Source organism: Euphorbia lathyris, chromosome 5 (assembly GCF_963576675.1).
Source record: "Euphorbia lathyris chromosome 5, ddEupLath1.1, whole genome shotgun sequence".
Classification (NCBI taxonomy): Eukaryota; Viridiplantae; Streptophyta; class Magnoliopsida; order Malpighiales; family Euphorbiaceae; genus Euphorbia; species Euphorbia lathyris.
This window is the reverse complement of record NC_088914.1, coordinates 95,864,169-95,936,257: the sequence shown is the minus strand read 5'-3', so window position 1 is coordinate 95,936,257 and position 72,089 is coordinate 95,864,169. Positions and strand designations below refer to the sequence as shown.

At 35.0% G+C, this 72,089-nt stretch overlaps 2 protein-coding genes across 2 annotated transcripts; one reads left to right on the top strand and one right to left on the bottom strand.

Annotated features, from left to right (window-relative positions):
• Window positions 1-1,188: 1,188 nt before the first annotated feature.
• On the bottom strand, window positions 1,189-14,319 carry LOC136229284 (uncharacterized). The gene is made up of 12 exons (XM_066017968.1): window positions 14,211-14,319; window positions 11,950-13,390; window positions 11,676-11,680; window positions 9,445-9,619; window positions 8,200-8,260; window positions 7,987-8,085; window positions 6,706-6,800; window positions 6,408-6,521; window positions 5,167-5,234; window positions 4,285-4,395; window positions 3,324-3,549; window positions 1,189-1,530 (listed from the first exon to the last, which is right to left on the bottom strand). The coding sequence occupies exons 2-12, from the start codon at window positions 13,276-13,278 to the stop codon at window positions 1,420-1,422; spliced, it is 2,394 nt and encodes a 797-aa protein (XP_065874040.1). The 5' UTR covers window positions 13,279-13,390; window positions 14,211-14,319; the 3' UTR covers window positions 1,189-1,419.
• Window positions 14,320-43,502: 29,183 nt separating this feature from the next.
• LOC136229136 (ribosomal lysine N-methyltransferase 3) lies at window positions 43,503-59,350 on the top strand. The gene is made up of 8 exons (XM_066017714.1): window positions 43,503-43,865; window positions 45,600-45,676; window positions 54,364-54,492; window positions 54,583-54,958; window positions 55,713-55,903; window positions 56,667-56,970; window positions 57,093-57,766; window positions 59,043-59,350. The coding sequence occupies exons 3-7, from the start codon at window positions 54,482-54,484 to the stop codon at window positions 57,738-57,740; spliced, it is 1,530 nt and encodes a 509-aa protein (XP_065873786.1). The 5' UTR covers window positions 43,503-43,865; window positions 45,600-45,676; window positions 54,364-54,481; the 3' UTR covers window positions 57,741-57,766; window positions 59,043-59,350.
• The last annotated feature ends 12,739 nt before the right edge of the window (window positions 59,351-72,089 follow it).

Here is a 72,089-nt window from a genome sequence, read left to right as displayed (position 1 = left end):
CTTGTCGCATTTGAGCGCATTTAGGTAACAAATGCGACAGGTTTACATACAGTTAATATGATCGCATTTGAGCGCATTTAGGTCTCAAATGCGACCATATTTCCACGGTAGCCATTAACGTCGCATTCGAGCGCATTTAAGCTTCATTAATGGCGGAAACAAAAAGGAAGAAGATGATGCATGCTTGCCTTATGTTTCGTCCGTCCTTCCTCTTCGTTTGCCGCCGCCGCCTTCCGTTTTCTCACCATAAACTCCGCGCGCAGTAGATGAAAACGGGCCCGAGCCGAGGTAGGAGATGAAAATAAAAATGAAAATGCAGAAAAGAACTGACCGGATTATATATAGTGATGAATTCAAAACGTAAAATGCAGTTGAAACGAACTGAAACTGAAGAAGATGAACCACAATGAAGTTGAATGGGAAAGGTCAGGTGAGGAAGTCGAAGTGGAAGCAGCGGGAGGTAGGAGATGAACCTTCAAACTAAAATAAGGGTAGTTTTGTCCAAAATGGGTTTAAATGTCTAATTTGGTAAAATGAAAGTAAGGTGGGTTAGATATGTAAATTGGGGTCCTTGATTGGGTTAGATTAATAATTATCCCTTAAAATTAAATATTTAAATATTTAAATATATAAATGAATAGATGGACCAGCCCGTACTATGTTTATCAGTCCAAGCCCATTCAAAAAATAGACAGGCTTTAGCGAGTCTGGACCGAACTGGACCTATGATCAATTTTCATTGTCCCAACCCTGACCCGTGGACAGGTTTAATTAGAAATGCCTACACATATAAGCGTATCATAATAATCATAATAATCGTGTTATACGATCAATATTTCAAAAGAGATGGACTGTAAACTTGCAATTCAATAATTGAATCATTCAAAAGTCACTATTAATTTTTTAACATATAAAATCAATAATATATATTCCACATTATTATATACGACCTAAATAATACTCCCTCCGTTTCATATTACATGTCTTTTTAAAAAGTTATATAGAAATTAAGGATATTGGAAAAAAAGACATTGTTATCCGTTATTTATTGATTCCAATATTTATTTATTCTATAATAAGTCCATTATTCTAGTTAATTTGTGTAAACCCTCGTTTTATAGCAGAAAAAAAGATGACATAACGTGTACTGATCATATAAAATGACATGTAATATGAAACAAAAATAAATGTCTAGAAAGACATGTAATATGAAACATAGGTAGTATAAAATAATAACGGTATCCAACATATCATGTTAAACGACTATTTTCTATAAACCATGTTACAATGTAAGGAATTCACAGCCTAATTTTAAGAGCAACAGAAATGGACAGTTAACTTGCAATTCAATGATTGAATTATTCAAAAGTCACACTCTAAAATATGCTAGCACACACAAGAGAAACCTGCAAAACATAACTAATTTGGAGTAAGAAAATGCACTCTTGCAAGCGAATATTCTTTTCCGGCAATCCAAACGCCGGTTTGTGACCATTGCACATCCTCCCAGTCCAGGTTTTCCTCCAATACCTGTTCATAAAATGAGATTACTTAAATGAGATCACAGTTCAATATCATATCCATAGTTGTTAAATCGAGATTCGACTAGTGACTCGAAATCTCATTTTGTGAATCGGGACTCGTGAATCGAATCAAATCGTAAGATTCGGATCAAATTCAAAATGCTATAAAAAATAAAATATTAACCATATTTAACTTTAAATATTAGTCCAAAAATGCAATTTTAATATCTAAATAGAAATTATATCAAGTTATAAAAGAAAGTAGAGACAGACAGAACATAGAAAATAGAAAGAATAAAGAGTAGAACAAGATAAAGGGCGGCCCGGTCGCACTACGCGTCCCCGCTGAGCGAGGGTCCGGGGAGGGGTCCCACCACAAGGGTGTACTGGGGGCAAGCCTTTCCCTGCCAATTTATTTGGCAAGAGGCCGCTCCTAAGACTCGAACCCGTGACCTCTTGGTCACACGACAACAACGTTTACCGTTGCGCCAAGGCTCGCCCTCCAAAGAGTAGAACAAGATAATACCAAATAAATAGAAAAGAAAAGGGAAGGTTTTGGAGTTTGTAAAGTGAAGAGTCATCTGATTGAAACTATGTGTTTCATAACTTTTTTGTTTTTGTGTACGTTTTTGAGTTGTTAAAAAATGAATTTTCTTTTTAAATGGTGGCCTGAATCGACCGAATATTCGGTGAATCGGCCGAATCGGTGGTGACTCGACCGATTCATGAAGCTTCCGAGTCGTACCATAGATACGACTGGAATTCTTCATGAATCGAATCGTAGGAGTCGACTCGCGACTCGTATGATCCTAACAACTATATCCATCACGACATCTCAGGTGCACACCACCTATGTTGCACGGACACTTCATGTTAGTAGTATTTCAGCGTTTCCTGTCCGTGTCTGTTTTGTGTGAAGGCTATTCTAGGTTATGTTTTAGAAATAACATTTCCCGTGTCTGTTTCTGTGTCCGTACAACATAGCACACCATTCATCCAGAGAGGTCAGTGACAGATGAAAGACAACCCTCTGAAAATATGATCCATAACCTGTCAAACAACAATTTTTCTATACCAGAAGGGTACCCCAACTGAACCATGTCTTAAAAATGTTCCGAAAAGACCAATAGAGCAATACCAAGAACCAACCACACAATATATACAAGCTACAAATTAGAGGTGGAAATTATCGGGTTCATGTCGTGTCAAAATGAGTCTAACTCTAACCCAACCCAAAAACTTTTGTGTCATAGTCGTGTTAAACTACTCGGGTTAGTGCCGTGTTTTGGGTTCACATGTAATTTTACTATGTACAGAATGTCATTTTTAGATTAATCTGTTAACACTAACCATCCAAAAATCCGTTAATATCAGGTTGGGAGGTCATATAATGTGTTCCTAACAATATAGGAGGTTTGAGTCGTGTTTTCAAGTAATAATTGTAATGTGACATGTAAAAATATGGGAGTATATAAAAATAATTTTAAATATTCATGTCATTCCGTGTCATTTTCGAGTTAGCATGTCAACCTAACTCAACCCAAAAATTTGCGTGTCAATTTCATGTACCTATCAAGCTAAACACAAACACTAAAATTGCATGTCGATTTCATTTCGTGTATACTTTTACCACCTCTAACAAATGGTTATCGAACATGTAAGCAGGCATCAGTATAAACATTATAATGAAAGCAAGTAGATTCTGAGGTGACGGACGGAAAATTTAAAGAAAATTATCTCTTTTCAGATCCTAGATATGCAAGGTAGTTTGCTAGGATGTAAAGCTCATAGTGTGAGTACCTCAAGATAGTCAAGGGGCAGAGGAATGCCAACTGAACGCATGACCTTCTGCGGAAGGAGTTTCTTACACCGAGACCATCGAAAAACATCGATCAAAATGTTATCAGAGTCGTGTTTTTCACCATTTGAAGAATGTTGATGGTGATTATGAGATTTCTCTGTCTCTTCATGTCCATTTAATTGTGCAGTTTTCACCATTTTCTCACCAGTAAAACAAAGCTCATACCTAATTGTTCAAGATCACAGATACATTTGTGCCATCAGTAACTCAAAAAAACAAATGAGCTGAAACTAAAAATATAAAAATATACCATTTGTGCTGTCACGTATATATATGCACGACAAACACAAAACATAATAAGCAATAATTTCTGACATTGAGATATAGAAAAGGGTGTGCCAGTAAGTCGACCTTGAAGCATGCAATATCCGTTACAAAATCAAGGCCAATATGGTTATGCAAAAGGAAATATAATGTTTATTTTCCCATTTTAAAACCAAATCAGAGTCTGCTGATGGAAACGAAGGAAAAACACACTATTTGACCCTTGTACTTTCTATCTTTTTTTTAATTATGCCACTGAATTAGGGATTTAGGGTTAAATCACTCGATAAATAAAAGTGGAGGGGCCGAATGTTACAAAATATTAGTACAAAAGCTCAACATAAAAAGCAGGCCAAGTACATGGCCCAATGTTATGGAAAAAAATAGCCCAGGAGCTTAACAGAAAAAGGTGTTTTTCCTCGAAAGGAGCCCAAACATTGACTTTAGGGGAAAGAAAAAAAAATTCCGAGCTTTTTCGCTCGAGACAAAATGACTAAATGCATCACACATGCAAAAGAATACAATACAAAAGCTGAATTCACGAGAAAAGAACGGCAAAAAAGAACAAAAAATTCCACTCTCAATCCCAAATGCTTGAGAACACCATGATAAGTAAGCAATAAGCAAACAACATACCTGCATGAATGTGTTTCTAAATACAGAACTTCTCCCTTCTTCAAACGTGCAGAAGTATAAAGGGGCTTTTTCAGACCTTTGTCAGCAACAATACTAATGCTGTACTTTATCCTGAAAACGTTTTGCAAGCATCAAAGAATTCAGGAGAGAAAGAAGCAGATATAAAACTATTCTACAATAATAGGAAACACAAGGCCAACACAAACACCCTTCACAATTTTTTTCTTTGAATTAGCACCTATGCTAATGCAGATTATCGACACAGTGAAGACTTGTTGATTTAGCATTGACAACAAAGTCCACTGTATTTTGGCTTGTCTGGATTCCATAAGGAGCAACCAAGCACCAAAAACACCGAATCTCAAAGAAATTGCTTCTAAATAAAATTATACTCCCTCCATTCTCAAATAGATGTCATTTTAGGATTTTCAATTTGGTCTTTTTTATGTCATTTTGTATTACCAATGCACTTTTGACAATATTTTCGCAAATTTACCCTTATTTATAATAAGAGAGAAGTTTAGTAATTAATGCAAATAATTCTAATTAAGCCATAGTAATTAAGAGGAAAGAGAAATTTTGCATAGAAATTAGAATTTTAGGAGACAAGTATTAAGGGTAAATTAGTCATTTTGATAGTCTAATTAATATTTTATTGGTCTTTGTGAAAAACCTTAAACCGCATATATTAAAGACCGGAGGGAGTAAAGCAGAAAACTAAAACTGTATATAGTAGAAATATTATTCTTTCTTCATCAACTTCATCTCACACGACACAAGAACACAGGCCAGCATAAGAAGGCTATTTTCCTGTTAAATATCTCCAAATCCAGAAAAGATCTTTAAGCAGCATAACGTAGTCATGAAACTTATTACGCGTACCATGGCTCATTACAAAGATTGTACTGTATAGTGACTTCACGAACAAATCTCTGTTGTCTCAATGCATTCTGTAAGAACATAAATCCACAGTTAGGCTTATAAAATTTGCAGAAAAAGAGACTTGGCCATACACAAGCAGACAGAAAAACCAAAAAGTTAAATGCTAGACACAAATTATTATTTGAAAACATGTACCACAAGCATGTCTTCTTCTAGCTGTCATTACTTGAAAGTACAGGCAGAAAAATCGACTATCCAGGCAGTCCAAAAGAAACAAATCAACCTTTATGATCTTAATAACAAACTCAAGAAAGTAACGAAATGGACTAATATACTGAATGATATCTAGTCTAGTCAGTTATCAGAAACAGAGATGCAGTAGTGTAATAGTTCATATTCTGATTGATTATACTTGTGCAACAGCTGTGTACAGTTTTTAAGTGAAGCTTAAGCATTATGCGCTCTCTCATTTTGATATATTTGTGAAGGATTGGGAATAGAAAGCCAAGGCTTTTTTCTTATCGGGTTGTCCAAGTGAAAACAAGTGTTTAAGGATTGCTATATTCTATAGAAGCAGCCAATTTGCCAATATTGTTGCACTTCCAATAAGGATGACCAGCATTATCTATCTATACCCACATTGCACCACGTCAAACAAATTGGAAACTTGGTTGCAAACAGTGAAAATAGACGATACTGTCTAAAATTTGAGTATATAGTATCTCCGGTCTTATTTTTAAAAATATTGTATGCTTAAGAGTGACTGAAATCATATGAATCCTTCTATTTTACTTAAATTCTATGGATCTTCTAGTTTTTGGCTGCTTCTATGCTTCAAAAAAAGATTTTTAAAGGTCTCTTTCAGCAGACGAAACAGTTACATCGTGGAAAGTTACCTGCTTTTCATAGAAGTATTAATTAATCGATACACTCTCCCTGTCTTGTTAGATTCTAAAGCACAGAAATAGAATCTGGAATCAAACTTGCATATATTTTTCATGTTTGTTCATGCCAAATATAAACCATAAATTATAAAGTAGGAGATTGCAATCCACCTAACTAGAGTACCAGTGAGATTTCTCTAATGGACAGAAGTATAGTAATGAAGATTTGTTTTAGCAATTTCACGAATGCTAACATATTCTTTCCAAAAAAGAAAAGGCTAAAATGAGATTTCAGAAATTCACAAGTAAGAAGAAAAAAATTATAGATTTGAATAAATAAAAAAAATCCAAAAGTACCGAAGCTGCAGCCCTCGTAGTCATTGTCCGCTCAACAGCCACAGGAGCAAGGGTGGGCTCTACAGCTGATGTATGTGTAAGACAAGGCTCAAGATCAATTGTTCCACCTCCTCTCTGAGATAAAAACGAAATGCATAAAAAAGGTAATAGAAGAAAGGCACAATTATATGTGTTAAAGCCTACATGTTATCAATATTCCCCCAATTGTCAATATTAGCTGCTATTGACTGCATATTTGCAAAAATATGATAAAACCAAAAATATGGATAATAGCCTTAATGTATGAGTACTTTCCCACCTTTACAATGCAGCAGCGCTCCACACGGTAACTGCAGCCAATTCCAGCTCCCCAGGCACGGGAACGAACATTATTTCTCAGCATAGAAGTGTAGCCTATACATATACCAGAGTTACAACACTAATATAACAACACCAAGCATAAATGTAATATAGATTCTAGATTTGCAGAACAAGAACAAGAAGTCAATAATCTACTCATTCAGGTTTGTCAGAGCCTGATATACAGAAGGGAATCATTTGTGATTTCACCATATCCAATAATATACAAGTGTTAGTAGTGACAGTAATGAACAATGTCTCCCTCTTTTCTTTTTGTTAATTTTTAACTCAGTATCAGAGAGTTGACAATCAGTAAAGGACTTTCCGTTCAATCAAAAATTCAAGTCTTGTATTGGAAACAAAAGAGAAAGATAAAATAGATTAAATTTTATTTCCATGCAGAAAGTTTAGACGTCATTTTGGAGTTCAGCTCTCCTCCCATTTTGAGCTAGATTCAAAGTTAAAGGAAATAAAAAGATGTAACTACCTAAAAAAAAGAAGAAGAAAAATGATAATGGTAGTAATTACCTGTACGAAAATCATGCCGAGATTTAAAGCAAAACTCATCTAATTGTTGGTGTTTGGCATAAAAATGAATTTGAAACTAATCTTTTCGGTTTTGTATAAGGAAAGGATTAGAGATCAATTCTTTGGGCTTTGAATAAGAAAAGGATTTGAAGTATGTTTGACAAAGATCAAAGTTATTTATGTGAAGAAACAAAGACACTCCAAATATGACTGGCCGGTACCGGAGCCGATTACATAAGGAATCGATTTTTGGCAGTTGATGAGAGAAAAAAGCGTAAAAGATGAAGGAAATCCAAAAATCTCTTATATTTATAATATTCTTTTTTTTACTAATTTTAAGCCATGAATTTAAACAGCTCACGAACCAAAATGCTTTCATGTGTCCATTTTTTTTTTTTGTCTTCAGATGGATCAATCCACCAATAATTAGCTGATCTGTTTATGACTGAGTTTGCTTTTTCGAGAGTTTCTGGTCCAATTTGGTGATCCTTTATCTCATAGCAAACAATGGTTTCCACTGCCCCCTCAATCACAACCATATTACCACGTTTTAAAGTACATATTGTATTCCATAGTTGATATTTTTAACAGATCGTAGCCATGTAATTGAGTAATGCAGAGGCAATATATAGCATTTACACGTATAACTCCACACTAGATTTACAACAAAACAGAGATCTCACAAGTAAAGAGCTAGAGTTGAAGGGCTTACTATCTTGTGGAGGCAAAACTCGAATCGTGGCACACAGCTCTTGGATGGCAGGTGGTGGAGGAGAAGCAGTCGGCCGGCAGTAGCCAGTATGCATGAGAACTGCAATAGGTCACAACATGAATAGTTCTTTTTGCATCAAAATGTCACTAAATTCTAATATTTTATAGACAAGGGGAAAATTAGCTGAGAACTCTCCATCTTATAATCACATACCAGCAACGAGATCAGAGTCATCTGTGTATATATCTGTTCCCCATAGCTGGCCACCTCTTACCTGCAGAAATGAGCTAAGCGAAGTTAGAAATAGAAATAACCAAACTTTTAAGAAAGCGAATAGTAAGCTCCTCTCAAGCTAAGATGAGCTAGATTGAATGACGAAAAACAACTACAGCGTAAAAATCTACAATGCTAATATTGGATATCAGAAGACTGCATAATTACGAAACATAAACAGGTTTTAATACAACTGATGGTTGTTAACAGTCTTTCTTTTAGTAACAGTGCATGAATTTGGAAGTGCTTAAACACTGAACCAATGTTACCCCACTAAAAAATTGTCCCTCAAATACAAACAAGTAACAAACATAACGACTATTATACAAGATGCATTTATCACCGATATTATATTCAGCCAGGAACCAATAAACACTTTACCACTCTGTTTTTTTAAGATATACACAATTCTTTGAACTAACACATTTCTAGCTATATGTATATGTAAAACCTGAATTAGAAAAAAAGGCTGAAAGCTTATATTTAAGCTTTTAAAATTGGAGACACCTTTCATAAAAACTAAAGTGTTAAAAAGTTCATCTCTCAGTCACATGTGTTGCCCAAATCATTATTTACACTACCATTCATAATTAATTTTGTTCGTCTGAGGGCAGTCAGAGAGAGGGGAGAGAATAATTAAAGCATGTCCATGACATAAGGATAGCAAATGCATAAACACCACGTGAGCAGATCAATTAGAACTGCATAGACACACGAAACAGAGTAGAAAAGAGCAAGAACGCAATATCGCACAAGGTTCAGCTAGCATGCCTACTTCTGCAAACAGCCTCCTACATGTTTACAATCTTAAACAGGTACAGAATCAAAATAACTATTTTAAAGAAGCAGAAGATTACGATATTATAATATGAAAAAAAATTCGGTTTATTCCTTATAAAATTATAACAGGAAAACCCAATTACATAATTGGCTGTTTTTTTTTTTTTTTTGTATTGCAAATGAAGAAAAATTACAGCACAACAAAAACAAAGGAAAAAAGCTCAAACAGCAGGAACAGCAACTCTCCTGGGACAAACAGCAACATAATTGCCTGTTTAATAATGTAAACCACCTTAGGCTATCAGGATGATATCATGCACCACCCCCTATCAGGAGCTTCTGGTGAACTTAACAGTATACACTCTAATAATATGAGCAACAGCTCCAAAATGAACAGGTTCTTACTTGGCGATTTGTAGCAGTGACATGTTCAGCAGGAATCCTAATTTCAAGAGTTGGACCATTCTGATTACTTTCATCATTTTTTTCCGTCTGGAATGATTCATACTCCTTCCATAACTTTATTAAATCTTGCATGCATTCACCAACTTTATAAACAACGGATGACACCTCCGATTTGCTTGAAGCACCAACTACAATTGAATTAATGGCGATGCAGAGTAACTTAATAGCACATATACACAGAACCAAAACAGGAGTATGAATTGATATGATTGAAACAAGTTAGCCAAATAGGCCAAAACACATTAAAGAGCACTTGCTATATATATAAAAATAGAATTTCAAGAAAGATTTATTAGCATCAGAAATTGGGTGGGGTGATACTATTCTCACTGTAAATCATCATAGCCAATGACCACTAATTGAAACAAGCCTGAAATCTTCACTGGAAAAAGTGACTTCCAATTTAGCATTATATCCGGAAAAAATTCTTAAATTAAGAATAGAATTATACTATTGTATTACAAGTCGCGGCAGAGGTAAACTAGAGTTATACAGACCAGATAGTTTAATTGGAAACCAGTATCAGGATCCCAGTTATAAGCTCCTGTTCAACACATCATGCAACCCCATAAAATGAAATGAAATTTCTCACCTTGAGATCTGCAAAATAAAGCAGCAGAAAGTTAGTACACCTTTATCCAAGCATTGCAAACCATAAAAAAGAAGTTCCCCTTGACAGAAAAATAATTCCAAAATATTGCTTTCTAAATCATAAAGTTGACAATAAAAAAAGCACTTCCAAGGTTCAATGAGCATAAAACCCACGTTTGAAAATAAAATTCATTCTCTTAAAAATTCTTCTTGCTTTATTACACCAATTTCACTCACAAGAAACATTGGGAAAAATCATTACAACAAAAACTTCGAAAGACCTTGCTGTTAATCTCTCTTTCATATATATCATAATGCACATGTCAAACCTTATTTTAGAGGAAAACAGGAGATAGAGAAAAATTTAGGTTAGATTCAATAAATCAAATTAACATTATCTCAGAATGTTAACCTGTCAACAAACTTCAAATGATATCCTATAATTTATGAATTAATTAAAAAAAAAAGTAGAAATATACAGTTGGAGACTCACTGATGCATTATTATACTTACCCCACAAACTATTAAAAAATCAGAAGCACTATATGTCTATGAAATCAACATGCATGGAATATCTCAACTCAATAGATGCAATCCTTACATTTTAGTAAGGATCTTGATATTTGTAATTTTACCAACATTACTTGCTGAAATCATGGCAACGCCAATAAAATGCCTACATGTTCTTCTTTTTCCACCAAGTCAATTCAAATTAACAAGGCTTTACTCTGACAATACTAAGACTCGGTAAATGAGAGCGTTGCAATTCCTTGTCCACAATCTTTAGTTTCCATCAACGACTATGACCATTCTTTTTTTTCGTTCTGCTCTATTCCTCTACTAATATTTATTTTTAACCCTAAACCACTGAAGTATTTGTTCCTTCCTGCCCATATCTGGAAAATTATTGGTATTGCTGTCACAGACATGGAATTTTTACCCTAAAATGTCCTACTTCATAGAAGGTAATGAATAACAATGAACTAGGTAGCTATACCATGTTAAGAGACTTCCCTATGTTACTTTCTGGGATGGAGTTAGGCTCAAGTTTCACAACAGGCTAACACAACAAAATTAAATGCTAAGTTTTTCTTCCAAACTCAAACCGGGCCCATAAAGGATTTTAAGTTTTTGAAACCACATAAAGTACCATGTCAAGTGTTTTCCTTATTTTTCCCCAGCTTTTCCTCAAATTCAGACCTAACACTAAACCAGATCTATTTCTAGACAGCGTGAGCTGAAACCTAATGCATCCACTCCATAATTCTGGCATTTAACAGACACCATCTACAACAAAGTAGCTAAATAGCATGAGTTAGAAGACTCTTATTGAGTTTAAGAGTAATTAACATTAAGGTACTACTGAAAAAACTAATAAATTTTATTATTTATGATAAAAGTCTCCACTATATTTTCCCTAATTACAAAGTCAATGGCGTATCACTTTGACAATAGGAAAAAGAGTCATCATTTACAAAAAATGAAGCTAAAATGAAGAATCAGCAATCGAATATATTTTCCACAATGGCAGGGGAAGGCTTGCCCCCAACACGCCCTTGTGGTGGGATCCCTCCCCGGACCCTTGCTTAGTGGGGACGCGTAGTGCACTGGGCCGCCATTTTTAATGGAGAAAATAACTTATTTTTTTTATTATTAGCCTAAAAATCTGCAAGCAGGCGCTCAGTAAGTCGTTTGCATAACAACTAAGATAATGGCTACATATCCAATGAACATTTAAGAAAGAGAAAAAAGGCAACTTAGTTCCTCTTTTCCAAAAGAATTAAACAGTTAGAAAACTTAGCATAATTTCATCCTAATTTAAGGTTTATCAACCAGAAGCAAAGACAGTAAGACAAACCCTTCATTATCTTGAGTACGAGACCTAAACCGGGAGTCTCGATTTGTCACTTGAGGGCTGCCTCTAGGCCGTAGCATTCTCTTACGTTGCTGAACTCCATAGTTGAAATTTTCCCTGTCCCTTTCTGGTCCCTCACCATCTGCACATCCATCATCTGATTCTTTTTCGTACAACCTGGTCCGTCTATCTCCTTCCGCATCAGTATCTCTTTCTTTTCTCCTGTCTCTAGCTTCTCTATCAACATTTTTCCAAGCATCCAATTCTTTCTGCCTTTTCTGCTCTGTAGCCATATTTTCTTGTTCTGTCACTCTGACAGAACCATCACCTGATTCTTTCTCATTGTGCAAACCCTCTTTATCCACCCCACTCCATGATTCTCTCTTGATATGGTCCTTTTCTCTCTCTTTTATCCTATCTCTGTCCTTTGGAAGATCCTTCCTCTCCTTCTCCCACCTCTCTGTTTCTCTATCTTCTCTCATTGATTCTTTGCCCTCAACACTGGCAGCACCCACTTGAATATTGCTTCTACGATCACTTCTTTCCTTGTCTCTATCTCCCCATTCCCGATGTTTTACTTCTTTCCTTTTCCTGTCCTTATCTTTAAGCCGATCTTCACCTTTCAAATCAACCTTGTTCTCACCAACTGTCTCATGTGTTTCTGTATAGTCCTTGTCTTCAATCAATGCGCCTTCCTTTCCAATTTCAATTGGGACCTGTGAGTTACCACGAGGTATATGCCAAGATTCAGAATATCCCTTACCTCTACTATGGTATTCTTTTGAATCTTTCCAATTCCCCCAACCAGCTGCCATAGTAAAACCGTCCTTCTCCGCCTTATTATCATTCTTGAGATCACTATACAAGTCTTTCTCATATTTTAAATCCTTATTATCATCTAATCTACTCTCAAACCTTGAATCCTTCTCACTTTTGGCACTTTGGGAATCCCTCTTTACATCACTGTGGAGTTCTCTTGCTTCAGTCCTCAAATCTCGGCTTTCAACTCTGTAGTCTCTACTATCCTTGGAATCCCTTGACAATGATTCTGGCCTGCTTTCTGAAGCAATATGAGCATCCATATGCAAATCGTTTGAGGATGAAGGTACTCGATATACAGAATGCAAAGGCGATCTTCTATCAGCCTCGCGAGATTCAATGCGAGGAAACTTTATAATTCGGGCATCCGGAGACATATCGAAGGAAGCATGATAGTCACTTGAAACTGCAGATGTAAGCTTAGGGTATGGGCTTGTTTCATCATGTGGATATTTAGAAGAAGATGAGTTACCAACCTCATCATGAGTTCTTTTAGGAGCACTACTCATTGCTACAAGTAAATACAATTATATAACTAAATCAACAGGAAGCTTTATAAGATATACAGCAAGGATATATTTGAGATATCCTGTGATAACTGGAGTATTTGCGCTGTAATCACTGCAGAAAGAAGAGTTGAAACCTGATTAGGGCAAGAAAATCCTATACATTTAAGAACAACAGAATCCCTCAAAACCAATGAAAACTATAAAATAAGGATTGAACATACTCGGTCTAATTACTAAAAGGAACACAAAAAATTCAAATAGAAACCTAAAGCAAAATTTCTGTTACCCAGAGAAGAATAGGATAACATCAAAACAAAATTAAAACGGAATTGAAATGCACATACCACCTGATTAGGGCAAGAAAATCCTATACATTTAAGAACAACAGAATCCCTCAAAACCTAAAACTATAAAATAAGGATTGTACATACTCAGTCTAATTACTAAAGGAAACACACAAAAAAAAACTCAAATAGAAACCTAAAGCAAAATTTCTGTTGCCCAGAGAAGACTAGGATAAGATCAAAAAATTAAATAACACGGAATTCAAATGCACATGCCACCACCGTTGAGAAGTAAAACAGTTGTAATTGAAAATTTAATTTCAAATTAGAAGCTTTTATAGCAGTTCTATACAAGTTAAATTCATCATTAGCGAAGAAGGAAACACCTCCGTCAAACTAAGCAACAAGTGACTAATCAATTGACAGGAAAAGGAATATAGGGGAAAACAAGAATGTACAGTTCGCGAGGGGCAAATTCAGTAACTTCGGACCTTATTCAAACAGATGAACATATAATGAGAATAATAAGCATCCATTGCAGCATAATTCACAGATCCTTCCTCAATTAAACGAAAGAAAAATTGTTTGAACACGAAAGGAGTTGGAACGGAATAAATGAGAAAAAGAAAAATTGCAGAAACTGATTACCATGTCCGTCAATCTCTCTCTGGCTCAGAACTCCACCGGCAGTCGCAAGTATCTGAACTACTATCTATATTTCGATTAACAGAAATATTTCCTAAAAAATGACATTGCCAAGTTGTCTAATGAACACAGCAAATTTGGTTTGGGCCCTTTAAATCCGAGCCAGTCCACAATAAAAAAAAAGGCCTTAAATTCATGGGAAAATTACATAAAAATTCATCTTTTAAAAACTATTTACAACTATGTCAAGTCATAAATTTAGATTATGTAAAATTAGTAAAATCAGTACTTTTAATATATTTTAAGAATTGAAGTTTATAGATTATAAACCTAGAATATATTTTCTAGGGTTTTTGATTTATGAATTGAAATCTATAATGTTTAAATTATGGTATAAAATCATAATATATAAGAAATAATAACATATTAAGAATTAACTTTGGTAATATGACTTAGTTGTAATTTTATACTTAATTATGATATTCATGTATTTGACTCTAAATTCATTATCCAAATTAAATTTGGTGGTCTACCTGTTCACGAGCTCGAGTATCCATGTAGACACGTATTTAATGGACGGAACTTAGATAAGAAAAAATGATAAGATACTAAAATAGGTCTATGGTTTTTGGAAAGTATCGATTTAGGCTCCATGTATAAAATAGCACCAATATAGACATGGTTGTAAAAAGTGTTAGGCGTTAGTCGGGCGGATAGGACCCTCGATGATTAATCGTGGATTAGTCGGGGATTATGTGTTTTTTATTTACTAATCAATAAATTGATATATAAATTCAATTAAAATATATATTATACTATCTAAAAATAATAATATAAAATTATTGAATATAAAAAAAACACGTATATTTGTAATATGTATCTTTAAAAATTAGCAAACATCAACACATTTCAACAACAATATCATTGAAACAACTCGAGAGTGAATTATAATAGAGAAAACAAATAAATTCATAATAAAAAATGTTTTTGTTTCATCATCGCTTAGGCGGAGCCCAAAAGGATAAAAATCGCTTAGGGGCCACAAAAACACCTAGAGGGACAAATCGAAAAAAATTGCGGCGGATTCTTAATTTCGAACGCATAGGCGGTCTAGACGGTCTTAGTTTTGAACAGTGAATATAGGCTTGACGTTTAAAAAATGTACCAATTTAGGTCTCGATAACGGAACGTGCTACGTCATTTATATTACTCTGTTAAGTTCTATCAATTGTACATGGAGATAAATCAGAACTTAACGGAGTAATATGAATATATTAAACGGAAAGCCTATATTGGTGCTATTTTGTACGTAGGGCTTAAATTGATACTTTCTCAAAAACCATAGGCCTATTTTGATACATTATCCCAGGAAAAAAATGATTTTAGGTTCAGTCGGGCACAAGTCCACTAAAAGTCGTCTATATCTAGAGTAGTTTTAGTTTATAAAAGGGATAATGATAAAATTTGATCCTAATAGGGTGTGTAGATTTAGTCCTAAAATACGAAATCGTACAAACTTAATCCTAATGTTTTCAAATAAGATCAATTTTAGGCTTATGTTATCGAAATTTTGAAAAAAGTACCTAAAAAATTAATGATTCAATTCAATTATGGATTTTTTTATTAAGATATTCAATCTAGTTCAAAAATCTACAATCCATGCTCACCCTAATTAAAACACATTCAATATATATATATATATGAAGAAGGGTTAAATGCATCATTGGTCACTGAAGTTATATGGTTGTCTCAAACTGGTCACTCAACTTCAAGTTGTCTCAATAAAATCACTCAACTTTGAGTTTTATCTCAATTAGACCACTCTAATGATTTCGGTGATTAAAAATCATCAAAATAATGACGTAGGTTACATATAACATGAGTCAACCCAGATTTCTGACCAAAATGACACATGACATCCACGTGTTGGTTATTTTTATGAAAAAAAAATAAGTTTTATTTTTTTCATAAAAATAACCGACATGTGATAGCCATGTGGCGCATACGTGGATGTCACGTGTTATTTCGGCCAGATATTTGAGTTAATTCATGTAGACATGTCACGTATGTCATCATTCCGATGCTTTTTAATTACTGAAATCGCCAAAGTCACCTAATTGAGACAAAACTCAAAATTGAGTGATTTTATTGAAGCAAATTGAAGTTGAATGACCGTTTTGAGACAACCATACTAATAGTGCATTTAACCCATATTAAGTAACATTAAAGTATCCGGAACTTTAAATTTTTTCCTAAAAATGCTTGATATTTTGGAAACCCAAATCTGATTAAGCTAAAGACAAAGGGTAAATCATTAAAGTCAGAGCAAGATTTGAAAAGAAAAAAAAAACAGAAAATTACAGTAAAACCTCTATAAATTAATACTCGATAAATTAATAAACTCTTTAAAATAATAATTTCTTCTGGTCCCGACTTGAGTCAGTTCAAAAAATGATCAATTTTAATAAATTAATAAAATAATAATTTTCTGGAACAACTTTTTATAAATACATTGTATTATTAGCTCTATAAATTAATAATTTCTCAAATGCATATGCGAAATATATATAGATATACATACTTAGGATAATTTAGCAAAAATATGAATGTATAGTATTTGTTTTTTCTTGAAATTTAAATCTAGTTGAATTTCATCTCTAACTATTCTCAGTGCATTCAAAAGTTCTGGTGTATCCTTGTCAAATTGTAACAAAAAATTGTAAATAGTGGATGATGCTATAATTGTTTCCTTTCTTGTGACTAGTTTCAAAGGTACCGAGTAATCATCAGCTTCATCCTCAATTGAATTTTGCATAACGCTCGATACAATTTCTTCTAAATTTTGGACTTGTGAGCATTCATTGTTTTCACCTGAATAATCCAATATGTATTTGATTGACATTCATTTGATTGCCGTAACCAAGCTAGCCAACCATTCCATCAAGTTCATGAATATCTTCTTCAATGATTGCTTCCTCTAAATTCGTTGTGACAGATTCATCCCCTATACGAATTTTGCAATGTTTGAAACAAATTGGTATTGAAACAATTAGTAATTTAAAATTTATTTTTAAAAAAATTTAAAATCATTCTATAAATTAATAATTATTAATTTATCGATTAATTAATATCTCTATAAATTAATAAAATTCTATGGTCCCAACATTATTAATTTATAGAGGTTTTATTGTATGTGGTACGATTTTGCTGTCAAAAATATGCTTATATGGAGTAAAAATTGCTGTCAAATTTTTATTTGGCTTAATACATCATTTTTTGCTCCATCAACTTGTCCAAAAAGATTGATTGACCCCTTAAACTTTTAAAGTATTCCGATAGCTTTCTCAACCTGCATAAAATATTCAGTTAGCTCCCTAAATTTACGTAAAATGTAATCAATTGATCACTCAGTTGCAAAAAGTAAGTTAAATGCGGAAAATATATTGCACGCGTTTTAGAAAAAGTAAAACGACCAAGATTTGAGTATGCGGTTCTAATATTAGAGAAGACAAGTTTTATAGTTGAACAAGTAATAACTTTCTTTTTAATATATTTTTGAATTATGTAATAGCATTCTAAGATGCGTGGAATATATCTTCCACATTTAACTTACTTTTTTACGACCGTATAATCAATTGATTACATTTTACGCAAATTTATGGGGCTAACTGAATATTTTATACAAATTGATGGAGCTGTGTGGATACTTTAAAAGTTCAGGAGGTCAATCAAGCTTTTTGGACAAGTTCAAGGTATTAATTTATTTTGACATTATATGTAATTTTTTTTACTAGTCCATGTCTTAATTAACTAGGATAAAGTGCAAAAATATCATAACGTTTGCAGTAAGAAACAAGTTTATTTCTAATGTTTAAAAGAGTGAAACTTTATCTCTAACTTTGACAGTTAAAAATAATTTTACCTTTAATGTTAGTAAGTTGAGTCAATTTTAGACATTATTATAACATACAGATATTTTGTTTCTTATTGTGCACCAATTGAATATCAGCTGGTTTAAAAAAAAGAGTAAATTACACCAATGGTACCTGAACTTTATCCTAATTCACACTTTGGTACCTAGATTATATTTTGTCTCAAAAATATACCCGAAGTAACGATGACCGGACAATTAAGTATATTTTACCGGTTAATTGTCGATCAATGCGATTTTGATGAGTAAATTACACTGATTGTACCTGAACTTTACCTGAATTCATATTTTGGTACCCAGATTTCATTTTGTCAAAAAAATACACTCCAAGTAAAGATGACTCAATATTTTAGTATATTTGACCGATCAGTGATTGATCAACCCGAGTTTGACCATTTTAAATTAAAAATTGAGACTAATCATACACTCAATTAATATAAAATTATAATACTACCATTTAGCTCATAAAGACAATATTATAATTTTATGTTAATTGAGTGTATGGTAAGTCCTAATATTTAGTTCATGTTACCCGGTTACTAACCGATCAAATGAACTAAACCTTTCAGTCACCTTTACTTGTGTTATGTTTTTAGGATAAAATAAAATTCAGGTACCGAAGTGTGAATTATGGTAAAGTTCGAGTACCATTAATGTAATTAACTCATGAAACTCGCGTTGACCGGTCATAACCGGTAAAAATATACTAAATTGTCCGGTCATCGTTACTTCAGGTATATTTTTGGGACAAAATGTAATCTAGGTACCAAAGTGTAAACTATGTAAAGTTCAGGTACCATTGATGTAGTTTACCCAAAAAAATCATATTTTTTATGATTTAATAATAGAATTGAAGATTAATATTTATAAATTCGTCGAAATATTTGATTTTTTTTATCAAACTTGTACAAATGATAGTATATTTTTTAATTTTATTTTTTTCTCGTCTAATCATATGTTTATGATCTGTCACTAATGAGTAATAAAATGACGCACATGTGAAATGTAGATCACAAAATTCATGATTGATAAGACAATTTGATAAATTATTTCTCAAATTGACACAACTCGTCAATGTTAAAGATAAAATTGTACCATTTTAAACACTATGGATAAAATTGCGTCTAATTATAAACGTTATAGTTAGAGATATTTGGGTATTTCATCGATGGTATACAACCTTTGTCCCATTTCTCACTTTGGTGTACAACCTTCATTTTGTCTCATAAATATGTACGACCTTATAGGTGACCTCCCACTTTGGTGTACAGTAGGTAAAAATGATCAGTCAACACCTTGTCAACGCGTCACCTCAACATTTTGTATCCCACCCATATAAAAAGTGGGACCCACTCATAATTTAATTACTAAAATGTCCTCATCCTTTATGTAATTACTAAAATACCCTTATCTCACTCCTTGCAACTCCTCCCTTCAATCTTTCCTTATCTCTCTAAGTCTTGTCTCTCACTTCTCTCTCTTTAATGGAGGAATTGGACAGAGAAAGTGGAGCTTAGAGAGATAAAGGGAAAGAGGAAGAGTAGTTGTAAAGAAGGAGATAAGGTATTTCAAATAATTATATAAAGGATATGGGTATTTTAGTAATTGTATAAAAGTGGATCCTACTTTTTAAAATGAGTAGGATAAAAAATGATGAGGTGGCACGTTGACTGGCGTTGACCGATCATTTTAACTGATCATACACCAAAGTGAAAGGTCACCTATAAGTTCGTATATATTAGTGAGACAAATTAAAGGTTATACATCAAAATGTGAAATAAAGTAAAAATTGTACATCATCGATGAAATTTATCCGAAATATTTTTCCCTTATCCCAATTAACTATAAGCAAAATAATTTAGAAATTTAATATCCAAGTTTTTCCATTAGCAAATGAAAGAAGTTCGAAGATAAAATCACTGAGGTAATGAGAACGATGAGACTAAATAACTTTATTTTTTTTTTTGTTGAAAACTGAAAGCATAAAACAACAGAGAAAAAAAACAGACTTGAATTCTTGACTGTTTGGTTCAAGAGACTCTAATACCATGTTATAGAACCGTTTGAACCAAAAGCTTAAGCTGATAGTTAAGGTTCAATCATATATCTTATATTAATCTCTGACACACCCCACACGCAAATGCCCCTCGGGTTTGCAGTGTGCACAATACAGATCTATCCCGCCATGTATTTTTAATTCCATAAATTAATGAGGTTGGCTAATAGGTTGGTTTATCAGGTTGTCAGGACTCGAACCCTCGACCGTTTGGTAATAAACTAGTAAGTTAGCACATTTATTCCTTTCTATATGAATATATAGAACTCCATCCTCCTCAAACCTTGCCAATAACTATAATATTAACGACCTTTAGTGAATCGGATTCAATTATAATACACCTCAGATTCTCCTTCAGGGTGACGGTGAGACCTGAATGGAGTCCCTACAGTTTCGTTTCAATGATGTTCCTTCGTCCAATGTTGTGACTGGAGCCTAAAATCCATTCTCCTTCACTGTCCCGAATTAATCCCCCAGTTGTAATCCTATATGTGTTATTTGTTGGTCCCGTGTGATTAGTTCCAGGGGGGTTAGGAACTAATATAACTTTTTCACTAATTAATCTTGCTGACTTAATAATTTTGGTGAGTTTATTGACTCAGCCTTTGGTCAGCTTGGCCGAACTTAATGTAAGACAGCTTTAGTGGGATGCTGACTAAGACTGTTTTACTTGTGAGTTGGGAATTGACACTTGTGTGGTCAGCTTCCAACTCAGCACTCCAATTTACTCAGTGTCAGCTTCTAATCAGTTTATATGCTGAGTAAATATTACAACCAACACAAGCACACATATATATATATATATATATATTTGAGAGAGTTAGAAATTACTCAGTATCACTTATCCTAGTTCGGCCTCTCCGCCTACGTCCAGTCCCCAGAATCCTCCGGGCTTTCAGAATCCAATACCGAGCTCTTTAAGGGTAGAGCACAAACCGATTACAGGCAGTTGAATATGCAAGAGTACCTTCCTCTATTCGTCTACTCAACTCCTACTAAGTGCTACAACCCAACACTTAGATTTCTCTACCACTAAGTACTAAATACCAAGTACTCAGCACGCACACTCTCAATATTACAATTGATCACACACTTGTTCCTTTTTAAGATAAAGAACACTTTAGATGATTACAAACAATCAATCTAGCATTTACACAAAGAATAGAAGATTTGGTGTAAGCTTTCTCTTTTGTTTTGAGTGCTTTGAATTTGTGTCTTTCTCACTTGTAATTTTCTGTAAATCGGCAATTTTCCAAATGATATCCTTGTCCCTTTTATAGTTGAAATGTGAGGAACAAATCATTTGAATTTGATTTGTCTGTTGAGTCCAAAATGGCTCTTTTGGGGGACAAACCTCTGGTCAGCTTCAGATGTGCAGGCCAATCCTGTCTTCTGAATTCTTCAGATGTCAGATTTGTCTTCTTCCTACAGACTTTGTTTTCTTACGGCAGTTTGTCTTGTAGCATAGAACAGTTGACCCATGCATCTTGGAATTTGGCTTTTGCGTAATTCAAGACTTCTATTATTGGTGCAGATAGTTGTCAAATTTGTCTTTTAGCTAACGGATCAATCATGCTGTCATGGAGATTACTCAGCTTCACTTCGATAATCACTGTCTTCGATTTTCACCAAGTTTCATACTGAGTTCTTTTTCTACTCAGCTTTCATGGTCAGCTTCGTTCTGTAGAATCTATTACTTGGAGCAGACTTCTTCTGTGCTGAGCTTCGTTTCACTCAGCTTCTTTGTTTAGCTTTATTCTGAAGCTGTTATTCTGAAGATGACTTATCTTCTCTTATACTGAGGTGCTCCTCACTCAGCTTGTGTTGTGTTCTCATGCTGACTTCGTCCTGTCTTAATCTTTGTTTCTTTTTGCATGTATATTTATACTCAATATTGAACAAACGGATTAGTACAACTAAATCAAAGCACTTAAATTTAATTATCTCTTAATCATGGATTAAACTTAAATGATTTTGTCAAATCAAAATCTTGTGGAAAGGTGTTTCAACAAACCCCCCCATTTTGATGTTGGCAAAATATTTAATTTATGGAACTCAGTATTGAAATTCCCCATGATTGAAATACATTTTATTCTTCTGAAATTAATCCCCCGTAAGGGTTGCATATGTTGTCTTGACTCTACTCTAAACCCTAGAGAAGACACGTTTATCCTGACTTAGTTCAATTTTCAGAGGAGTTTAATGTTTACTCAGTTTGATACATGATTAGTTTTGGTATCAGAGTAAGTACTGGGTATTTTAATTTGAGATTATTTTGTTTGTTCAATTTTTAGACAGGTCAGCATATTAATAAGCATTGCAAATAGTTAAGTCAATTTGAAAGAGAAGATACTTAACATATATTCAAGTTATCAAGCATACATACAGAATAAGCTAAGTCCTAAGCTGACTAAGCTATTACTTTCTATGGGCAGCTTGATACAATTTTCCTTTGCCTTTTGCTTTCTGATGCTTACTTGCAGAAGCTTCACCTGTGTCTTGCTGAGTTCCATCAGCTTGGCTTTTCTCCCCCGTTTTGCCACCATCAGGCGGAGGAGCAATGAAGGTGTCATTGAGAGCAGCACGAGTTAGTTTGACGGAGTATGCCTTGAGACGTTTTGTGCTTTCAAATAACCCATCAAGCACTGGAACACCATCATCCAGAACTGAACCTGGGACGCGAATGGAGGAGCTAATCATGCTGAGCATGTATTCTTGTGACTTAGTGAACCAGGACATTGCTTCCGCGAGTTGGGCATAGGATTGATGGTACATTCTAATGATAGCCTTGTCATAGATATCACGCTGAGCGTTTGTATGACGCACATGGCGAAATAGGCTTTGAGTGGTTTGGAGAATGGTATTGGTTTTGACCATGTCAGTTTCCATCTCCTCTTTGCTCAGATTCAGAAGACGGACAGCTTCACTTATTTCATCCATCGTGCATTGGGAAGATGAAGAGAGAAGATCACGAGCTCCAATCAGCTCAAAAGTCAGTTTGTTGAAGCAATGATCTAACTCAGCAGAGGTAGCATAGCCCGTGTTGATGGTAGGCAAGGCATTTATCTGTCCTTGAAGTGAATTCATGTGGTTCACCATCATCAATATCAGCTCAGTCAGCTTGACAAAGGATTCTTGCTTGGGTTGCTGGAGTTGGATAGAAGTCATGACACTTACTAAATCTTTGAGATGCTTGATCTCATTGAGAGGCTGAGTGACAGACGAAAGCTTTTGTGATTCAGCATTTGCAGACCCAGCAGCATCGGCATGAGAATTCTTCAAATCCTGGAGAAGATGTTGAGCCGAGTCAATGATGCGACGTCCGGACTCAGTTGCATTAAGATAGGCAAATTGTACCTCAGGATTTACCTCAGTGGCCTGAATTCTAGTAGCACCAGATTGAGGAGGTGTTTGGTGTTGTCCTTGAGTAGAAGTGCCAGTATGGTCAGCAACTAGACTTTGATGTGGATGAGCAGCAGGAGCTGACTGCTCAATGTTCTGCACAATAGGATGGGAAGGAGGTGGATCGGCAGAGAGAATTACCTGAACAACATGGTCTTGAGTTGGTGCAGGGAGAGGCACCTCAGGTTGAGTAGGATTTTCCTTAGCTTGCTTTTTTCCCTGAGCAGATAGGACTTCGAGTTTTTGCTCGGCTTGGTTTGGATTTTCTGGAGTCTTGGTGTGTTGCTCGGTATGAGTAACAGAGGCTTGGTTTTCCTGTATGGAGGGCTCAGGATGTGATGAGAAGAACCTAAAATGAGTAGTTGTAAGATCCGTGATTTCATCCCTTGGAGGTGAGTCATCCAGGAGGTCAATAGATGGAGATTTGTAGGCCTTCTTCTTAAGCCTTCTTAACTTTCTTGCCTTTAGAGGAGGTGAGTCGGCAGGAATGGAATCAAATGATGATTCAATTCCAAGATCAGTGTTGAGCCCTTCCCTGACTATTTCTTGCTCTGGGAGCTCAGCATCACCTGTCACATTCTGTTCAGTTGGACTTTCAACTTCCTCAGCATTCTATGTTTGTTTTTGCTCAGCATAAGTTTCTTGATGTTGCTCAACATCCTCATTATAATCATGCTGACCTTCATTGTCACTTTGTTCTTCTTCTTCTTCTTCTTGATCAGCTGGAGTTTGCTCAAGGTCAATCTCTTGGCTTTTGATGAAGTGAGCATCATCAGGAACAGCAAAACCAAGGGGAACAGCTTCAACTAGACTCAGCTCAGCAGTTTTTTTTTTCTTCTTTAGAGGGGTTTCCACACTTTCTAGCTCCTCAGGCTCTTCTTGCCTCTTTCTTTTCTCTGCTGACTTACCTTGGTCAGCATCTATTTTCTTCCCCTTAGATACAACCCGAATTTTCTTGGGGACAGCATCGACATCCTTTGAGTTGGTTTGGATTGCCTTGCGTTTCTTTTCTTGCTTGGTTTGGACAGCAGCTTCGACTATAGCGATATCCTCGTCCTGAGATAGCTCAGCATCCCCTTCCTCCTGAGCTTCCTCCTCAGCTTCCCCCTGAGCTGCCTCAACGACCCCTTTTCCCTTTTTGGGTTTGATAGGTTGGTTGTATACTAACCCAAACAATAACGCAGCTGTAATTTCAGTTCCCACCATTTCTATTTCAGTTGTCACGTCGATTTGGTGGTCTTCAAGAATTCGGGAAATAAGAGAACCCAGTCTGAGCTTGATAGTACTCTGTTGGAGTGCTCCTACCAGAAATATGGACATGTTGAGGGGGCTGTAGGTCAGCATGTGCCAAATGAAGCACTGCTCGAAGTTTGAGGAGGATGATGCTACGTTGAATTTTGGGAAGATGAAGTTAGTTAGTATATAGTGCGCCATCTTTTGGTTTTGCCCCATGCACGTGCTGGGTATTTCCCCTTTGTGTCCCTCAGGTTTACAGAAAGTGGCTGTGTGGTCAAGCTTTTCCTTAGTGGTCCTGAATTCCTTTCCGGTGTTTGGAAGGTTTAGCAAGGTTGCGAGATAGGAATGGGTAGTGGTGAGCTTCTTACCTTTAACGTGAGTGACTATATGGTCAACATCACTTCCATCAACACAGAGGTTGGAGTAGAATTCACGTACTAACCTAGGGTAGGTTTTTCCAGGAAGCGAAAAGAGTCCAGCCCATCCGTTTTTCGCAATCCATTCACAAAACGGTTGCTCATGTGTTATGAAGCTTGGGGAGAACCACCTACATCGAAGAACCTCATGATTCTTCACACTTGGGTATACCTTGATGAAGAATTTCTCATTCGACTGCTTATCCTTCTTCTTCTTTGAAGAGGTTGCTGGGTCAGTTTTGGGGTTTCTGTTTGGAGTTAGGTCATGCTGACCTTATTGAGGATGAGACTTAGGGTTTTCATCGGCGTGGTCATCGTTGTTACCGCCACCGGAAGGACTTTGGGATTTCGCCATTTCTATGAAGTCTTTGAGAATTTTCTGGGATTTAGAGAGATGAATTCGAATGCCAAAGATTTTGTGTGTAAAGAGTGATAAGTGGGAAAACTTCCACTATTTATAGAGATGTTAAATGATCCTATTCGTTGAACTAGCCGTTTAACCTCGAGATTATCAACCGATAGAGATTCTGGCATTTATGACATGTTCGACGTATGGGTTTTCTCATTATTGCTTACGTTATCCTAGGTGGCTATTAATGCGCGTGCAAGCATTTAATGTTTTAAATGGGTTTGACTCGGCATTAGGAATACCAAACGTTTGTGATTCTGAGCAGTCAGTTTTACGTAGGATTGTTGTTTGTGGACTTAGTAACTCGACTTAGAAGAGAAATCACTCAGCATATATGTCTACTCAGCATAGATTTCATGTCATTCTTAACGCAGCATGCAATCAGTTACTAAAATATCACAAATCACTCAGCATGGTAATCACTCAACATTCAATTTTAGCACATAGAATTTATTTAAGAGGATTAGACATACCGATAGCTTCCCTTAGTATGTTGAATTGCTCACGAGCTAAGGGCTTCGTAAAGATATCTGCAAGCTGTTCATTTGTTGAAACATAAGTCAGCTTGATCTCACCCTTGAGTACATGATCTCTGATGAAGTGATGTCTTATGCTGACATGCTTCATCCTGTTGTGTTGGATTGGATTCTTAGATAAGTCAATGGCACTCTTGTTGTCACATTTGACCTCTATTGTTTCTGTTTTGACACCATAATCCTCAAGCTGTTGCTTAATCCATAGGACTTGAGCCACACAGTTTCCAACAGCAACGTACTCAGCTTCAGTTGTAGACAAGGCCACTGATGACTGCTTTTTACTAAACCACGAAACCAGACAGCTTCCTAGGAATTGGCATCCTCCTGAAGTGCTTTTTCGTTCTAGCTTATCTCATCCATAGTCAGCATCAGTATATCCAATCAATGCGAAGTCACTTGTATCTGGATACCATAAACCTGCATTAACTGAGCTCTGCAAATATCTGAAAATTCTTTTTACAGCAATTAAGTGAGATTCCCTGGGGTCAGCTTGATATCTTGCGCAATAACATACTGAGTACTGAATATCAGGTCTACTGGCAGTAAGATAAAGTAGAGAGCCTATCATACCTCGATATAACCTGCTGTATGCAGACTTACCTTTCTCGTCAGCACAAAGGACCGTGTCAGTACCCATTGGGGTTGATATGGGCTTACATTCTTCCATATCAAACTTCTTTAAAATTTCCTTGGCATACTTAGACTGACTTATGAAGATGCCATTCTTACCTTGCTTGATTTGAAGTCCAAGGAAGAAGTTGAGTTCGCCCATCATAGACATTTCAAACTCAGTTTGCATCTGTTTGCTAAACTCTTCACATATAGAATCGTTAGTAGCACCAAAAATTATGTCATCTACGTAAATTTGTGCAAGTAGGGTATTTTTACCCTTTTTCTTAATGAACAAGGTTGTGTCAGCTTTGCCTCTGACATAATTCCTGGTCAGCAGGAAGTTGGTCAACCTCTCATACCAAGCTCCTAGAGCTTGCTTTAGGCCGTATAGGGCCTTTTTGAGTTTATAAACGTGGTTTGGAAATTTTGGATCTTCAAACCCTGGAGGCTGACTAACATATACCTCTTCGTTTATAAAGCCACTAAGAAATGCACTTTTAACATCCATTTGATATAGTTTAAAGTTCATGAAACTAGCATAGGCACACAGTATTCGTATAGCTTCTAATCTAGCCACGGGTGCAAAGGTTTCACCATAGTCAATTCCCTCTTGCTGACTATAGCCTTGGGCTACAAGTCGAGCTTTATTTCTGACTACATTGCCTTGCTCATCTAATTTATTTCTAAAGACCCACTTAGTTCCTATGGTCTTTTGATTCCTGGGTTTAGGTACTAAATCCCATACCTCATTTCTTGTGAATTGATCAAGCTCTTCTTGCATAGCGTTGATCCAATATTCATCGTGCTCAGCATCAGCAAAATTCTTTGGCTCATGCACTGAGACAAAGGCAACATTGCTGAGATACTTTCTAAGCTGATCTCTTGTCATCAGCTTGTTGTCAGCAGCATCAAGAATGTGTTGGAAATTAGGCTAAGGTATAGCAGCGGAAATATAAATTTTTTAACCTATTTCCATTAACCCTAGGATCCGTTAATCGTTATTTCATATAAAGAAGGATAAGAAGAATTACCTTTTGATGATCAATCTACCGTTGTTAATGAAGTGCCCACAACTCTTCTCCGAGTTCCCAAACACAAAATAAAACACGAGAAGATTAATTTAGAATCAACCGTTGAATAGCAACCAAAGTAGATTGCCTCTAACTAATCAACACAAGATCAAGGATAAAAGAAATAGATGAAATCAATTGATCGGAAGGAAGCCGTAGAAAATATTGTCCTCGAACTGGGGGTGTCGAAATTTTCTCTCTCTTGCACTAGGGTGGATTTAGAAAATCTCAATAGGGGATTAGCTAGTGTTTGTCGAAAATCCCATAGGGTGGGGTATTTATAATCTCTTGTATCTAATCCCTAGTTAGATAGAATTAGGTTACTGAATAGGAATTCAATTCGGAATAGAATTTCTAATTATTATCTCATTATATATCTAATATATTAAGGATAATAATAATAACCTTATTGGATAATAATAGGAGTATTATAATCTAATTAAAACTCCTAACTTATTTATCTCTTAATTAATTTAATTCATAATCCTAATCTAATTAGAATTAATAAAATCAAATTAATTATTCATGTATTTTATCTACATGAATTTCGACCCCCCTTGGTCCATGGGCCTTATTGGGCTCAATTGGGCTTCCATCAATTAATTAACATCTATCTCTCTTTTAGGTTCCAAGTCTTATGTGTGACCCATTAGGTTCTTATTGCTTCTAGCCGTATGCAACGTTATTAAATAATTTTCAAAGAATTATATTTAATCTTTGCATAACGGAATGATGTACAGAGTATGTGATTAGCAAGTCCGTAATCATTCTCCCAGAGCTATAAGAAGACAGGTTGATTCTATCGTTAACCTTTCCGTATTAGTTACAGTATAATTCGATCCTTTATCAACTACATCCTTGAACTGAATCTTATGACTATGGATGATGTCAAGTCACATATAGCGAGACGTTAGTTTTACTTGTACAGGCCAAGTCAACTCAAATAGATAGGTTAAGTGAAATCTGTATTTCAAGTCTTAAGCTATCACCTTGCAAGGATTTAGAGTCGAGTCTTCCACAAGCGATCCTTGGATGTATCTCCCATTTATCGGGAGTGATAAATGCTCAATCCAATATATAACGATCCCGCAATCACTTTTTGTGATACCCAACGTCTACTGTTCACACCCTAGAGTCATCTTTGTTAAGGATCATGTTACACCAGAGTCAAAGCGTCACATTCCGTAATCCAGAATACCAATTAATATTCCTTTGAGTCTGAGGATTAGTTATACCTATTAATACCAATGAGATGAACAGGTGACAAGGATGAATCTACCCATCCTGTTATCTCAAATCGGATCCCCAATCCTAATGAACAACTTTTCATCGGATCTATGTAACTGTCCAGATATCTGTATATATGAAGCTTGTGAGATCAGCTTTCTGTCGGACAGAAGACATTGTTACATACAAGTCTCAACAGTGATATATCAATCCCAAACATATCACTTGACTTGGGGTGGTTTTAAGTTTATCAGTTTATTATAAAGTTTTGTCTCACTTCATGCTTGTATGAACACTTTATAATCACTTTAAATAAACTTACGGATTTCCTTTTATTAGACTTTATTTAGTGCTTAAAAGGGATTGCCTTTATATAGTTATAAAACATATATCTCATTAAAACAAATGATATAAAGAACAATTCATTTACATTAAGTTTGTATCCTAGAACAATTGTCTATAGGACACTAAACCCCAACATACTCCCACTTGGACTAAAGCCAATTGTTTCTAAAACTTATCCCAGTAGAAGTTAAATGACGATCATGTACTTTCTGGGTTAAAGGCTTTGTCAACGGATCTGCAACGTTGTCCTCTGCAGGTACTCTTTCTATTCTCACATCTCCTCTAGCCACAATCTCTCTAATGATGTGGTATCGCTTAAGGTAATGCTTGGACGCATTATGAGACCGTGGTTCCTTTGCTTGCACAATGGCTCCATTGTTATCACAATACAGTGTAATGGGATTTACAATGTCAGGCACCACACCAATGTCAGGCTCCATCTCATTTCTAAGCAAAAGTAAGGATGTTACCTCATTATTGTGTACCTCCTTGTCAGTTTCATCAGAGAGGTCAGCTTGCTCAGATTGAGAGTGGTCAGCATCATCGGCCATGAAGCATATGTTTGTCGTTTCATTTGCATCAGCTTCGGATGATGCTGACTCATCACTGTCACTCCATGTTGCTACCATTGCTTTCTTGTTTCCCTTCTTGTCTCTCTTGAGGTTTGGGCAACTTGACTTGATGTGCCCAGTTTGGTGGCACTCAAAACATGTGACAGGCTTGGAGCTGTCCTTCTTGTATTTGTCACTAGACTCAGCTTTGTATCTGTCATTTTTTCTGAATGGCCTTCTGCTGTTCTTCTCATTCTTCCTAAACAGCTTCTTCATTTTTCGTGTAAACATGGCCATCTCCTCATCGTCTGATGAGTCAGCTTCGGTCGAGTCAGCTTTCATGACAAGTGATTTTTGTTTCTTGTCTTCTAACTTTTCTTTTTATTTAGCTTCAAAGTTTTGCATTGAGATCTCATGAGTCGGCAGAGATCTGATTAGCTCGTCATACTTGTATGTAGTCAGGTCCTGAGCTTCTTCTACTGCAGTTTTCTTAGCTTGCCAGCTTTTGGGTAAGCTTCTTAAGATTTTCTTCACTTGCTCTTCTTCAGTGAAGTTCTTGCCGAGTCTTTTTAGCTCATTTATAATATTAGTGAATCTAGCATTCATACTGGAGATGTCCTCATTGTCGTTCATTTCGAAAAGCTCATACAATCTCATGTGTTGATTCACCTTTGACTCTTTGACTTTGCTTGTGCCTTCATAGGTCACCTCGAGCTTTTTCCATATCTCCTGTGCTGACTCAAAACCTGATATTTTATTGTATTCTGCAGCATCTAAAGCACAGTGAAGCATATTGATAGCCGAAGCATCATTTTGAAGTTTTCTAAGGTCATCTTTTGACTACTCAGTTTCACTCTTAACAACTTTCTCATTGTTAACAGTTTTATATGGCATGTATGGGCCTTGAACTATTACAAGCCATGCATTCATGTTTGTGGCTTGGATAAAGTTCTTCATCCTATTCTTCCAGAATGTATAGTTGGATCCAAAGAATAGGGGAGACCGACTAATAGATAATCCCTCAGGGAGTATCTGTGTTGTTTGGTTCCCTGGAAGGAAACGAGTGTTGTTCTCAGCCATTTATGGGGATCCGCTCAAGATAGTTATATCTTTGAGTAGTGAGCTTAGGCTCTGAGACCACTTGTTGGTCCCGTGTGATTAGTTCCAAGGGGGGGTTAGGAACTAATATAACTTTTTCACTAATTAATCTTGCTGACTTAATAATTTTGGTGAGTTTATTGACTCAGCCTTTGGTCAGCTTGGCTGAACTTAATGTAAGACAGCTTTAGTGGGATGCTGACTAAGACTGTTTTACTTGTGAGTTGGGAATTGACACTTGTGTGGTCAGCTTCCAACTCAGCACTCCAATTTACTCAGTGTCAGCTTCTAATCAGTTTATATGCTGAGTAAATATTACAACCAACACAAGCACACACACACACACACACACATATATATATATATATATATATATATATATATATATATATATATATATATATATATATTTGAGAGAGTTAGAAATTACTCAGTATCACTTATCCTAGTTCGGCCTCTCCGCCTACGTCCAGTCCCCAGAATCCTCCGGGCTTTCACAATCCAATACTGAGCTCTTTAAGGGTAGAGCACAAACCGATTACAGGCAGTTGAATATGCAAGAGTACCTTCCTCTATTCGTCTACTCAACTCCTACTAAGTGCTATAACCCAACACTTAGATTTCTCTACCACTAAGTACTAAATACTAAGTACTCAGCACGCACACTCTCAATATTACAATTGATCACACACTTGTTCCTTTTTAAGATAAAGAACACTTTAGATGATTACAAACAATCAATCTAGCATTTACACAAAGAATAGAAGATTTGGTGTAAGCTTTCTCTTTTGTTTTGAGTGCTTTGAATTTGTATCTTTCTCACTTGTAATTTTCTGTAAATCGGCAATCTTCCAAATGATATCATTGTCCCTTTTATAGTTGAAATGTGAGGAACAAATCATTTGAATTTGATTTGTCCGTTGAGTCCAAAACGGCTCTTTTGGGGGACAAACCTCTGGTCAGCTTCAGATGTGCAGGCCAATCCTGTCTTCTGAATTCTTCAGATGTCAGATTTGTCTTCTTCCTACAGACTTTGTTTTCTTGCGGCAGTTTGTCTTGTAGCATAGAACAGTTGACCCATGCATCTTGGAATTTGGCTTTTGCGTAATTCAAGACTTCTATTATTGGTGCAGACAGTTGTCGAATTTGTCTTTTAGCTAACGGATCAATCATGCTGTCATGGAGATTACTCAGCTTCACTTCGATAATCACTGTCTTCGATTTTCACCAAGTTTCATACTGAGTTCTTTTTCTACTCAGCTTTCATGGTCAGCTTCGTTCTGTAGAATCTATTACTTAGAGCAGACTTCTTCTATACTGAGCTTCGTTTCACTCAGCTTCTTTGTTTAGCTTTATTCTGAAGCTGTTATTCTGAAGATGACTTATCTTCTCTTATGCTGAGTTGCTCTTCACTCAGCTTGTGTTGTGTTCTCATGCTGACTTCGTTCTGTCTTAATCTTTGTTTCTTTTTGCATGTATATTTATACTCAATATTGAACAAACGGATTAGTACAATTAAATCAAAGCACTTAAATTTAATTATCTCTTAATCATGGATTAAACTTAAATGATTTTGTCAAATCAAAATCTTGTGGAAAGGTGTTTCAACATTATTCTTCTTAGAGCCATCTACGTTAATTTTGTATTACTTAGGGGGGGGGGGGGGGGTTGCCAGCCTAACAGAATCATCTTTTTCCTCGAATTATTATGCGCATTATTTCCCTCGTTCCAACTTTTCGTGTTCTCATTTACTTGTTCCTAGATAACAACTCTTTTATCCCACGATATGTGTTGTTTTGTCTAAAAGAGGCTTATATTCTGCCATTGTAGGGATGGCAACGGGTATTGTACCCGTGGGTATCCGACACTACCCGATCCTAATGAGACTATCCGTACCCTGTATAAAAGGCTTTGTGATGTGTATGTGATTAAAACCATTACCTGTTAGGGTAATGAGATGGGTATACCCCTAGGGTATCCGTTACCCATCATAATTTTTTTATATATTAATAAATATCATTGTTTTTTAAATGTAAGACATGACATATATATGAACCCTCAACCTTTTGTTTTTTAACCATTGAGTGATACCACTAAACTACTTTATTCTTATTAATTAAAGTTCAATTTGTTCAATTTTTAGATAGATGATTGATTAAATTTATACTTTGTTAAATTTGTAATATTTTTGTTTTATTTATTAATTCTTAACGGATGCGGGTACCCGTGAATTAAATGGAAAGGGTATGGGATGCAAAAAGTATACCCAATAGGATAACATGACGGGTACGTGTAATTAAAAAATAAAAGGATAAGAGTTTGTGATTGGGGTTGGCGTTACCGATGGATACCCTACCTATTGCGTTACCATGTTGGGCGTTCGCCCAACTAATGTTGGGCGTCCGCCCAACATAAGTTGGGCGTCCGCCCAACCGGCTTTGGGCATCGCCCAAAGCTTCCGGGATCCGTTGCCTATTTAAGGCACGGATCCCCATGCAAAAAAGAGGGGGAAAAAGGAGAAGAGATTTTGGAGCTTTCTCACTCTAAACATTTTTAGAGAGAGAGAGTCAATTTTTTGGAGAAAAAAATATTTTTTTTCCCAAAAAAATCCAAATTTTCTAAAGTTAAATATTTCATCAAAAACACAGAAAACGCCGAAAAATCACGATTCGTGGAATCAACCGACTTCAACTGTCAATACCGAACTTGAGGTATTATCCGAGGACTAGACTCGTTTTATTTAATTTATTCATTTATTTTTATGTTATAGTTTTTTTATTTAGTTATTTATTTATCACGTTTTATTTATTATTCCGTATTTATTTAAATTTCGTCACATGTTAAATAAACGTTCGGTTTTGTTTTGAAATGAAAACCTCGTTTTAATATTCCAACACGAACCGTGATCCGATTTAAAGGTAGTTCGGGAATAAAAAAAACGTTGTAATTATAAGTTTTAAAAATATTTCAAAATAACGTTTTAAAATAAAAAACGTCGTTTTAGGAGTCTTCGTTATAGGCTATGATCCGATTTGGATAGCTCGGAGGTCCAAAACGATAGAATAGATCTAATTTAAGGTGTTTGAGTAAATCTGGAAACTTCTGGACTGTTTCTGTAATTCTGCCTTTTCTGTCGCTAACAGCAGATTGGCGACGGATTTTCAGTCTGTAATCTGCTGGAATCCGAAAATTCCACTTTTAACCCTCTTTTCTCTTCTTTTTGACATTTCTACTTATATATATATATGTATATAACTATGTAATATATTTATAAAAATTATTTTTGGGCCTTATAACAATTAATTATGTATTATATAGTTATTTATTTCATATTTGGGATTTAACTCGTTTTGACTTAGTTTTGTAAAGTATTATATATAGTGTTGGTATATTCAAGTTATATTAGCTCTTATTTAGGGTGAAAGTTATGTTCTATATATTTAATGCTTAAAAATATTTAGAACTAAATGTTATTCTTTACATTTATGATTTTCATTATTTTCACATAGTTATAATTAGGATAAAATGTACTCTATTTAATATTTTCACTATCATTTCTTATACCTATATATTTATTACTTATTATCCTTTTACTCATTTTTTTTATCATTATTTTTAGACAAAATGTATATATATATATATGTATATAACCTTTGGTTTTTCTTATTCTTTTGACATTTAGGTGTATGTGTTTTAAATTTGTTTCATTTGGTGAATTTTGGGTTTAAATTGTTTATTGTTGTAATTAAGTGAAAAAGGGAAAAGCAAACCACAAAAAGAGTTTTCAATTTGATTAATTTAAATTAGGGGTTTTTTAGAGGTTCCAAATGTAAATAAAAAGTTTTGGTTCTTTACCACTTTTAAATAACTTTCTCAAATGTCATGTTTTAAAACCTTAACCCGTTCCAACGACGGATTAAGCGAACCTTGTAATTAAAATCGTTTTGTTATAAATAATAGAGTTTTGAATAAGTTTTCCTAGTTAAATGGTTTTGTACAATAAATTGACTTGTATGCTTAATCATGTATTTAGATTAAAAATGTTTGCTCCAATATTTTCAAACGCTTAAATCGTTCCAACGGCGATTCGAGTCGATATCATGTTAATTAACGGGGTTTTAAAACGTACCTAAATCGTTCCAACGGCGATTAAAGTACGAACCATGAAAATGAACTTGTTTTTTGGGAGTGAAATTAGCTTAGAGTTAGTGCATAGTCTAAAGCCTTAAATCACATTATGAATAAATCAATTCTTTCTTCTTCCCCTTCTCTCTCATATGTACTTTTAATTTATGCAAAATGGGTGATTCTTTACTAAAATGGCTTTTAATAATACATGCTCAAAACGGTTTTCAAAACGAGAAAGAAAAGGTTTCAAATGAATTTCAAACTTAAAGAAATATGCGATTAGTCCGTTATCGCCTAACACGCTGAGTAGGAGGCCGGTGGTTCATAATCGGGCGATGTCGGGGTGCCTAGTAGCCTTTCTCCGGAAAGGAGCTAGCCTTCTCGGCTCGTACCTAAGTTTCTCGAACCCTCACCGGTCTCCCGCAAGGGATCGGTGTTCATTTTCCCATTCGTGGGTGACGACTCTTCCATACTCCGAGCTCCGATCCTGCCGAACAGCTTGATTCCACGATTGGTTGCTTTCGGCGCCAATCACCGCTTACATCTCCATGAGGTGTCCACCTCCCGGTCCGCCCAGGAGATTAGGCCGCGGCACCTCGTCTAACAATACTTTTCACTAAGTTCTTGTGGCCAAACTTCTTCATCTTTTCTTTCTGAAGTTTGAAGGTATTTATCTTTTCAATAATATATAATTATGTTATATTGTACTTAATGGCTATAATCTAAATGATTTTTTCCTTTGTTGTGTTAAATGCAGATGAGCCCTTTTTTTGTGGTTTTGGAGATTGTTCAACTGTCTCAAAGTTAAAGATCGTTTTTAGATCTAGTGTTGCTTTTAAACATCTTATGTGTTCAATTAATTTTATTAGATTGGGTTTAGTTTTTACTGTAGTTAAAACATTTTACATTTTTATGTGGAAATGATGGAATATTCATGATTAAAGTTAATTCATTGATGTAAAAAAGGTATTATTTTTGTTGCAATTATTTGGCAGGATTATCTATACGGATTTGAAAAATTAAATGTGTCACTATTTATGTGCATTGCAACTATGATTTTTTTTGTCTTGGTTGTCATAACTACTCTTAAATTTGTTATTATCTTTTCGTCACAATTAAATTTAAACATTGACAAATATAATGTAACAAATCGTTTTGTCACAATCAATTGATTATATTATGTCGAATTTTATTTGTTAAAATATTATTGGTCATATTAAATTAATTCAAAGAAATATTAAGTTTGTCACAATATGCTAATCAATTAATTGCAACAAATATTACATGTCACAATATAGTATCAATTAAATGTAACAAATTTTGTTTGTCACATTATCTTATTTTGTCACAATAGGTATTAGATTTTTGTCAAATCAACATGCATTTTGTGACTAATTTGGACTTTTAATAACCAAATGTAATTAATATTTTGACAAACTATTAGTCACAACATGTAACACAAAAGTGACTACTGAAATTTCGTCACAATATAATCTTAACAATTGGGACAAACTATAATTTCGTCACAATATACTTATCGAGACGAGCTTATTGCAACGAAATTCGTGACAAATTTTTTTGTCACAACAAGTATATTGTGACGAAATATATATATGTTGTGACAAAAAAAATTCGCCACAAAATAGCTCTTTTTTTTGTAGTGGAAGAACATATGAGATATACTAGGAGCATGCCTTGCTACATGACAGCCATGCAGTAAATTAGCCTGTTCCACTTTCTTAATTAAACCAGATAGCACCTCAGCACATAAAATAAATAAATAAGGTGATAACGGGTCACCTTGCCTTAGGCCCCTTTGTGGAATAATTGGTCCAACGAACTCCCCATTGACAGAGACCGAATACTTAACTGATCCAATACACATCATTATCCAATCAACCCAAATCGTATGAAATCCCATTCTTACCATTACAGACTTCAGGAATCCCAAATCAACCCTGTCATAGGCTTTACTGATATCAATCTTTAGCGCCACCTGCCCATGATTACCTCTATTATTCCTTTTCATGTAGTGACTTGCCTCAAATGCAAGCTGAACACTATCAACTATTGACCTTCCTGGGACAAACGCAGACTGAGTATCCGATATAATGTCAGGAAATATCTCTTTCAGTCTATTGGCTAATACCTTGGCTACAATTTTGTACAAAACATTACACAAAGAGATAAGCCTTAATTCTGTCATCTTTTCATGCTTCTCCACATTAGGAATTAACACAATAATAGTGTCATTTAACTGCACTAGAAATTGACCACAATTCATCCACTCAGTACAAGACACAAAAACATCCATTCCAATATCTAGCCAAAAATGCTAAAAAAACCCGGATTAAGTCCATCAGGGCCAGGAGATTTATCCGGGTGCATCTGGAATACGACAGAATGAAATTCCTCCAACGAAAACGGAGCAATAAACTGCTCATTCATTTCGCACGTAACCAAATTCTCAATAACCTCCATAACATCAGAATGAGAAGAAGAAGAAGATGGACACACAAGAACTGAAGAAGAAAATAAATTCTCAAAGTAAGATAGGATAACAGTACCTATTTCTGCAGATTCAGTATGTGTAACACCTTGTTCATCTTTAATTTGATATAACTGATTGCTCTTTTTCCTAGCCTTAATGCAGGCATGGAAAAATTTGGAATTTTGATCCCCCTTTCAGCCAAAATGCCTTAGCCCTCTGTTTCCAATAATCCTCTTCCATTCTCAGCAGTTGATCTAAATTTCTTTTGACCTCAAAATATGCTCTCACCCCTTCAACATCTTCTACACTACGGAGCCTAGCAAGCCTTTTTTTACACATTGCTATCCGACGAGTGAATCTGCCCCGCCAGCCCACTCCCCATTGCTCCATCGAGTCTGCGGAGGCAGCCAGTTTAGATAAAACTGGGTTACTACCACTAGCCCTCCACACTTTCTGAACCATATCCACGAAACCTTCCTCTTGCTACCATGCTTGCTCAAAACGGAAACGACGTTTCCTACTATCCCCAACACGGGATACAAACTGCAGAAGAATCGGTAAATGATCCGAATAATTACTCAGAAGTGTCACCAACTTGTATTCAGAATATCGATCAATCCACTCCGGTGAAGCAAATGCATGATCCAATTTCTCCTGAATCCAAAAGTCTGTTCCCCTACTCCGTTCCCAAGTAAACGCTTCTCCCTCTATATGTAACTCTTCCATCCCATTTGAGAAAATAACATCCTTAAATGCTTGCATTAGGTAGTTAGGATACAACAGACCTCCTTTCTGTTGAAACATCTTTCCACATGATTTTGATTTGACAAAATTAATTAAGTTAATCCATGATTAAGGCAATTAAATTTAAGTTCTTTGATTTAATTGTACTAATGTGTTTGTTCAATGTTGAGTATAATTATAAATGAGAACAGAAACAAAAAGTACGATAGAATGAAGTCATCATGAGCCACAGAAGCTGAGTAGAACATGACTCAGCATAATAAAAGAAAAGTCTTCTTCAGAACAAACGCTTGAAGACGAAGCTGACCGAAGAAGCTGAATAGAACGAGACTCAGCCTCGCCAGAGACAAAGATCGAAGGCAACGTCTATTAAAGTCAAGCTGAGTGTTCATCAGGACAGCGCCAATGATCCGTTTACTAAAAGACAAGATCCGACAGAGATCTGCGCCAAATCAGAAGCTTTGGAATTACGCAAGGAGACAGTTTCGAGACGCATGGGTCAACTGGCCTCTGGCTAAAAGACGAAACTAGCGCTAGAAGACGAACCTGGCGGAAGAAGACAAGCCTGACGCCTGCTAAGTTCAGACGATAGGATTGGCCTGCAAAACTGTATGCTGACCAGTGAATGACGCAAGAAGACCGTTTGAATTCAACGGATACATCCGAATTCAAATGATTGCAGTCTCAGAATTCACTATAAAAGGACAAGCTCTTCACTTGGATCCTTTGCCGAAATACAAAAGAGAAAAGCATACAAACAAGCACATTCAAACAAGAAAAGCAAATACTTACACCCAAATCCTATTTCTGTGTAAAAGTCTAGATTGAATTTGTATTCATCTAAAGTGTTCTTCATCTAGAAAGAACAAATTTGTATCAATTGTAAAGATTGAGAGAGTGGTGTTGAGTACTCTATTTTAGTACTCAGCGGTAGAGAAAATCTAAGTGTTTGGTTATAGCGCTTAGTGGGGTTGAGTAGACGAATAGAGGAAGGTACTCTTGCATACTCAACTGCTTTGTAAACGGTTTGTGCTCTACCTTTAAAGAGCTCAGTATTGGATTGAAAAATCCCGGAAGGATTCTGGGGACTGGACGTAGGCGGTGAGGCCGAACCAGGATAAGTCTGCTGAGTAATTTCTAACTCTTTCTCTCAATATATATATGTATGTGTTGCTTGTTTAAATTACTCAGGATATAAATTGTATAAGCTGACACTGAGTAATCAGAGTGCTGAGTTGGAAGCTGACCTAAATGTTATTTCCCAACTCATAAGTAAAACGGTTCTAGTTAGCCTCTCACTAAAGCTGTCTTACATCTCTCTCGGCCGTGCTGACCAAAACTGAGTTAAGTAATTTAAAGAATTGATTAAGTCAGCATAATTAAGCGAAAAAGTTACATTAGTTCCTAACCCCCCTTGGAACTAATTACACGGGACCAACACTTTCTTTTCCTCCTGCTTTAGGATACAATTAAAGTCCCCGATAATCACCCAAGGAAGGACAGAACTAGAAGCAACAGAATTTAACAAACCCCACGACTCTCTCTGTCAATTCCTATTTGCAAACCCATAAAATCCCACCAATCTCCAATCCCCCTTAAGTGAATCACGTATTTGAATTTCAATATGATGATCCGAATACGAGTTCACAAAAGCTTCAATAGAATCCTTCCACAAAACAGCAAGACCGCCACTTCTACCTCTGCAATTCACACTGAAACTGCTTGCAAAACCAAACTTACGACGAACCGATTCAATCTTCTGAACCTCCACAAGAGTCTCCATGAGAAAGATCACTTCCGGCTTAGAAGCCCTCAGAACCTCTCCCAAAGACCGAACTGCACGAGGATTGCCTAACCCCCGGCAGTTCCAACTAAGACAACTCATGTGGTTCGGCGGACCTGATCTTCAAGCCTCGCCGCATCATTATTAAAAGAAACTCCTACATTCTGAACATCAAAAGAAATAGAAGCCTCTTTAGTTACCATTACCCCCTCCAGCACCACCGGCTCACCATTAGCCCTCATACGTTTACGGTCATCCGCAAACTCCAATACAGTGGTTTCCTGTTCCACATTTGAAGCTACTTCCATAGCTTGAACTTCATCCACCATCTGGCATCCTGGGGAACTGGATTGAGCATGCACAACCTTTACATTTGTGATATCCTCCAACACCCTCTGAGGACCCACTTGTAGATATTGTTGTACACCCAACCAACCGTCCGGCTCTCGAAGCCACTTCGAAGCCTGTTGTTCTGAACCCCTGCGCATTGGCGCCTTAAGCCATTCTCCCCATTCGAATGTAACATTTTGTGCAGGAGTAACAAACCTTTGCTCACAAAAATGATCAGTATGGCCAAGCAGCCCACACATATAGCAGAAATTCATCAAACGTTCATACTTAAAAGTAATGAAGCCCCACTCTGATGCCGGCTTTTTGATTTTCTTAAATCTACGCAGTGGTTTCCCGACATCAATCAGCACCCTCAACCTTATATACAACCTCCTAATTCCCGTGTTGTTATTGGGATCGTACTCCAGAAACCTCCCCACAAAGTTACCAATTTGCTTCCCAAATGGCTTCTGACATTGTCCCAATTGGAAGGTCGTACACCTGAACCCAAAACGCAGCATATTCCAGGCTGACATTCCCCGACACCTCTCCTTTCTTCCAGTCATTCATAACCAATAGATGATTATCGAAGGACCACGGACCTTCGGCTAGGACTCTCTCCTTATCAACAATATGGAAGAACTCAAACAGAAATAGATTGGCCTCTAATTCAGAAATTGCAATCCCTTTCCCAGGCCTCCACAAATTAGCTAACCGAGTTCGCATAGCAGCAAAATTGATACTCTTATCAGTCAGAAATCTCCCCACAACCGTAAGCCCATTATCATCCTCCTCATTCCCCTTACTATGCTCGGTAAAATCCAGCGCCACCTGTTCCTCCTCCACAATGGCCATATTTTCCATAGCAGCCTCCATCAGTCGGCAGCGCTAATTCAGGAATTATCAACACACACCAGTAACAATCGTACACAGATTCAAATAGCACCACTGAACACCACGATCGCACTTCCTAGAGAGGGTTTTTGCTTTTATGATTAACATTTAATAGTTGGCTGTGGGTAAGGAAACTTAAAATTTAAATAAAAATATTTGTTGTAATAATAATAATTATTATTTTAAAAAATAACTATTATTATTATTAAAAAACTGAAATAATAATATAATTTTTTAAAATAACAATAATTAAAATAAAAATATTAGTTCTAATAATAATAATTATTATTATTATAAAAAATAACTACAATTACAATAAATAATAATAAATTACTAGACTGAACTGCTACTGAAGAGAGCCTTTGAAGGAGGGAAATTAGAAAAGAAAAAGAAAAAAGAAGAAGAGAAGAGGGTCTCGACTAGTTAAATAGAAAGAAGAAGGATAAGCGATGGGGATCACAACTAGGACTGTAAATGAGCCGAGCCGAGCGGTTCGGTAGTCGATTCGATAAAAGTTTGGCTCGACTTGGCTTGATTTGTAAATGAGCAGTTCGTGAGCACGATTTACTGGCTCAGTTCATAAATGAGCCGAGCTTGAGTATGTCAAAGCTCGGCTCGAAAGCTTTTGAGCAGGCCAAAACTCGACTCGAAAACTCGCGAACAGGTTCGATTAGAACATTTATGAACAAATTTTAGTTTTGTAGAAAACTGTATAGTTTTATGTTAGTTCACAAATATCTAAACTTAATATTATTTCATTTGCTATTAGATGAATTCGTTCACAAACATAATAAATGAGTAATAGATGAACTATTTGTAAGCATCTTGTTTATTTATTCACGAACTTTGCTTGTGAGCTTGTTTATGTACACAATTAAAGAGTTATTTGCGAGCAAACTTCACAAATATAATTAACGATTTACTCACAAACAATTAATGGTTAGGTAATTTTCTTAATAAACCAAATCCAAATAGGACTCTGAGCTTAGCGAGCCGAGCTTGAGCAGGTCAAAGCTTAGCTCGATTACAGCCCTAATCACAACAAAAGATAGAAAAGAAGGCTTAATACATTATTTGCCCCTTGAACTTATCCAAAAAACTTGATTGACTCCCTGAACTTTTAAAGTGTCACGATAGCCCCCTCAACTTGTATAAAATATTCACTTAGCCCTCTGAACTTGCACAAAATATATTGCACGCGTCTTAAAAAAAAGTAAAACAGATCGGGGTATACAATTTTAATATTAGAAAAAACAAGTTTTATAGTTGACTAAGTAATAACTTCATTTTAATCTATTTTTAAATTATGTAATAACATTCTAAGATGCGTGGAATACATATTATGCATTTAACTTAGGCCTAAACCATATGCAGCCCCTGAACTTGTCAATTTTGGTCATTTTGCCCCCTGAACTTACGGGACAACCTATTTGCCCCCTCAACTATTTAAAAGTGGTATTAGCAACCCCCTATTTTTATTATAACGGAAACAAAATGAAATTCCAACATCAATACAAGTGTTCATGGAAGTATTGGAACTAGTCTGCATATATATAACCTCATTTGGAGCTTGTTTTAGTAGTGCATAACCATATATGCAATTTTTACAAGAGAACTTGTGTATTGTCTATACTAACCTGATTTGCAGCTTATTTTAGTAGTGGACAACCCTTTTATTATGACCTTGATCCTTGCAATGAAAAATGTCATAATTGTTTCCGTTGTAATGAAAATAGAGGGTTGCTAATACCACTTTTAAATAGTTGAAGAGGTAAATGGGTCATCCCGTAAGTTCAAGGGTAAAATGACTAAAAGTGATAAATTCAGGGGGATGCATATGATTTAGACCTTTAACTTACTTTTTTTTTAACAATTGATTACATTTTATATAAGTTCAGATGATTAATTAAATATTTTATACAAATTGAGAGAGCTATTGAAACATTTTGAAAGTTAGGAAGTGAATCAAATTTTGAAAAAGTTATGTATTTAAGAAGAAAAAAAACAAAAGGGAGAGGAAAAAAGAAAGAGGGGGATTTGGCGAATGGGTAGGGAGAGTTCCTATATGGAGGGGGGAGAGAGTGCACCGACTGTTTTGCAAATTATTGGGGTATATATTCATACTTTTGCTAACCATAAACCTCATTCACACAGCCTCCGTCTCCTTTCTCCCTCTTTTCTCTCCATTTTCTGAAAAAAGAACAGAAATCGGACAGCCCCCCTTGTTTCTGCCTCCACCGCCGTCCGCCGCTCCGTCCGCCGTTCTTCCGAGCTACTGCCGCCGTGCTTCGTCTTCCCCTCCGCGTCTTCTGCTGCTGCGGCCGTTTGCTCTTCCGCGCCGTCTGCTCCCCGCCGTCGTAGTCGTCCGCTGCTGTGCTGCCGTCCGGTTCGCAGTGCTGGTAAATCGATTTTTTATTTATTTCGTCTTTTATTTTACGTTTTCGTTGGGGTGTATTTTTTTGCACACTTGTTTCTTAATCCGATTCTTATTTTCTCTGATTTTAATGCTTTTGATTGGTCATTTTCACGTTTTTTTTTTTATTTTCTTGTTAACATTTGGTATCTACTGTATTTTTGAATTTTTGCTTAGATCCAGAGATAAAGGGTATATACATATGATTTATGTTTTTTTATTACCTATTTTTGTTCCTAAGTTCAGATCTGACGTCCATGTAATGCCAATGCGAGTTTCAAACCATTATACTTTTATTTTTTAATTATCCGTATCTATTCCATTATACAATCATGGATATACTTTTTGAAATTCTATATCTGTTCCATCTAATTCATATTAGAGCATCTCCAATAGAGGGTGTTCAAAAGAATGCGTGACATTAGGTTTGACAACTTTTAAAGGGTGTCCATTATTAGAGTGATTGTTGGTGCCAAGAAAAGTTGCCAATTTTTGACAATCTTTTGGCAACTTTATTTAATAATTTTTTAATATACTCTCCTAGAAATAATAAATCTGGAACATTTTATTTATGATAAAATAATAATTTGTAGGATTACAGTAGTAACTTTTCAAACAACCTCTATTGGAGCATTTTTTAAGTAAGAGTTGCCAAAAATGACGTGGATGAACGAGACAATAAAATACTATATTTTAGTAAGTTTTATCACTCTTTTAGTCACCTCTATTGGAGATGCTCTTAGCCACCGTTACTCTTATCCATTACTTTTTCACCAGAAGTTAACTTATAAAATAGAGTAAACAAAAAACTAATAAATAAACAAAAAAAATATTATAAATTTAATAAAGTATAAATTTAATAAATCATTTATCTAAAAATTAACAAATTAAATCTTAATCAAATATCAAATCTTATATCTAAAAAATATTTATACTTTTAATATATAAAATATTATGACGGATAACAGGTATCGATTATTCTACGGGTATTTTCATACTTGTTCCATTACTCTAACGTGAGTACAAGTAATCCTATTAGGATCAGATAGTGTTAGATATCTGCGGGTATAGTAATCGTTGCTATCCCTAGATCTCATTAAAAGTGTTTTTTTTTTTTTTTTTTCTTTCTGTTTTTGTATCATTTTTTATTGTTTTTTTTTTGTATAAAAAGAGTTTTTCTTAGTTGTTTTTTTTGTTTGATATATATATATATATAAAAGAAAAAAATTAATCTAGTCCTTTTTCTTTTGGTGTTTTTATTAGATGTTGCTAGATCTATATACATATCATACATGGGGATTTTTGGGTTTTTGTTATCTATTTTTATTTCATATACTTAGATTTATTTAAAATTGATTGTTTTATATACAAAAGGTTTGATATTTGTATTTGTTATTTTCTGTTTTTTTTTTATCATTTTGGTTATTCATTAAAAAACATAAATGTATATTTTTGTTGCTTTTTATTTTATTGTATATTTTGTTGTTTTTTTAAAAAAAGGTGGTTAAAAATATTTTCATTTTAATTTTCATTTTCTTTCATTTTTTATTTAAAAAAATGATTAGTGTTTTTATTTTTTGATTTGTGTTTTCTCTGTTTTATTAGAAAAAAAATTTACCTTTTGGGATTTTGTCTTAAAAAGGTAACAAATTTGAGTTTTAGTCCCGAAATAAATTGATTTTTTTAAGAGATGTTGAAAATTTCGTGTTTTCTTTTTCAGATCTAACAATACGGATGAACGGTGAAAACGGACTAGGATGATTATCATGAATGGGACTCAGACCCTTTTTTGAAAAGGTAAAAATGATGTAAAATATATATATATATATATATATATATATATATATATATATAGGTACGTAATAAAAAAAGGATAACCATAATAAAAAAAAGGAATGATGCGTTACTGAGAGTACGCGAGTGACCGGTAAGGATATGAATTAGATTACTTCGTGCCTTTTGAAAAAAGGATTTATATCACAATGCATGTTAGAGGGATTAAAAAATCATAGTTTTTGTTTTTGTTGAAAAAAAATTATAACTCTAATAAATGGATAAATTTTAAAATGGGGAGTTAAAAGAAAATGTTTGATTATGAAAGTTAACCCAAGAAAGGTGGACACTTTTTATTGATCAAACTTAATTGAAAGTATTGTCTCTTTATTTATTCTCTTTAAATCTTAGGTATAATTTAAAGATTCCAAAGAAAATTATTACATTTAAATAGGAAACTTCTGACCATTCTAATTCTTAAAATCTTTTTGGCAGTTAGAGATCTAATCTTGATCGTTCTCTAATTCGCTTTTCTTTGAGACAGTTGTGATTGTGGGTAGGTATGTTCTTGCTCTGGTGAAGGTGACACCAATGTGCGGGATGTCGAGGGGAATTTCTTGTTCTAGTTTACCTTCAAACTTGGCTATGCGCTTCTCCTTCATATAAGCATATAACTCCTCTTATCTTCTAGAGTGAGTTCATATCCTAAGCCATCTCGAAAACGGTTACCCTTAGGATCTATAATTTCTCCTCCTTTGGCTGTTCATTGCCCTACAGTTTGCCCCCTAGTCATAATGGAAGTAGATGAGAAGCGGGGCTTGAAATATTTTGGTCCTTTTGTCGTGTAAACCACATTTACTGTTTCGAATACCTGAGAGGAGCTCTCGATGACATTCTCCTCTTTTTTTTATGTAAGGAAATGACGAACACTGACTGATCAGCAAATCTTCTTCCCCGGACACTTCCACCTGTTGATTGTCCACGATGAATTTGATCTCCTGGTGCAAAGATGAGGGAATTGCCCTCGCAGAATGGATCCACGACATTCTCAACAATATGATGTATGTCGGGTGAATATCCATCACTTGGAAAGTGATATTGAAAATGGTTGGTCCGATTTGTATGGGCAAATCGACATCTCATATTACTTCCCTTCGTGTACCATCAAAAGCTTTCACGAATATGTGGCTTGTGCATATATAAGAGCTATCAATAGGTAACTTGGCTAGAGTTTTCCTTGGTAGTATATTCAAAGCCGAGCCGTTATCAACCAACACTTTTGCTATTGAGAACTCTTTGCATTTAACGGTTATATGCGGAGCTTTGCTATGGCTTGTTCCTTCACATGGTAACTCATCTTCCGTGAAAGTCAAGTAATTTGTTGCAACTATTTTGCTAAATGTTATTCACATTCTCTACAGATATGTCATGACTGACGTATATTCGGTTTACCACTTTAAGAAGTGCATTTCGGTGAGATTATGAGGTCAAGATTAATGATAATAATGAAATCTTTGTTGGGATTCGATTCAATTGATCAATCATTCGGTACTTACTTTGCTTCACAATCCTTAAGAATTCCAGAGCGTCATGGTCGGGGGCATTGTTCCTTACTGGGGGTGTATAGACTTTTTCCTTAAAATGAACTTCACCTTCTTTGGCATTCCTTTTCTTACGCCTATGAATTTATTCTTGGCGTTTCCTAGCTATTTCCTCAGAGAGAAACAACGGTTGTTTCTGGTCATTATTGATGTTCCAGCAATGCCTTCATTGGTTTGAGCATTATTACATGATTTATTGGGTGAACCATGTCCATCAGCCTTTCGGATTTGTCCGAGATAGCGAATCTCCTTTCTCGGCTTTGAACCCAACCCCGATGACCATCACTCGCTACAGTTCTGAGTTGGAAACGATCAACTTTCCTTATTTTGTCCTATGTTATGAGTATGGCTCGAACTTTGTTTTTTGCACCGACCTTTTTATAGGAGAAGTTTAACTGCCCTAACCCAGCAGTTACATGTATGAATTGTCGCGCCTCAAACTGTCTATGCACCATACAAGGTGCATAACTGATTCCTCCCTATGAGCTAATGAGTGACACCCATAAGTAGTCTCCGCCTTTGAAGATAGCTTAATCTTCGATGTTCCATCTAGCGAACATTGTATTTCGTTCTCTTCAATCCGTTCTAGGAACCTTACCTAATTTCTCTTAGAAGGTCCTGTCATGGGCCAACCTGCTTTTACAAAGTCATTTATATAGTTTTTTGCCGGGTTGTATGCTTTGTTGTATATTATCCTCGGGAAATTAAAACGTTCAGGACAACGCAAATGGTTCAAAGCTCATATGCACAATAGCTGTATACATCCCTTAAATTTGCCTCCTGACATTGGACATTTGTCTAGTGACCGAAACGCCTTTGCTAAGATCCCAATGACCAGATTTTTCCCATTGGCCCTTCTTTGAACAACCATGGTGAAGTACATGATTACTTTCGAGTTCACCTTCCTAAAAGCAAGTCGTAAACTTAGAGAGTTATCATCTACAACCCCTTTTTGTTTTCGCGGTTTTTATCCGCGAACGTTAGCATCTTGGACGTGTTAAATTCGTCCCTTGATCTCCACTCTTTAAGGTCATCAGATTGTTTCCTAATCATTCTAGCCAACTACTTCCATGAGTTTTCATCCTTATTATAGACATATACCATGTGCCCATCTGTTAAAGGAATATTCAAAAGTTGATGGAATTCTTCTAAGGTCGGGGTCAGATCATATGCCTCAAAAGTGCAACACTTGTAGACCAGATTCCAGAAGTTAACCAAAGCTCCCATTAATGCTGATTACACAAGGACATATAACAAGTGCACAATCTAAGAGCTTCATCTGTCAGTCTATCAATGATGGTCTATAAGCCCCTTAGATCACCCGGGCTTGAGTCAACATCGACCAAATCTAAAGCAAGAACCATGCCATGAAAAGCCCTGCTATCCCCATGAATTTCTTGACTCATATGAGACCAACTTTCGAATGATCCTTCATATAGAACTTCTATTGCATTTGAAGAGGATGCTATGAGATTGCATCAAAGTATTCATGTTTATATCTTTATTTAGCATGAAAGAGAGTAAATGAGACATTAATATAAAGGAATTGTGTCTTGCTTTAGAATGCACGATACGATTTCCCCGTTTAAGTTGTAGTTACGAGGGTATGTCATTTGTCATTCTACAACCTCTATGGGAAAATCGTGTTGTATTATTGTTGACGCAAAAACATACAAAAGTCAATCATAATCATAGGCACATTAATCAAACCACACCAAACAATTTTTATATCATGATGCATATCCTCGAGGGTTAACCGGCACAAAAAGGCTGGTTTCTACTGGGTAGATAAGTCCAAGAGTTGGTTTGGGAATAAGGTATATGTCTATAATAAGGATGAAAAACTATGGAGGCAGTTGGATAGAATGATTGGGAAGCAATCTCACGACTTTAAAGAGTGGAGGTCGGGTGATGAGTTTGACATGTCCAAGATGCTAACATTTGCGGATGAAAACCACGATAACTTGAAGGGGTTGAAGATGGTAACTCTCTTGGTTTACGGCTTGGTTCTGTTCCCCAAGCAAAAAATGAAAGTGGACTCAGTAATCCTGTACTTCACCAGAAAGAAGGGCCAATGGGGAAAATCTGGTCATTGGAATCTTAGTAGAGGCGTTTCGATCACTAGACAAATGCCGAATATCAGGAGGCAAATTTAAAGGATGTATACAGCTATTGTGCATATGGGCTTTGAGCCATTTGCGTTGTCCCGAACGCTTTAATTTTCCGAGGATAATATACGACAAGGCATACTACCCGGTAAAAAAAACTATATAAATGACTTTATAAAAACAGGTTGGCCCATGATAGGACCTTCTAATAGAAATTGGGTAAGCTTCCTAGAACGGATCAAAGAGAGCGAAATACAATGCCCGGTTAGATGGAACATCGAAGATGGAGCTATCTTCAGAGGCGGAGACTACTTATGGGTGCCACTCCTTGGCCCATAGGGAGGAATCAGTTATGCGCCTTATATGGTGTATAAACAGTTCGGGGCACGACAATTCATACCTGTAACTGCTGGGTTGGGGTAGTTAAACTTTTCCTATAAAAAGGCCGATGCAAAAAACAAAGTTCGAGCCATACTCATATCATGGGGCAAAATAAGGAAAGTTGATCGTTTCCAACTCAGAACTATAGCGAGTGATGGTCATTGGGGTTGGGTTCAAAGCCGATAAAAGAGGTTCACTATTCCGTACGGATCCGGAAGGTTGATGGACATAGTTCCCACAATAAATCATGTAATAATGCTAAACCAAGGAAGACATTGCGGGAACGTCAAGAATAACCAGAAGCGACCATTGTTTCTCTTTTGAGGAAATCGCCAGGAAACACTAAGAAGAAATTGATAGGCATGAGAAAAGGAAGGCCAAAGAAGGTGAAGTTCATTTTAAGGAAGAAGTCTATACACCCCCAGTAAGGAACACTGTCCCCGATCATGACGCGCTGAAATTGTTAAGGATTGTGAAGCAAAGTTAGTACCGAGTGATTGAGCAATTGAATCGAATACCAACAATGATCTCATTATTATCACTGATCTTGACCTCATAATCTCACCGAAATGCACTTCTTAAAGTGGTAAACCGGCCATACGCCAGTCATGACATATCTGTAGAGAATGTGGATAACATTGTCGGCAATATAGTTACAGCAAATTACTTGACTTTCACGGAAGATGAGTTACCATGTGAAGGGACAAGCTATAGCAAAGCTCCGCATATAACCGTTAAATGCAAAGAGTTCTCGATAGCAAAAGTGTTGGTTGATAACGGTTCGGCTTTGAATATACTACCTAGGAAAACTCTAACCAAGTTACCTATTGATAGCTTTTACATATGCCCAAGCCACATATTCGTGAAAGCTTTTGATGGTACACGAAAGGAAGTAATATGAGATGTCGATTTGCCCATACAGATCAGATCAACCATTTTCAATATCACTTTCCAAGTGATGGATATTCACCCGACATATAACATTTTGTTGGGAAGGCCATGTATCCATTCTGCGAGGCAGTTCCCTCATTTTACACCATAAGATCAAGTTCATTGTGGACAATCAACTAGTGGAAGTGTCCGAGGAAGAAGATTTGTTGATCAGTCAGTGTTCGTCATTTCCTTACACAGAAGAGGATAATGTCGTCGAGAGCTCCTTTCAGGCATTCGAAGTAGTAAATGTGGTTTACACGGCAAAAGGACCAAAATATTTTGAGCCCCGCTTCTCAGCTGTTTCCATTATAACCGGTGAAGAAATGACTCAGGGGAAAACTGTGGGGCAGCGACCAGCCAAAAAAGGAGAAATTATAGATCCTAAGGGTAACCGTTTTCGAGATGGTTTAGGATATGAACTCACTCTAAAAGACAACGGGAAGTTCTATGCTCATATGAAGGAGAAGCGCATGGCCAAGGTTGAGGGTAAACTGGAACGAGACATTCCCCTCAACATCCCACACATTGGTGTCACTTTCACCAGAGCAGGGAAGTACCTACCCTACCCACAATCGCAGCTATCTCGGAGAAAAGTGAAGTAGAGAACGATCAAGATTGGGTTTCTAACTGCCAGAAAGAGTTAAAGAATTAGATTGTTCATGAGTTTCTCATTTCAATGTAATAATTTGGTCTAATACATCACCATCTACATGAACTTATTCATAGTAGTAGATTGGCTCCTTGAACTTTGCGAGTGTCTCACCAGCTCCCTAAACTTGCTTATTTCTTATCACCAACTCCTTAAGTGTCTCACCAGCTTCCTAAACTTTCTTATTCTGTAACAACTAAATACAAAAACCATAATATACTAACTCGGATTAAGGTGCAAAATTTACCATTAACATTTTGGGTGAGGTGTAATTTTACTATAACGTCTAAAATGATGCAATTTTACCCGTAACGTTGGAAGCCAAAAGCAATTTTATTCCTAACATTGATAAATTAGGTTAATTTGAGAAATAATGCATCAAATTGTTTTTTCGGTCATGAATCTTGTCATCTACACTTCACACGTGCGTCATTTTATCAGTAACAAATTACAAATATATGTTGGGATGTGAAAAAAAATATACTATCTTTTGTACGAATCAGATAAAAAAAATTCAAAAAATTCACCAAATTTATAAATTTGCTTTTGGCTATTAACGTTAGGGGTAAAATTGCACCATTTTAGATGTTAGGGGTAAAATTACTCCGGACCAAAAATATTAGGGGTATTTTTGCACTTTAACTTGAGTTAGTATTATGGTTTTTGTATTTAGTTGTTACAGAATAAGCAAGTTTAGGGAATTGATGAGACATTTGCAAAGTTCATGGAGCTAAAAAAAATTTATGGACAAGTTTAGGAAGCTGGTAATACGAAATGAGTAAGTTCAGGGAGCTGGTGAGGCACTTGCAGAGTTCAGGTAGCCAATCTACTATTATGGATAAGTTCATGGAGCTAGTGATGTATTATGCCTAATGATTTTCTTTGAAATCTTTAAATTATGCCTAAAATTTAAAGAGAATAAATAAAGGGGCAATGTTTTCAATGAAGTTTGATCAACAAAAAGTGCATTTTCAATCCACATTTCTTGTGTCATCTTTCTGTCATTGAGTTTTTTTTGCTTCTCAATCTGTTGTGTGTTCTTGGAGAAACCAAAAGCCTCTTTTTATAGCTTGATTTCATTATGGGTGCAGTTGCCTTAGTATGGGTGTAACTGTTCTCTTGCCCCAAACGTGGACTCCTTTTCAATAATATATTTATCTCTTGTGTTTTGAGAATGGATTTCTGTATGATTTGCTTCATATAATTGAAAAAGTTAGGTTGACTTTGCTATACATAATTGAGAAACTTTGCTTGATGGAGTTGTGTCTTTTGACGCAGGATTTGAGAGCCTATAATGTTGACGATTTCTTCAGATTTGAATTTTGAATTATTGCTTTGGGATACCAAAGTTTAATTTGGATTTAGGCTTAATTTGAGTTAGGAATTATGAAAAAACAAAAGATGTAAATTGTGATTAGTTCGCAACTGTCAGTATTTATTAATAAAAGATCTTAATTTATTTTATCTTCCTTTCAACTTTTATCTAACGGTTTGATTTAGAAACTTATTATTAATTCATTTATCGTTAATTAAGTCTGAAAGTAAATTATATTCTGAACATAGTATATAATAAAAAATCATTCTTAAAGTTATATGAGTAACTTTAACAATTAATTTTGTAATTATAATTTATATTTAAACTATAGACATTTTCTAATATAATTTCACAACTAATGAATTAAAACTGAAAAATTAATCTAACTGTACAAGTTGAACTTAACTAATAAATTTGAAACATAACAATTTCAAAACCATATTTAGAATATAAACCATTATATGTCAAATACAATTTATAACCTCGAAAATATTCTCTTTTTAATGAGTTATATCTCAAATATAATTTGTCAATTACATCGAGATATAACAATTTAGTATAAAAATCTAATTTTCCTGATAAATTATATGTGTGATGGAAAGTTTATACTTCTAATATAATTTACGAATTTGTTAGAATTTCAAATTTAATCAATTAAACCTTAAAAAATGCCAACACAAAAATGGATGTCTACAACTGCTCCATTTTGTATATCTCCATTAGAAATGGAGTATACAAAGTACACATAAATAACCATTTTTTCACTTTATTGTGTGAAAAGGTAAATAATAAAAAAACAAAAAAAAGTTTAGTAAAACTCCTTGGAGATCGAGATCAATCTGTGCTGATCTTGAGATACGTCAAAGGTACACTCTTGATCATGGGTTATTTTATACACACTCTGAAAATCCAAAATTAATTGGATATTCTGATAACAATTATAGTGGAGACTTAGATGATCGAAAGATCACTTCAACATATGCATTTCATGGTCATCAAAGAAATAACAAGTAGTTGCTCTCTCTATATGTGAAGCCGAGTACATAGCTACAGTAGCATGCACATGTCAAGATGTGCAATTGAACTATATTTTGACCGAGTTAAATCTCGTACAAGAAGGTTCAAGTACAATATTTCCAGGTAATAGATATGCTATGTCACTTGGTAAAAATCAAGTTTCACATGTTCAAAGAAAAACATATTGATGTAAAATATCAGTTCATTCAGGAACAAGTAAGAGATAAAGTTGTTGAATTAGTTTATTGTAGAACTGAAGAACAACTGGCAATCTTTATGAAGTTGTTGAAGGTAGATGCATTCCACTAACTCAAAAAAAGACTTGGAATGTGAAGTCGGGTTTGAGGGGAAGTTGTAGAATTTCAAACCGTTATGATTTAGAAAATAATAATAACCCCATTTTAATATGTGATAAAAAAATTAGTTGAAAACGTAAACCATTTATCATGTTTACTAAATTAAGAATTATATTACGTAGATTTCGTCAAGAGTTTGAGATTTATGAATTGAGATGTAAATTTTTTAATTTTGATGTAAAAGCATATTTTATTTGGTATATATAAAAAAAAATGACACACTGAGAATTAAGTTTGATGATATAATTTAGTTGTAATTTTGTAATCAATTATGATATTAATGTAAAAAGCCCAATTTTGTTTTCAAAAATGAGAGCTAGAGAAAAACCTGTTGGGCCGGCCCGAGTCCAGCCCATCAACAGGCCTCCATTCCTTTGCAGAAAGACACTCGGACAACCCTACACTATAATACAAGAAGACGGAAAACATTACGCCGCCGAGCTCCCGCCATCCGAATTCTGCTTGAGTCATGGCTTCCAGGTATGTTCTCATTTTTCCATTTCACGAGTTTTTCTTCTTTCCTGCAATCCAAGCACATTTACCGAATTAAGAAGACGTGTCTAATTATAGGCGATTGAGAGCATTCAAGCGATGGATGAATTCCCATGGCGTCCAATGGAGCACTGATGCTCTAGAGTTTATCGACACTCCTGAAGAAGGTATCTCCGTGAAAGCACTGAGAGATTTGAAGGACGGTGAGGTGGTTTCTACAATTCCAAAGAGTGCCTGTCTCACGATGAAGAACACCGGAGCATGCGACATCATCCAATCTGCCGGATTGAGCGGTTGTTTAGGGCTGTCTGTGGCAATCATGTACGAGATGAGCCTAGGCGAGGAATCTCCCTGGGCTGCGTACCTTCAGCTGTTGCCTGAGAAAGAGTGTTTGCCTTTAGTTTGGACTGTTGACGAAATCGATCATTTTCTTCGTGGAACTGAGCTCCACAAGGTAACAGCTGATAAAATTGTTAAAATTGCTTAATTGGATAGCTATATGCTTCCTTACATTCCTTACATGTGTTAGGCAATACTTTGTTAGCCATGCCATGGTATTTAATGTTGGGATAGCTGATATTAGCCTCACCTATCAAATGAATTGGCCTTGAGGTAGACATGTCAAACATCTCACATTGTAAATTGGGAAGCTATATGACTCTGATGAGGCAATTCTTAGCCTTTGAGGTACCTTTTGGGTGAGTTAGGCCTTTATTTAGATGGTATCAGACCCATGGTATTCAATGTTGGGACCCCGCGCACCAAATGAAATGAACTGGGTGTGAGTGGTCGTGTTAAACATCCCACATTGCTTAATTGGAGAGCCATATGTCTCCTTATATGTGTGAGGCAATCCTCTCCATTTGAGTTACCTTTTGGAGTGAGTTAGGCTTTTACATGGTATCAGGGCTCCCGCGTCACTTACCGAATGAATTAATTGGGTGTGAGAGACGTGTTAAACATCGTACATTGCTAAATTGGAAAGCTATAAGACTCCTTAAATATGTGAGGCAATCCTCACCAAGTAACTTTTGGTGGTGAGTTAGGCTTATGTTTACAAAAATTATAATGCGTTTTTTGGTACTTCGTAAGTTAATATAGCATTATGATATGGTTCATTACACACTAATTAATGCTTGATTCATTAGCAATTGCTTCAATTTTGCAATTTTCCGCCTTTGTAATTTCTTGTAAGCTTTTGTAGGCAGATAGTGAAGGAAGACAAATTTCTTATGTATGCTGATTGGGAAGAGAGCATATTGCCTCTACTGGATACTGGTGATCTTGATCCAAAATTTTTTGGTCTTGAACAATATTTTGCTGCAAGAAGCCTTATTGCTTCTCGATCTTTTCAAATAGATGATGATCATGGATCTGGAATGGTTCCTTTGGCAGACCTGTAAGTATGGATTATTGATAAATGCTAATTCTTGGGATATTACTGTTATTGTCATCATTTGATGTAGTCAAGAGTGTCAGACATTTGTAAATGATCAAAATAATGGCAGCCTTTTACGTAGTTGTTGGCACAAGGCTCAAGTTCGTGCGTATTAGCACCTCCTAAGGCGGACGGTGTTGCTCTGGCGACGCCAAGGTGCGCCTGGACATGTTTATCACCCTTTTGTGTCACATGTTATTTTTTTAGTGTTTTATATTATTGACCCACATGTTCAATCTCCACCATTGGATTAAACGCGTCTAGTGTCCAAAAATAAACAAAAACAAAAGGAAAGTAGACAGATTTACAAACAAATTGAACAGTCATAGAAAAAATATATAGAGAGAAAGATGCAGAATCTTGCAGTTGGAGACTTTTGATAAGAAGTAGCTATTAGTCAATTTAGGATTTACTATTTAGTTGAATACCTTAACTTTATAAGGTTTATTGCATGTTAGAATTTATTATTACAAATATTGACATGATTTATTATTTTTTGCATTTTGATTTTAAGTACAATTTCTTATTAAATATTATAACTTATTGTGGTTCTATATAGTTTTATTCTTTTAATGCACCTTGTGTTGCTCAGGCGCGTGCCAGGGCTCCAGGACCCCTTGCGTTGTAGTGCGCCTTACGGCTTTAATAACTATGGCCTTTTACCATACCTGACAACTGAAGTGTTTTTTTGAGTTCACATGATTTTATCTTAAATTTGGTACAGCTTTAATCACAAGACTGGAGCTGAGGATGTGCACTTCACCTGTGGGTCTTCTGATTCTGAAAGTGATGACGACGACGATGACAATTCCAAACCTGGTGACGATGATGATGACAATTCCAATCCTGGTGACGATGATGATGACAATTCCAATCCTGGTGACGATGATGATGACAATTCCAATCCTGATAAGAGTTATACTGCAAATTATGTTGATGAGGAACCAGCAAATACGTTGGAACGCACTTCAGATGATCCCAAGGTGTTGGAAATGATTATGGTGAAAAATGTCAAGGCTGGAGTGGAGGTCTGAACTCTATGCTTATCTAAATATGACATCTTAATGAATTTTCTGCATCTTATTGAGAACAAAGCTATGAATATTTTTCTACTTTTTGCATAGGTTCATTCCATTTTATCTCTTTTCAGGTTTTTAATACATACGGATCAGCAGGTAATGCTGCATTGCTTCACAGATACGGATTCACAGAGCCGGATAATCCATACGACATTGTTAACATTGACTTAGACTTGGTGCTTGAATGGTGCACGTCAATGTTCTCTAGCCGGCATAGCAGGGCAAGGTTATCCCTTTGGAGAAAATTGGATTACTCTGGATGTTTTAGTGAGAGTACTGAATACTTTGAGATCTCATTCAATGGAGATCCACAAGTTGAGTTGTTGATTCTGTTGTACATTATGTTATTGCCGGATGATGATTATTGTAAACTGGATCTAGCTGTTTCAACTGCTACTGATCATAAAGAAATGATCAGCATGATCTCATCCGAAAAATTCAATTTCAGATTTGATAAGGGAACCGAAATCGATAAGAGTCTGTTGCTTACAGAAAGTGTTTGTAATGCTCTTTTGAGGCTTGCTGAGAAGAGGGAGAATTTGTATGGTTTAAGTTCAATAGAGAATGATATTGAAGCCCTGGAGAAGTGCAGTGAGAAAGAAAGAAAGTTGTATCACTCTCTGATGTTACGTGTGAGTGAGAGGAGGATTCTTGAGAAATTTAGAACTTATGCTAGTCTTGGTGCTAAAATTGTTCAATACCTCCACAACATCATCTAAGAAGAAGAGGTTGAGGAAAACTTGAGGTAAATATTCTAATTTTTTACACTGTTTCTTTTGTTTATAAAATAAGTATAGCATTGCAATTGGTTGGTTTAAGGTAGAGGTGGTAATTATTGGGTTCTTGTTGCGTCATTTCGAGGTAGTGTAAAAATGAGTCACCCTAACCCAACCCAAAAACTTTGGTGTCAAGATTGTGTTGTTAACCTAATTGGGTTAGTGTCATGATTTCGTGTCACATGTAATTTTACTATGTATGTATATTAACGGTGACTTTTAAAAATGTGGGAGGATATGGTACAATTTTTAAATATTTTATGTCATTTTTGAATTAATATGTTAATAAAAATCATCCAGAAGTTTGTTAATATCAATGTTGGGGGTCATGGAATGTGTTAATAACAATGTAGGTGGTTTGAGTCGTGTTTTATTGTCTTTATTAATAAAGGTGACTTGTAAAAATATGGGAGAATATAACAATAATTTTAAGGGATAAGGTCCAAATTTGTCATTAATGTTTTTGGGAAAGTGCATATTTACCCCTAACGTATGAAATGGTGCAATTTTACCCCTAAAATTGTCAAGCAAGTTCAATTTTATCCACACAATAGAAAATTTGAATCCAAAACAAGTTTGTCAATAAAATAAAGCATTTATGTGTATTTTGACATGTTTATCTGTTTTAATAATAACACAACATTTTATGCAGTTTTTTGTGATTAGTTTATATATCGCAGACTTAAATATTGTAAATTTGGGTAAGTTATTTGTACTTATGTGTTAGTAACAGAATAAATATTTTAGACGCAATTGATGTTTGCAAGATTTGATATGATCATTAAATAATGAGTTAAATAACAGTAAAACAGTTTGTTTAAATTTTCCTTTAGGTAAGAATAAAATTGAACTTGCTTGATAACATTAGGGGTAAAATTGTACCATTTCATATGTTACAAGTAAATCTGCACTTCCCAAAAAAAGTTAGGGGCAAATTTGCACCTTATCCCTAATTTTAAATATTCGTGTCATTTTCGGGTTAACATATCAACCCTAGCCCAAGCCAAAAATTTCCGTCTCAATTTCGTACCAATCCAAAAATGAAAGGTTACCTACTAAGCTAAACCTAAACATTAAAATTACGTGTTGATTTTGTATCGCGTAATCGGGTCGTGTGTACTTTTACCATCTCTATTAATACATAAGGGCATTGAATGAAGCAAGTTCTATGTCAATGCCTGAAATAAGATTATCTGTTTCCATTTTAATGCATTCAACTATTCCGACTTGTTTTTGTTTATCTAGGTCTTTGTTCGGAGAGCAAAATTTCGGGGAAGAACAGAATCCTGCTCCGGCTTTGCCGGATGAGACTTGAAGATTGCCTTTTTGGAAAGGGTACTTTGAAGGTAAACTGAAACCTTTCAACCCAGAATAGTCTTTCAACAGAATGTACTTGCTTGAGCTTAGGCTTTGTCTTCTGTGAGTCTTTGCTGCCCTTTTTTTTGCGAGCATTTCTTCAACTTTTTGTGATCATTTCTTCAATTAGTTGAACTACAGGCTACTCTATTGATTTAACAGGATAGAGTCAAATTTTGTGAACACAGTTGCGAGCTTGAGCTTGTGCCGAATTTTATTTATTTTCTTTTTGTCATAAATGGACTAGTCAGAGTTGGATCAATGAATGACAAGAACCATGCAACAGCTCTATATGGGAATGCAAAAGATGAGTGTGGTTAGGAGTGTCCACAGTTATTAAAGGCGCATGGTGCAGGTGCAGGTGCAGGTGCGCCCTTATCAACCGCCCCTTGGTGCAAAATGGAGCACTAGACGCACGCCACAGTGGTTGCACCGCCTGGAGCGCCTTTAGCAACTGTCCCTTGGCACAAAATGGTGCACCAGGCGCGTGCCACCCCATGCCGGTGTCGTGGCGCTAAGGCTTGCGCCGGGTGCACCATGCACCTTCATTAATCATGGGAGTGTCATAATTGTGCTATGTGGATTACAATATAATTAATGTGTTATGTGGACTACAATATAATTAAGTGATAAGGTACCAAAATAGGTCTATGGTTTTTGGGGAAGTATCAATTTAGGCTCTACGTACAAAATAGAACCAATATAGGCTTCACGTTTAAAAAAGATATCAATTTAGGCCTCGATAACGGATTGGACACGTCATTCCTATTACTTCGTTAAGTTCTGATTTCTCCCTCCACGTACAATTGACAGAACTTAACGGAGTAATATCAATGATGTGTCTCGTTCCGTTATCGAGGGCTAAATTGGTATCCTTTTTTAAACGTTAAACCTATATTGGTGCTATTTTGTACGTGGAGCCTAAATTGATATTTCCCCCAAAACTATTGGCCTATTTTAATACGTTATTCCTATAATTAATGAGTTGTTCGCGAGCAAAATTCATGATTGGGTAAAACACAGAAAACTAATTCAAACAGAAACAAAGCAAGCAAGGGGAAGTTGAATTCAATTTGAGTGAACTTAAGATTTAGTATTCAACTTTAGCTTTCTAACATGATGTTTATTTGCATTTTAAATTTATTTATGCTTAAGAATATTGTCATAAAATTTAGGCTAATTACTAATCTAGCCCATTTGAAGGGGTCCATTAACATATTTGACACACTTTTCTTTCATTTTACCAAACTAGACACTTTCATCTATTCTGGACAAAAAATACTCTAACCTCCCCCAACCTCCTCCTTTTCATTTCTTTCAAATTCTTACAACAAAATTCAATAATTCAACCTAAGATCTAAGCATATTCATACATTATTCTTCGATCGTGGACCGTATCCGATCCAGTTCATGTTAAGTTTTTAGGTGCCTATCAAATCGAACTAAACCGTTTGAACCGACTAGGTTAAATGTAACTCGTTTGAATCGCTTCGATTGAGCGAATTGATATACCCATGTCCACTTTTTTTTTTTTTTTTAAAAAGTCATATACCAAAGGTGAATCACGTACCACCAATTTTTTTTTGGGAAATAACTTTACCACCAAGTTAATTTAGTTGATCAATCTTGTCACAACAAAAAAATTTAATTGATAAATCGTCAATAATTTAGATATATATGCATATATTATATTATATTACATTACATTACGAATTAAATAGTTAAATAATATAAAATAGGGTAAATTACAAAACTAAACTAAGAGAGCCATCTACATTTTTAGACCCATTCCTATACATACTATACAAATAGGCTCTTCCACTTTTACAATACCCTTAACACCCCTTATTCTCTCTAACCTTTCTCATTTTTCCTCTTATTTGAGAACGACGGCGATTTGCGGACGGAGAGAAACGTCCGATGAGAATGGGTCAAACGGGAGAAGGACCATGATAAGCCAAAATCGAAGGCATGTCCCTCCCCATGTGTGTTTGTTTCCTTCTTGATTTCAGTTAGGTTTTAGGATTTATATATGGAGTTGTTGTAATATGTGTGTTTAGGCTTAGGTATAATGTTTAATAACTATATTGGTGATTTTCGAACTAATTTGTGTTGTATATGTGCGAATCATGCTTAGTCGGACTAATTTGTGTTGTTTTCTAACACTGAGAAATGGTTTTTGAGTGATCGCATTTTTTGAATTCGCGTCACATTTCATGAAATGCGAACATGTAAGCTTAAACCCTAGTCGCATATCGATGGAACGCGATTGCTCTGAGGATTTGCGAATAGATAAACCCTCATCACATTTCGATAAAATGCGATATGGATGCATTGAATACGAATCACGTTTGGTAGTTTGTTTCACATTTACATGAAATGCGAATGTGTTATGCATCACATTTAGTGAAATGCGATGCGTATGTTTGAAATGTGAATGATATAAAATTGTCTGAACTGTAATTTTACTTTTTGAAATTCAATTATGGGTTCCAACTTTCAAAATAAAGACGGTAAAATCAGACATTGATGTTAAATTTAAGTACCATTAGAGCTTGGGTACAAAAGGAACAATAACAATAAGAGGAGACCTTGAAGTGATGATTGACTTACAAAATGCATTGGCGCCTTCACAGATTAGGGCTTTCAAAACCATATGTTTCGGACATCTGATGGATTTGGGTAACTTCGCCTTCTGCAGTGCCTTTATTCATATGTTGTTATCGAGAGAGATCGTGCACGAAAAATCAATAGATAGAGAAGTGTGGTTTTTTTTTTCCGGAGGAGTTCTATTGAGAATAAATGATTGGGAATATGGACTGATATTGGGATTGCGATTTGGTGGATTACTTGAGTTTACAAAGAGGATTAATAAGCTCAATAAAAGAGAAATATTGAAGAAGTACTTCAATGAGGTAGATCCCATAACTCATGGTGACATCTTTCGAGTGTTCACAGAAACAGATTGGAGTAAAGTGAATGACGGTGAAGCCGTTAGTATGACCATGTTATATTTCGTACAACGTTGTCTACTTACCACTGAGAAATCATGGTTGGTGAATATAGATTGGATAGTCCTTGCTGATTATCCTACACTGTTTGATTCGTTCCCGTGGGGGGAGGTAACTTGGTCTGAGACGTTCAAGACGATGTCGAGAGGTATTTTGAAACGAAAGGATGCAATTGCCTCTAAAGAAAAGAGAGCTCCAGCTAAATATCAACTGATTGGGTTTGCTCATGTAGTCCAAGTAAGAATTGTTGTTTATGAATTACAAAAATATTGTTTACGTACTTGTTTGCATACTTTGTATAGGTTTGGCTATTTGAGCTTTAGAAGGCGTCAGAGTCATTCTACGCGAAGAAAGCAAATTGTCTTCCACCCCGCGTGCTTAGATATAAGACTAACAAAGCCTCGACATTTGAACAAGTATTTGATATTCGAAAGGGGATCATCTCTACTTGATGTTGCCAAGGTGAGCATCTCTACTTGCTGTTATCATTTGATAATATATCTATTTGTATGATTCCATTCCTTCACGATCTGAAATTGTTGTTGAAGACGCTGAGAAGAATACGGCTTGGTATAATTTTCTTACTGATCACTTTGAGAGCCATGAGGTTGATTGTGCCAAATTATTTGAGTCGTTTATTAATGTTGAGGGTGAGGTTAAGGGTAAGGATCAATATGGTGAGATGAGATTAATGATCAAGGTGATGGGAAAGATGAGAATGTTAAGGGTGGGAAAAATACAATTCAGGCATATATGCCATCCGATGATGTGATATATGAGATTCGTAATTTGTTTATCGAGCACCAAGAGTGCTGCAAAGGGAAATTAGATGTGATGGATAACAAGGTGTTGGCATTGGACAATAAAATGATGGAGTTGGTGAAAGATGTGCGTATATTAGAGGAAAAGGTATGCACCTTAGAAGGTTTGGGATGGGGCGATGTCGATGTATTAATAACATTGTTATTGACGTTTCTATCTATTATTTTCTAAATTTTAATAGTTGAATTCTAATTACAATGAGATGACGTCAAAGGACAGCGAGCCGACAATTACGGACATTACATTGAACAACCCTTACTTATTTTAGATAGTCTTGACGTAGCTATCATCAATGAAAAGCGTCGTATAAGGAAACTAGGACCACTGTGTGTTCCCTGTACACTTCTTATGATACTACGAAGGCAAAAACGATTAAGTAAATGGTGAAGGTCTATACTAGTTTAAGACCGAGCAATACAATTGACTCGAACCTGCAAGAGGACTACGTACAGTGGAAAATGAGTGCAGTTAACATTACTAGGGTCGTGCATGGAATCATGTTAATGTCAAATGTTGCATGGTTCACTCTTTGAACAATTCTTAACTACATACCTCTCCCTCGAGGCATTTAGGCCTAGTGTCTAAAAGATGAATCATGCAACATCTGGCATTAACCTGATTCCATGCATGACCCTAGCATTGTTAACTACACTCATTTTCCACTGTACATAGTCCTCTTGTAGGTTCGGGTCAATTGTATTGCCCGGTCTTAAACTAGTATGGACCTTCACCATTTGCTTAATCCTTTTTGCCTTCGTAGTATCATAAGAAGTGTACGGGGAACACAACAACGGTCCTCGTTTCCTTATACGATGCTTTTCATCGGTGATAGCTATGTCAGGACTATGTGAAAGAAGTAATGGCTGTTCAACGTGATGTCCGTAATCGTCGTCTCGTTGTCCTTTGACGTCATCTCGCTGTCAATTAGAATTCAACAATTAAAATTCAAAAAACAATAGATAGAAACATCAATAGCAATGTTATTATTACCCCAATATCGTTCCATCCTGAACCTTCTAAGATGCATACCTTTTCCTCTAAGATATGCACATCTTTCACCAACTCTGTCATTTTGTTGTCCAATGCCGACACCTTGTTATCCATCACATCTAATTTCCCTTTGCAGCACTCTTGGTGCTTGATAAACAAATTACGAATCTCAGATATCACATCATGGGATGACATATATGCCTGAATTGTATTTTTCCCGCCCTTAACATTCTCATCACCTTGATCGTTAATCTCATCATCACCATGTTAATCCTTAGCACCATTTTGATCCTTACCCTTACCATCATCCACGACACCCTTTTGATCCTTAACCTCAACATCAATAAATGGCTCAAATAATTTGGCACAATCAACCTCACGACCCTCGATTTAATCAACAAGAAAATTATACCATGTTGTACTCTTCTCGGCTTCCTCAACAACAATTTCAGATCGTGGAGGAGTGAAATCCTACAAATAGATATATGATCAAATGATAACATCAAGTAGAGATGCTCACTTTGAGAATATCAAATACTTGTTCAAAGGTCGGGACTTTGTTAGTTATCTAAGCACGCAGGGTGGAAGATAATTTGCTTTCTTCACGTAGAAGGATTCCGACGCCTTCCAAAGCTCAAATAGCCAAAACTATACAAAGTATGCAAACAAGTACGTAAATAATATTTTTATAATTCATAAACAATAATTCTTACTTGGACTACATGAGTAAATGATGGGGGCGCCTAGGCTAGTGTTAGTGCGATGCGTGTGTTATGTTATGTGTGTATTACGGTTATGATCTTTCAGCGTGCTCTAACTCTACTAGACACTACTTAGGGGCAAATGTACCTCGTCGTATCAAGTAATAAATCTGGTTAAGTCCAGGTATCGAATCCGCAGGATTTATACCTACAAGTATTAAACTACTCGGTTCTATTCATTATCTAGACGGTGAATACTTTAACTTTGGGTTTGGGTGACAACTACAACTACTTCTAAGCTATGGTGAGACAGATTTGTATAGTTCAAACTCTAAGGAAGTGATACAGGTGACGATAAGTTACAACATCTAATAAACAATATTTCAGAACATATACGAGTAACAATTTACTCTTGTAAAGACGACTACGTGTAAACTGACCAACCCCGTGAAATGCTTAGATCTCGTGGCTCCCTTTTAAGTCGATTCTAATTCTAGGGATCAGAAACTAGGGCCCGTAAGTTTCGTGACTTGTCAATTCCTACGGTTTCCGGGTTGTCAATTCCGGTAGGGCAGCACCTATATGGTTCCCAATAGGTTTCGGAATTCGTAATCAACCTACACAATAGTCAATTATGAGTATCAAAGCAAGTAATAAATATCAACACGTATAGAGAAGCCGAAATTGCAAATTATATGTTATAAATGTAGAACGCGTAAATGCGGAATACAACCAAGCCTAGTACATAGGAAGAGTGCAAACTAATTAGCAAGTAGAAAGGGAAGAAGAATCAGCCATTGGAACTAGCTAACCGGACTCAAAGCCATCTCGTAGGACTTGGAGGTGGAACTCTCGAGCTTGGTGGATAAGGATGGAACGAAACTTTGACGGAGTAACCAAATGAATACACAAGCTCTCAAGGTGGTAGAGTTTTATTATACAAAATCTGAATATCTAAATGAGTGCCAAACACTCCTATTTATACAAATCAAGCTCGGGTCATAATTGTAATTACATTAAGTAAGAAGACTTTGAATGTGGAAAGATGACTTCAAGGGTACTTAAATTTAACACCACTGTCCGTTTTTACCGCCTTTATTTTGACAACTGGAACATGTAATTGCATTTCACAAAGTAAAATTACAGTTCAGAATACCCTTCGCATTTCACTAAATGTGATGCATAACGCTTCATATTTCATGTAAATGAGAAACAGACTACTAAACGCGATTCACATTCAATGCATCCATATCGCATTTTAGTGAAATACGACTATCATTTTATAGTTTTATCTATTTGCATTTATGCAGGGTGATCACATTTTATCGAAATGCGATGAGGGTTTTATCTATTCGTAAATCCACAGAGTGATCACATTCCATCGATATGCGACTAGGGTTTAAGCTTATATGTTTGCATTTCATGAAATGCGACTCGAATTCAAAAAATGCAATCGCTCGAAAATAGGAGGAAGAATGAGAAGGGTTAGAGAGAACAAATGGTGTTATGGGTATTGTAGAAGTGGAAAATGTAGATGAGCCTCTCCCAAGGTCTAGTTTTATAATTTACCCTATAAAAATGTGTAATTTATGTTTATTGTAATGTTAAATTGTGTTTTAATTTTGAACATTTCATTAAATTAGTTTTTTTATTTTTGGATGTATGAATTTTTATGTGTAATTGAAGAGAATTTTTTATATTAATTATGATGGCATTTGGTTCAATTAATTTGAGTTAATTGGTTGAATTCATTGCATAGTTTTTGAAGTCGAAAGGTAAGCGGATGTGATAAGAGCAAGATATTGTCTCGTAGCGAGGCCACTAACAAAAGTTGGAAAACAAAATAAAACTTCGAGTCTAATAATAAGATGCTAGTTCCTAGTAACATATCAAACATTATCATCAATCTGAATTCAAATCTTCATCATCAAGTTCAATGTCATTATCAAGGTTTTCCATTTATGGGACGTTTGGTATTCTATTGGGATATGGATAAGGATAAAGGTTGGGATATGGATATGGATAAATGGTTGGGATATGGATAGAGATAAATGGTTGGGATATGGATAAAAATATGATAATCGAGAATTATTATTCAATGTTTGGTATGTGGGATAAGCATAAAGATAAAATAATACATTTTACTATTTTAACCTTATTTAAACTACATAACATTAAATTGAGGGATAAGATGGACTTTTCCATCCTATTAAAATCGCAGGAGCTTATCCCGCCTCCTTATACCACCCCCTCTTGGGTATAGGATTTGAGGGATAAGAGGTTTATCCCTCGTCTGTCTCACTCTTCTATCTCACAAACAAACATGGGATAACTTATCTCGTGTTTTTTTATCCCTATCCCACCTCCTAAATCCCTTCTAACAAACACCCCGTTATTTATCTTTATATCCATCTTCGTCTTTTTTCTTCCTAATCTCTAAATTAGGAGTGTACAGAAAATTAACCAATCCAATACAATTAAAAAATAATTAGTTTATTAATTAATTTATTCTATTGGATTGGTTTTAACTAAACCAATAAATGATTTCATATGGATTGATTAATTTAATTAGTTGCTAACTGGTTATTAACCGATCCAAACTAAACCTTTAGAAAAGAAAAGGACAATATTTTGATGGGTTGAGAAATGACTCAATAAATAATTGGTGAAAAAATGGAAAAATAAGAAAAAAATGTAAAAAATTGTTTAAATGTGAAAAACGAGAAAAACGTGAAAACGGTAAACAAAATTGGAAAACATAAAAAAAAACAGAAAAGATTCATCCATGGAAAACAGTTTAATGTTTTATTAAAACATGATATCATATTACTTTGGAAGTAGAAAAACTATAATTAAAAAACATTTGCTGAACGATTAAGATATTTATTTTGAATTATCTCGTATTAAGGTGCCGTTTGGTACGCCGTAATGAATGTTGTAATGTAATGCCCATTACAATGGAGGTTCATTACCATGTTTGGATTACCATATTATTTTTGTGGTAATGAAATCACAAATACATCATTTAATTTTTCCTTACAAATTGTTGTAATGACCATTACATAAAGAATAGGTATGAATCCCCACAGTTGCGCTCACATGAACCCTGATGACCACGTAAATTTGGTCATTCACCGTTAGATCTAGGCGAGATTCAAAACATCCTAAGGCTTATATTTAATCTGTCTAGATCTAATGGTGAATGACCAAATTTACGTGGTCATCAGGGTCCATGTGAACGCAACTGTGAATCCCCATTACGACTAACTATTGTATTTTTATTATTAATATTTATTTACAATTATTATTAAATGATAAAACAAAAAATTAGAAAAAACATGAAAAATGAAAAAAACATGAAAATTAAAAAACACGAAAAAATGAAAAATCGCAAAAATGCAAACAAAAAAAACGCAAAAACATGAATAACGAGAAAAAACAGAGCTTGCAATTCATATCTTTCATGTTTTTCTCATTTTGCACGTTTTCATGTTTTTTTGTTAATTTTAATTGTGTAAATAAAATTTTATGATTACATTTAAGTAAACAAATATAAATATTGTAATGGTAATTACATTTCATCAAAAAAATATTTAATTTATCAAACAAACATGCACTATTTCATTCCATTACATTACAACTTTGATTAAATTACATTGCATTACGTCATACCAAACGCACCCTATATGAATAAATAATAATTCAAATTGGTTTTGAATCACTCCGGGGATTTGAAAGTTTACATAATTGTATCTAATGAACGGGCAATGTTGCAATTCGGTATGATTTTAAGTAAATGTCAACATCATACCAAGTTGATTCAGTTATAAGTTAGTTCAGATCTAATTGATAAATTGAAATCTTTAGAATTGTATTTAGCGAGAGTGATCTATTAGTTCACTCAACTGCTTACATTGTACACAGTTTAACTTCATCAAAATTTCATTTTGCTATGCCACGTGGATTTTAGGGGGTCAATAAGTCACTTTAAGTAACGTTTTCGAAATATAGAGACAAATGAATTTTCTAGACAAATACCGGGAGCTAGAGATGTTTTAAGCTTTAATTGGCTTAAAGTGTTATTTAGCCATGACCTATTCAAAATTTTGTCATTTAATTCTGATATTTTATTTGGTTATATTTCACTCCTGAACTATCAATTGGTGAAATTTTACCTAATTTCAATGGAGATTTAAGAAAAACGCTGTCTTCATGATATGTGGTGATATTTTGACACATGGACTTATCATGTTACACGTATTAAAAATTATTTGCCATATAGATTTCCTTATATGAAAATAACTAATTACGAATTAAGGTTGGACTGAGTGGTTAAAGGCCTCAAATCGCTTAAACTAGATCTCGAGTTCGAGTCCTAATATACATTGAGAGATGATCCACCTAAAAGGTGCATTATAAGAACAATTTTGTTAAGTCTTCATTCATTTTCATTCAAGATTTTCTTCCATCTCTCTCATTCTAACTACTAATACCTTTCTCCAAAAAAAATGTTAATATCTAAAATTAATTAATTTTAATTGATGAATTAATATTTTTGGGATAAGGTGTAAAAATACACCTAACATTTACAACAAGGAGCAATTTACCCCTAATATCTAAAATGGTACAATTTTATCCTTAACGTTGGTAACAAATAGCAATTTTACTCCTAAAGTTTGTAAGTTTGGCCAATTTCAGACATTATTATAAAACACATATATTTTGTTCCTTATTCTGCACCAGTCACATATCCGTTGGTTCTAAAAAAAGTTTTATATTTTTTATCATTTAATAATAGAATTGGATATATATGTATATATATTTTAAAAGTTGTGCGCAATGTACTTACATTAAACAAATAAAAATTACATTAAAAAGACAAAAGAGAACCCTCAATCCACCCCACCCATGTGATTCGAACCCATAACCTCTACAGTCATAGGTAAGCTCTGAATCAACAGGCTAAGAGCTTCACCACATAGAATTGGATATTAATATTTATAGATTCGAAGAAATATATAAATATTTTTTTTGTCCAATTCATATAAAAGATAGTATATTTTTTTTAAAAAAAATTCACGTCTAATCATATGTTTATTATCTGTTACTGATGAGTGATAAAATGATGCACATGTGAAGTATAGATGACAAGATTCATAATCGAGAAGACAATTTGATGAATTATTTCTCAAATTGACCCAATTTGTGAACGTTAGGGGTAAAATTGCTCCTAACTATAGTATATTTTTGCAACTTATCCCAATATTTCTTTTATAAAGTCTAGACAGATTAGAAATATTTTTCTTCTCTTGCAAACTTTTTTATATTTCAGTCAGTAAATTCTGTATCCCACTGATGTTAACTTATAATATAAGGACGCGTTTGGTTCAAACTTCAGAATCGGAATTAGAATCGGAATCGGAATCGGAATGATTATTTATTTATTTTGTTTGGTTTAATCTGGAATCAGAATCTAATTACTTTTAAGAGTGTTTGGTTCAAATTTCGGAATTGGAATCAAAATCAAAATCGGACAAAATCAAAATTTCTAATTTTTAATAAATAAATAAAATACGAAAACCATTAATAATAAACTAACCGAAAAAAATTAGTTATATAAATATTTATAAATTAAATTAATATAGAAATAAAAATACTATATTATAATATATAGAAATTATTTAAACAACCACTATATTATATTATAAATATACTATATTATTATCTATGTATTATATATGTATATCCCTATGTAGAGGGTAGTTACTTATTTTTATTTTATTTTTATATTATATGAGTAGTTATAGAAAAACGTGGACTCATATTTTTTTCACAGTTAAGGTGCAAAAATACCCCTTAATATTTTGGGTCAGGAGCAATTTTATCCTTAACGTTTAAAATGGTGCAATTTTTCCCCTAACGTTTGTAGCCAAGAGCAATTTTACCCCTAACGCTGGTAATTTGGGTCAATTTCAGACATTATTTTAAAACACAGATATTTTTGTTCATTATTTTGCACCAATTGCATATCAATTCATTCTAAAAAAAGGATTTTCATGTTTTTTATAATTTAATAATAGGATTGGAGATTAATATTTATAAATTCGGTGATTTTTTTTTGTCTAATTCGTACCAAAGACGGTATATTTTTTTTTTATATTTTCTTTTCTCATTCCAACACATGGTTATGATTTGTTACTGATAAAATGACGCACTTGTGAAGTGTAGATGATAAAATTCATAACCGAGAAGATAATTTGATTAATTATTTCTGAAATTGATCCAATTTATCAACGTTAGGAGTAAAATTGCTCTTAGCTACAAACATTAGGGGTAAAATGGCACCATTTTAGATGTTAGGGGTAAAATTGCTCCTGACCCAAAACGTTAGGGGTATTTTTGCACCTTAACACTTTTTTCATCCAAAAAAAGCAAAATCGTGGGTTTTTTTTTCCTTTTTTTTAATTAAATTTATAAGGAATGTGAATCAAATTTGATTAAAGGGGAAGGAAGAGGGAATGGTTGATTCCCATAGTGCGGGTGAATATGATTCCATTCCAATATCAAAATTGTACAACCAAACATTAACAAAGGTAATTGATTACTCTCATTCTCATTTCCTAGTGTAAATATGTCTAACCAAACACCCCCTAATTGTGTAAAAGTAATATTTTGAATTATGTAAAATAATGTAAATTGTTATTTTTAATAGAGATAAAGAACAAATTTAACGTTAACGTTTTAAGAGAAGTGTAAATTTAGCCCCCGCATATGAAATTGTGTAAATTTAACCATAATATTTCTAAACAAGATCGGTTTTAGTCATACGTTATAAAAAATTAGAAAATATTAGGTTGGTTGGTATTTAACTGTCACTTCAGATCTTCGAAATATCAATTATCTAAGATATTCAGTGTATTATTAACACAATTACAAAAATTCTGTTAAAATGTTAAAAACTAAATCTGCTACATATAACTTAATCATAATTTTTTTTGTCAAACTGTCTAAAATATTTAACACGTTACTAATATAGTTACAAAAAAACAATAAAAATATACGAAACTGCTTCAATTTATCGATAATTTTGTTTGGAAGGTCCGACGTGACAGTTAAATAACAGTCAACCAAGTCTTTCAAATTTTCGATAGCACAATGTTAAAAATTGATATTGCTTGAAAATGTTAGGATTGAATTTATACCATTTCATATCATACGTTAGGATTAAATCTGCACCTCGCTTGAGAGGTTATGGTTAGATTTAGCCTTTATCCCATAGTAATAGTATGGAAAGTACAAAAATAACCCTTATGATTTGACCAATTGGCAGAGATAGTCCCACTGGTTTAAAAGTTTGCAAATAAAGGTTCTGTGCTTTATGAAATTTGCAGTTAAAGGATATGTGTGTCAAT

Bases quoted from the DNA above. Each gene is read 5' to 3' on its own strand.
- LOC136229284 (XM_066017968.1), bottom strand. From the start codon at position 13,278: ATGAGTAGTGCTCCTAAAAGAACTCATGATGAGGTTGGTAACTCATCT. The intron at 8,086-8,199 runs GTATGTGATTAT...GACCTATTGCAG, and splicing joins TGACTCTGATCTCGTTGCTG to TTCTCATGCATACTGGCTAC. The intron at 6,522-6,705 runs GTGGGAAAGTAC...TTTTTATCTCAG, and splicing joins AGCGCTGCTGCATTGTAAAG to AGAGGAGGTGGAACAATTGA.
- LOC136229136 (XM_066017714.1), top strand. The intron at 55,904-56,666 runs GTAAGTATGGAT...AATTTGGTACAG, and splicing joins ATGGTTCCTTTGGCAGACCT to CTTTAATCACAAGACTGGAG. The intron at 56,971-57,092 runs GTCTGAACTCTA...ATCTCTTTTCAG, and splicing joins ATGTCAAGGCTGGAGTGGAG to GTTTTTAATACATACGGATC.